This window comes from Plecotus auritus (genome assembly GCF_963455305.1).
Source record: "Plecotus auritus genome assembly, chromosome: 1".
NCBI classification, from domain to species: Eukaryota; Metazoa; Chordata; class Mammalia; order Chiroptera; family Vespertilionidae; genus Plecotus; species Plecotus auritus.
The window spans coordinates 72994887-73063861 of NC_137770.1; the positions used below are offsets into that span (position 1 = coordinate 72994887).

Here is a 68975-nt window from a genome sequence, read left to right on the forward strand (position 1 = left end):
GAGGCCCGGTGCATGAAATTTGAGCACAGGGGTCCCCTCAGCCCAGCCTGCACCCTCTCCAATCCGAGACCCCTCGGGGGATGTCCAACTGCCGGTTTAGGCCCGATCCCCTGGATTGGGCCTAAACCAGCGGTCGGACATCCCTCTCACAATCCTGGACTGCTGGCTCCTAACCGCTCACCTGCCTGCCAGCCTGGTTGCCCCTAACCACCTCTGCCTGCCAGCCTGATCGCCCCTAACTCCGCCCCCCGCCGGCCAGGTTGCTCCTCACTGTCCCCCCTTCTGGCTTGATAGCCCCTCACTGCCTCTGTGTGCCAGCCTGATTGCCCCTAACTTCCCCCCCTTGCCTGCCTGGTCACTCCTTACTGCCCCCCGTGCCGGCCTGGTTGCCCCCAACTGCCCCCCCGCTGGCCTAGTCACCCCTCACTGGCCCCCCTGCCAGCTTAATCACCCCCTATTGCCCCCTCTGCCAGCCTGGTCACCCCAACTGCACCCCCCTCACTGGCCTGATTGCCCCTAACTGCCCCCCCAACCAGCCTGGTCGCCTCTTACTACCCCCCCTGCTGGTCTGGTTGCCCCCAATTATCCACCCCCCGTCGCCCTGGTTGCCCTGAACTGCCCCCCCTGCTGGCCTGATCGCCCCATGCAGCCTGCTTGTTCAGTTGTTTGGTTGTCCCTCACTAAACCCCCCGCTGGCCTGGTTGTAGGCAGCCATCTTGTGAGGGTGTGAGGGTTAATTTGCATATTACCTCTTTATTATATAGGATTATTGACTATATTTCCTATACAATCAACATTTTTAAAATCTGTATGCATATGGCCCAAATCTCCTAACTCTGTGGTCAGCAAACTGTGGCTCATGAGCCACATGCAGCTCTTTGGCCCCTGGAGTGTGGCTCTTCCACAAAATACCACGGCCTGGGCGAGTCTATTTTGAAGAAGTGGCATTAGAAGAAGTTTAAGTTTAAAAAATTTGGCTCTCAAAAGAAATTTCAATTGTTGTACTGTTGATACTTGGCTCTGTTGACTAATGAGTTTGCCGATCACTGTCCTAACTCTATTTCTGACGCCCAAAAGCCTCATTTTAGAGTTGTGTACCCCTCCTTCTATTTTATCCTTTTTACCTTGAAAGAAGAGAACCCCAAAAAGCTGAAATACATATCAGGAGAATAGAGAATGTTTGAAATTTCAAACTGGTGTTTGTATCTCCTTGGCACAATCATATTGACAGCAGGTACTCTACACCAAGCATGTCAAACTCACAGCCCGCAGGCTGCATGCCCGTTTATTTGGCATGTGCTAGCCTTTGAGTTTGACATGCTTGCTTTACACCAAGAGCGCTGCTACTTACTTAGAAATGGCTTTGGGCACAATTTACCCATATTTATTCATAGACCTTGCAAATATTACAGGAAGGGTTTTCGGAGATAGTTATTTGACAGTGACAGTTATATATGTTCAGACATCTGGTGCTTTTTTTTTCCCTAGTGCCTGAGTTCCTTGTTGGGTTTAAGAAAAACTCCAGAACTGCCAAAATATCTCCTTTTTGCTACAATTCACTTTAATAAATATTGATGTTTCCATGTCTTGGAGGAGGAGAATGAGGTGGGTGGGTGGAGGCAGGATGCTAAGTGGACTGGTCAGAGGAAGCCAGGGTCTCGTGTTGGAGCCACTCATAAGCTGGAGGAAGAAGGCAAACGTCCTGCCTGGGGTGAATTTCCAATGGAAAGGACCCTCTGGGAGAAGGGTGGGAATGGTGACAAATTACAATCACACAAAAATTCTTGCACGTCTGGAATCACAGTAGAGATAAAGTGTAAATGCTTATGACCCTGCAGAAGGTAACTCAGAGATTTAAATTCACCCTCAAGTGTAAATGCTGCTTCCAGAAAAACTGGTTGGGCCTGAAGGACAGTGGGAGCAAGATCCATGCAGGAGCTGCAAGGTAGGGTCTAGGCAAGGCAGAATTCACATGTTGGCTTTAGCTCAGCACTGGGTCTGACAGGAAGGGAGGGGAAAGAGAAAGTGTGAGATAGGAGTGGGTTCCTCCTATTCTTGGGAGCCTAAGCAGAATAGTGGGCATGTCAAAAAGACGCCACACTTTGGCTGCTCTCTGCGAGCCTCAGGCACTTGCTTTCACAAGGCTGCCTCCAACATCTTTTCATCAGTTTTGACAACTACCTTGTTGCAAGACACCTTTTTTGGAACATATGCTCAGAAGAATCAATCCTATCCACCACCTTCATTTTCTCAGACAATCAAGGTGATAGTTGTTGGGGACCAAATCAGATTTAGGGGGAGGACCCCACTGAACTCTTCTACCCCTATTTAAAATTAAAGTTTTAGCATTTGCATGTATCTTCTTAAATAACATTTAGAATCTTAAGAGTTTGTACGTGTCTGTGTACACATGGACTTGCCATTATTATCTTATACTGAGGCCCGGTGCATGAAATTCGTGCACGGGGGCGGGGTGTGTTCCTCAGCCCAGCCTGCACCCTCTCCAATCTGGGACCCCTCAAGGGATGTCCGACTGCCCATTTAGGCCCAATCCAGGTTGGATCAGGCCTAAACGGGCAGTCGGACATCCCTCTCACAATCCAGGACTATTGGCTCCCAACTGCTCGCCTGCCTGCCTTCCTGATTTCCCCTAACCACTTCTGCCTGCCAGCCTGATCACCCCCTAACCACTCCCCTGCCAGCCTGATTGGTGCCTAACTGCTGCCCTGCCAGCCTGATTGCCCCTAACTGCCCTCCCCTGCAGGCCTGGTCCCCCCAACTGCTCTCCCCTGCAGGCCTGGGTCCCCCCACCAACTGCCCTTCCCTGCAGGCCCGGTCGCCCCCAACTTCCCTCCTCTGCTGGCCTAGTCCCTCCCAACTGCCCTCCCCTGCTGGCCTGATCACCCACAACTGCCCTCCTTTGCAGGCCTGGTCCCTCCCAACTGCCCTCCCCTGCTTGCCATCCTTTGGTGGCCATTTGTGTCCATATGGGTGCAGTCATCTTTGACCACATGGGGGCAGCCATCTTATGTTGGAGTGATGGTCAATTTGCATATTATTCTTTGATTAGATAGGATTAGATAGGATAGAGGCCTGGTGCACGGGTGGGGGCCAGCTGGTTTGCACTGAAGAGTGTCCTGGATCAGGGTGGGGGTTTCCTTGGGGCATGGGGTGGCCTGGGCGAGGGGCCTGTGGTGGTTTGCAAGCTGGCCACGCCCCCCGGCGACCCAAGTGGAGGCCCTGGTATCTGGGATTTATTTATCTTCTATAATTGAAACTTTGTAGCCTTGAGTGGAGGCCTGGGCCTGCCAGGGTGTGTGGAAAGCTTGGCTTCCTCCATTGCCAGGGAAACCCAAGCCTCCTGCTCGCTCCGTGACTGCAGCCATCTTGGTTGGGTTAATTTGCATACTTGCTCCTGATTGGCTGGTGGGCATGGCTTTGTGGGTATAGCGGAGTGATGGTTAATTTGCATATTACTCTTTTATTAGAACAACTGGTAGAATGTCCAGTCGCTATGACATGCACTGACCACCAGGGGGCAGGTGCTCAATGCAGGAGCTGCTCCCAGCCCACAGGCCAGCCAAGGTGGGTGCCAAGGGGGGGCCCCCCCGATCTCCCTGCCGGTCTCCCCACAGGTTGGCCCTGATCGCCAGCCAGGCCTAGGGACCCTGTCCATGAATTTCATACACTGGGCCTCTAGTTATCTTATAATTATAAAAAAAATATTTTTATTGATTTTGGAGAGGAAGGGAGAAGGGTAGAAAGATAGAAACATCAATGATGAGAGAGAATCGTTGATCGCTGCCTCCTGCATGCCCCCTACTGGGGATCGAGCCTACAACTTGGGCATGTACCCTGACCAGGAATGGAACCGTGGCCTCCTGGTTCATAGGTCGATGCTCAATCACTGAGCCACACCAGCAGGGCTGCAGATGAAAATAATAGTATGAAATCACAAATTTGAATGCAGCCAATGGTCTCAATCAGTTACAATTATTATCCATTTGAAGCTAAAATTGTCTTATTTTTGTCTGGTGGGAGCCTTTTAAAGTTGGATGCTGAGTCTTTTGACATGATCACAGTAGTCTTTGATCACTTCCTTGCTATCCAGTAAAACAAGATGTTCAGGCTGATCTTGTTTATTTCCTACCCCAGACCTAGAATCAACCATTTCTCCAAGAAGCTCTAGTTTCTTTTAGTAGAAAATGATATTTCAAGACTACAATCTGAATAGCATAGGTACTCATTGCTACTGGGTTGGTTATTGTTTCTAGGCCTCTTCCGATGATATAGCTAGGATAGAGAGATTGATGGATAGATTGATAGATCAGTCAATAAATAAAAATATAATATCTCATGAGTTCCTACAGACACTTTCAATTCAAAATCAGGACTAAGGTTTTTGTTTTTGTTTAGAAATCTTAGGGTATTTTATTAGTCATGTATACTGTAGTAAGAATTAGCTAGACCTTTTCCAAATTGACAGGTGAAAACAAATTCCCAGGAAAGCTTAAGCAGAAAAGGGAAGCTTAGTATAAGAACACACAGAGCCCTTGCTCTGGTGGGTATGGCTCAGTGGTTAGATTGTTGGCCCCTGCACCAAAAGATCATGGATTGATTGCCAGTCAAGGGCATGTCCTTGGGTTGCAGGTTTGATTTCCCGCCTGGTGGGGCATGTGCAGGAGGCAACCAATTGATGTGTCTCTCTCACATCGATGTTTTTTTCTCTCTCCCCACCTCCCTTCCACTCTCTCTAAAAATCAATGGCAAAAATATCCTTGGGTGAGAATGAACAAAAACAAAACAAAAGCTCACACAGAGCCCAAGAGCAGAAATGCAGCCGGGCCCCAGGAAGGGAGTGGAACCTGGGATAAGAAAGTTGTCAGGGATCAAAACAGCCCTTCTCTATGGGGCAGCTTCTTGTTTTTCTTTCTCCAGATCTACTTCCTCCACTTCATCATGCACGTGGTTAGTAAAAGGTGTTTAAACACTCCAGCTGGCAGGCCTTTTCATGTGTTATAGGCATGACATTGGGAGTGGAGACTGGGGAGGCAAATGGAGGGGCAATTCTCAGGCAAGAGGGAATCTCAATAAGCTGAAGTCGTGTCATGCTGGGTGCGAGAACACAAAGGACGTGGGCACAGGGAAGGCACCCCTGGCTTATGCTAAGAATGCAGGATTACAGGGTTTTCACCTAACCGTCTGTGCATTATATCAGTGTATCTTTTCTTCTATCCAAGACGCCTACTTCCCAAGAACACAGGGCAGGATAAAGTTAGAATATCACATTATAATAATCTATTTTATTCCACATCACATACACAATAGTCTCAGAATAACATGAATACTACTACCACCATTGCTAAAATTACTGAGAACAGTTAAAACTGCTTTTATGAATATGCTCTCCCCATTCCTCCCCCCCCAACTTTTTTGTTGTCCAATAGCTACATTATATGAAAATACATTATATTTTTTCAATTTTAACCCTCACTCCATCTTAGTCCTATGAATAACTGTATATTTCATGCTCATACCAGTCCTTAGGTTGGTTTTCTAGTCATTTTGACTATCTTAATTGTAACTTAAAAATATCTATCTGCCCTAGCCGGTGTGGCTCAGTGGATAGAGCATCGGCCTGCGGACTGAAGGGTCCCAGGTTCAATTCCGGTCAAGGGCATGTACCTTGGTTGCGGGCACATCCCCCCAGTAGGAGGTGTGCAGGAGGCAGCCGATCGATGTTTCTCTCTCATTGACGTTTCTAACTCTCTCTCCCTCTCCCTTCCTCTCTGTAAAAAATCAATAAAAAAAAAATATATCTATCAAAAGTTGTTGTGGGTTCCTCAGAGAAACGGAATCAACAGGGTGTGTGTGTGTGCGCGCGTGTGCGCGCATCTACCTAATAAAAGAGTAACATGCTAATTGACCGTACCTTCATGACACCCACCAGCCAATCAGGAGTGAGTATGCAAATTAACCCAACAAAGATGGAAGGTTAATTTGCATACACAGGCACCAAGCGGCCAGGGGCAGGGCGGGATGGCAGAAAGGCAGCTCCAGCCAGAGCAAAGGCGGTGCCGGCAGCCAGGGAAAGGAAGGCCCATTCTTGCACAAATCTTCATGCATCAGGCTTCTAGTTTATTATAAGGAATTAGCTTAGACCATTATGGATGCTGAGAAGCTCCAAGATCTGCAGCTGGCAAGCTGGAGACACAGGAGAGTTGATTTTGTAGTTCTAGTTCAAATCTAGCAGGCTCAAGACTCAAGAAGAAGAGCAGATGTTTCATTTTGAGTTTGAAGGCAGGAAAAGCCCAGTGTCCCAGCTCGGGTAGCCAGGCAGGAGGAGTTCCCCTATTCTCAGGAGTGAGGGTGTCAGCCTTTCTTTTCTATTCAGCCCTTCAACTAGTTGGATGAGGCCCTCCCACATTAGGAAGAACAGTCTGCTTTACTCAGTCTATTGATTCAACAGTTAATTTCATTTTTAAAGACCCAGAATAATGTTTGGCCAAATATCTGGGTGCCCTGTGGCTCAGGCAAGTTGACACATAAAATTAACTGTCAAAAAGTAGAGGGTGGCAGCTAGTGTGGCTCTGTGGTTGAGCATCAACCCAGGAACCAAGAGGTCACGGGTTAGATTCCCAGTCAGGGCACATGCCCGGGTTGCAGGCTTGATCACAGTAGGGGTCGTGTGGGAGGCAGCCGGTCGGTGATTCTCTCTCATTGATGTTTCTATCTCTCTATCCCTCTTCCTTCTTCTTTCTCTAAAATCAATAAAAACATATTTAAAAAATTTTAAGTAGAGGGTGGGAAGACTTTTTGCTGCCCAGGAAATCAGCATTCATTCATTCTGCCTGCTAGTTCACAAGGCCAGACTCAGCAATGGTGTTGGTAGTACTTTATATGATTGACTATAGTTTATAGAGCATTGCATGTGTTATCCCATCTAAACCTTCAAACAAACTCTGTTCTACAGATCCAGAAACTGAAGCTTTGAGAGGTGAAAGAATTTACCCAGGATTATACAGGTAAGAAATGAAGCGGGGATTTGAATACAGATCTTGATTTCCAACTGTGAGCTCCTAACCACTATTCTAGATATCCTGGAAAGAACACGAGCTTACAAAGATACAAGGTGAAGTTTTCTACTCTGTGGCACACAGTTCCAATGAGTGATATTTACATGATTCCAAGACTTATAATCTCTCTATATATACTTTGAAAAAAATAGATCTAAAATAGTACATAAGTTTAAAAAAAAAAACACCTGTTCTGAACAACTTCTAGTCTTGCTTATTATTAATTAATTAATCTTTTTTAAAAAAATAATCACCCAAGGACATGCTTAGAGAGAAGAAAGGAGAAAGAGAGAGAGAAACATCAATCTGTATGTGCCCCAATCGGGGATTGAACCTGCAACCCAGGCCTGCGCCCTGACCGGGGATTGAACCAGCAACCTCTTGGTGCACAGATGACATTCAACCAACTGAGCCATTCCAGCTGGCGCTTATTACTATTTAAAACTTCAGGAAGCTCATTTCTCCATTTCTAGAGTCAACAAATAATGGTATGTGAATTATAAGAGCTCTGATAGTTAGAATTAGAGCAAGAGAAAAATAATTTTTGACAAAATGTACATACAAAGGAGTACACATAAAATATATGTACAGCTCAAAGAGTAATAAAATAAACACTCATATACCCACCACCCATCTTTGTACCTGAATCATACCTATTAATTTGTACTTCTTTTAGAAATTAGAAGTGGATGGAAACATTTATTACATGTATTTATTTATAGGAGAGACTCAAAACTGCAAAGCTGATATAGGAGCTGGTTTGTGCCTCCTTGATACTAGTGGATTTAGAGGAAACTCAGATCTGTGAAAAAAGGAATTATGTAGTCAAATAAGTTTGGAAGAACAATATAGGTTCTATTATCTCCACCTTCCACTCAGGTCTACAAGACATAGTAACATTTCAGGGAAAAAAAAAGTGATCTTTTAAAATTCTGTGTAATTCTGGATTCCCCCAACACATCTGACCATCAAACTTTTCATGAGGCCTGTTACCTCCTGAATGCAACTTGTGTTCCCCCGGGGAAATGCCAGTGTGGGCCTGGCCTGAGGTAAGTTCCCTCTAAAGACTGCAGCCCAGTTGGATGCTCTCCTGACCAGTGATGCTAGTGACAGCACAGTCTGAATAGTAAAATACCTCTCGACTCTTGAGTAAAGTAGAGGTTCAAGAGGGAGGGGGAAAGAAGGTCAAAGTTACAGCCACTCTCATCAAAGAGAGAGGAAGGGAGGGAGCCAACACAAATGGGCAAATTTGTTTTGCTGGTCCAAGGAAACATTGCCTTCAAATTTGCAATTCAGGTGGCGGTTTCCAGGAGTAAAAGGCTCCTTGAATTATGAAAAGTAAAGTGTAAGATCCTATTAATTTTAATCAGGAAGAGTCTCTTAGTCAGTTCAAGCCGCCATCACAGAAAACCATAGACTGGCAGCTTAAACAACACTCTCATTTCTCACAGTTCTGGAGGCTGGGAAGTCCAAGATCAAGGTGCTGGTAGATTCAGTGTCTGCTAAGAGCCCTTTTCCTGGGTTTCAGACAGCAGCCTTCACTGTGTGCTCCCATGGTGGAGAGGAAGAGCTCTGGTCTCCTCCTCTTCTTATAAAGACACTAATCCGCCCTAGTTGGTTTGGCTCAGTGGATAGATTGTCGGCCTTTGGACTGAAGAGTTCTGGGTTTGATTCTGGTCAAGGGCACATGCACGGGTTGCGGCCCAATCCCCAGTGGGGGACGTGCAGGAGGCAGCCAATCAATGATTCTCTCTCATCATTGATGTTTCTATCTCTCTCTCCTCCCTTCTTCTCTGAAATCATTATATATATATATACACACACACATACACACACACTAATCCCATCACAGGGTCTCCACCTTCATGACCTCATCTAAACTTAATTGATTCCCAAAGGCCCACTTCCTAATACTATTACATTGGGGATTAGGGCTTCAACATTTGAATTTTGAGGGGACACATTCAGTCCATAGAGGTCTCTAACAATGATTGCATTAACAATTATTATAAAAGATTTTTGTTCCATTGTGCTTAAGAGTACATGCTGCCCTGGCCGGGTTTCTCAGTGGTTAGAGCCATGGATGAAGGGTCTTGGGTTTGATTCAAAGGTTTGATACCCAGCCGTGGTTGGGGGGCGTGCAAGAGGCAACCAATCAATGTGTCTCTCACATCAATGTTTCTCTCTCTCTCTCTCCTTCTTCCCCTTCTTCCTCCCCTCTACTCTCTCTAAAAAAATCATTGGAAAAAAATATCCTCGAGTGAGGATTAAAAAAAAGAAAAAAAAGAATGCAAGCTGCTGAACAGAATGTGTCAACACATGTAAAGCTGTCCCCCAATCTGCTTAGACACCACCAGGGAACATGCACAGTAACAGCTTCATCACCAAACTCCCACAAGAAATGAATAATTAAAAATAACACTGGTCCTGTCCCTGTGGGGCTTACAGTCTGAGATGATAGACCACCAGAGACCCAAACTGAAAAGAAAGAGAGGTTTTGAGAAAAACAGGTATCTATTTTAGGACAAAACACACTAAAGTGATAATCATTTGATGGAATATTGCTTTCTAATTAATAAAGCCTGCAAGGGTACATATTAAGACAGCAATATTTCCCCCAAAGTGTCAATAGTGGTAACTGAAAAAATCCAACAGCAACAATACTAATTAATAATCAGGCTACATTTGTATTCCATGCTCTCCTTTGGATTTGATGCCTATGTGTGACTTCCCCTGTGTCATGACAAATCCATTGCCCATGGCCATCATTTTGACCTTTGTGGAATGTGTGATCAGGAACCCAATCTGCAGGCTCCTGGGAACCCTCAGATGTCTGAGCAGAGACCAAGTAAAAATGATTGGAGGCAGACACACAAAATTCTAGGGGACTCTCAGCACCCCAAATGCCCTAGAGATTCTGAGACCACTGGTCTACGAGTGACATCATTTTTTGCAGAAATAGAAATAAACTATACTAAAATTCATATGGAATCACAAAGGATCCTGAGTAGCCACAATAATCTTGAGAAATAAGAAGAAAAGCTGGAGGCCTCATACTTCCTGATTTTAAAACTTACAAAGTTATAATAATCAAAACAGTATGGTACAGGCATAAAGACAGCTATAGAGATCAATGCAACAGAATAGAAAGCCCAAAAATAAGCCCTTATGCCAGCTACAAAGATTAACTAAAAAATGGATTAAAGATATAAAGCTAAGACTTGAAACTATTAGAAGAAAAACTAAGGGGAAAGCTCCCTAATATTGGAATAGACAATGATTTCTTAGATACAACACCAAATAAAACATAAAGCAAAAAATAAAAATAAAACAGACAAATGGGACCACATCAAACTTAAAAACTTCTGTGCAACTACAGAAACAACCAAAATAGTAGAAAGGCAACATACGAAATGGGAGAAAATATTTACAAAGCACATATCTGATAAGCTGTTAATAGCCAGCATATATAAAGACCTTGTACAATTCAGCAAAAAAAATTTTTTTAATGGGCAAAGGACTTGAATAGACATTTTTCCAAAGAAGACATACAAATGGACAGCAATCACATGAAAAGATGCTCAACATCACTAACCACCAGAGAAATGCAAATCAAAATCACAATGAGATATACCCATTAGGATGACCACTATCAAAAAAGAAAAGAAGTGTTGGTGAGGATGTGGAGATATTGGAAGCCTTATACACTGTTGATGGGATTGTAAAATGGCGTAGCTGCAATAGGAAACAGTGTGAAGTTTCCTCAAAAAGGAAAATAGAACTACCATATGATTCAGTAACCTCACTTATAGTTATACATCAAAAGAAGTTAGCCCTGGCTGGTGTGGCTCAGTTGATTGTGCATCGTCCAGCGCACTGAAAGGTTGCTGATTTGATTCCTGGTGGGTGCGGGAAGCGACTGATAGATGTTTCTCACATCATGTTTCTCTCTCTCTCTCCCTCTCTCTTTAAAAATCAATAAAAGCATATTTTAAAAAAAGAATTTAAAACAGGCTCTTGAAGAGATATTTGTACCCCCATGTCTATTGAAGCATTAGTCACAAGAGCCAAAATGTGGAAACAACCTACATGTCCATTAACAGGTGAATGGATAAACACAACGTGGTATATACATGCAATGGAATATTATTTAGCCTTACTACAGGAATTTTGTCACACGCTACAACATGGATGAACCTTGAGGACATTATGCTAAGTAGATAATCCAGCCACAAAAAGACAAGTACTACATGATTGCACTTATATGACGTATCTATTTAAAGAAGTTCAACTCGTGGAGTCAGAGAGTAGAACAGTGGTTGCCAGGCACTGGGGGGAAGGGAAGTAGGAGTTGTTTAGTGGGTATAGTTTCAGTCATGAAAGATGAAAAAGTTCTGGAGATTTACTGTACAACGATGTGCATATACTTAACAATACTGTACTGTGATCTTTAAACTTGTCAAGAGGGTAAACTTATGGGTTTTATTTGTTTTGTTTTGTTTTTTACCACACACATACACAAAAGTACTCCTTGTCCAGGGGCCTCACCTGATGTGCTCTGAGTGATATTCTCCAAGCAGAGTCCTCCAGCCACGTCCAGGGAGACTTACTTTCCAAGTTCCTTCTAGAAAAGGAAATTAAAACGGAGCTTTCTGGGCACTTCAAGAGCCAGACCCATCGACAAGAAACCATCCCGACTCAGAGTCAGACATGGCGTCGGGGAGCTGAACTAAGTAAGGACATGACAGCACAGAGTACACACCAGTTGGGTGGGGAGAAGGCAGTGCCAAGAGAAGCTGCCTGAGGAAGGACACACACTGCCCACGGCCGGCCATCACGCCTGGAAACACAGAGTGAGGTCACCAGGACAACTGGAAAGGCCCCGCGGCAGGGGCGGGGCAATGTGAGCAGCTGGGACTCTCCCAGAGGAAGCCGGAGTTCTGAGAGTGACATTGCCGTACTGAATGCGGCTCAAAGTCCAACAAGCGCTACACACCCACAGTTTGACTAACACGGGGGGTCTCCCTGGAGCACTCCCACGCCTTTCTTCCCTTGCAGGGGTGCATCTTTATTTTTCTCGCCTGAACTCCCAGGGTCCCCACAAGACTTGCAGCCAGGGGAGAAATGGGCAGCGGCAGCTATGCTGGGTTCACCCCCTGAACCTGTCTCCAAGGCCCCCTTTTCTCTGACTTTTCAGTGAGCTGACAGCAGCCCCATCTTGGCTCCCTTCCTTCTTCTAATGTGTCTGGAGAGCCAAAGCAGAGCACCTCGTGGGCTCTTTTTTGTTGCTTTTCCTTCCCTAAGCCCTTCCTTTGTTGCACTGTGCCCAGCTTTAGTAAACGCACTCTTGCCCTCGCCACATGGCTCATTTGGTTGGAATGTCTTCCCGTGCACCAAGAGGCTGTGGGTTCAATTCCCCGTCAGGGCACATACCTAGGCTGGGAATTGATCCCTGGTTGGGGATGTAGGAGAGGCAACCGATCGATGTTTCTCTCTCACATGGATGTTTCTTTTTCTTTTTTTTTTTTTAAATATATTTTATTGATATTTTACAGAGAGGAAGGGAGAGGGATAGAGAGCTAGAAACATCGATCAGCTGCCTCCTGCACACCTCCCACAGCACATGCCCCTGACCGGAATCGAACCCGGGACCCTTCAGTCCACAGGCCGACGCTCTATCCACTGAGCCAAACCGGTTTCGGCGACATGGATGTTTCTTTATCTCTCTCTCTTCCTTCCTCTCTCTCTCTAAAATCAATAAAAACATATTTAAATATTTAAAAAAATAATAACTTAAAAAAATAAAACACTAACATTGGTAAACTGCTTGTTATTTGATCCTTAAGAGGGTAAATGTGAATCAAAGTTGAACCCTCTGACACTGTAGGTTTTCCATTTCAGGCCTTGCTACAAAAAAGAAAAAACACACATATACCACATATACAGCAAATATATAACAAATGATAGAACTCTAGAAAATGTGATTTAAATGCTTTCTAGAGTAGAGTAGGAAAAAAGGAAAATTTCATATACACTGTATGTTCAGCGTGGCCTGTCAGATGCTCCCCCAACCTCATTATTGGTGCTTACATCACAGGGAAGCCATGTCTTGAGAAAGTTAAGCCGTGTCGAAAGCTCACTGGCATAAAAACACCCTTATTTCAGTCCTCACGATGTGAGAGTGACTGGACAAATCAAGCAATCATACACTTCACATCTCCGGAGATTACTAAGTAATTTGCTATTTAATCGTGTATCTGGGAAACCTTTGAAATCAAGCCACTCTAAAGCTTGAGGCCTTAGCTCAGTCATTCTTCAGTGGAAAAGGGGTAAGCTAGAGAAGGAAACACGAAGAGCGTCAGTACGTCCCTGAGTCCAGCATTTCTCACCTTGGAGCAACACACCCCCTTTAAAGGAAAAGAAAACGTACTCAGTAGACTTGTTATCCAAGCAAGTACAAAAAATGAAGCTAAATATGGTTATGCTAATAGTTATCATACTACTGTGGAAACCAAAACAAAATTACTACGAAAAACAATCCATGTTAAAATAATTAATTTTATGTGATAAATGATACTGTGTTGCCGCAACTGAATTCTGCTAACCTGACAGTGGTGAGGCACTAGACTGCAGGTTCTTTGAGTTCAATACACTTCCTCCAGCTGACTTCCTCACCATTGTTGTTGTTTTTTGTACCATCATCGTTTACATATCTAATCTGTCTCTTTTCTAATCAGAATGGAACAATGCAGGTGAAGCTGCTTGGCACCACCTCTGTTGTAAATGTAAACCCGGAAGCTGAAACAGCAGGGCAGTACTGGATTGTAAGGTAGTCGCTCAAACCATCAGGAAGCCCAGCCAGTGTGGCTCAACGGTTGAGTGTCGACCTATGCACCAGAGGGTCACCATTTGGATTCCCTGTCAGGGCACATGCTAGGGTTGCCAGCTCAATCCCCAGTGGGGGACGTGCAGGAGGCAGCAGATCAATGTTGATGTTTCTCTCTCATCGATGTTTCTATTTCTCTCTCCCTCTCTCTCTCAAATTAATGAAAACATATGTTTAAAAAACCCCACATCAGCCCTGGCCCGTTTTCTCAGCGGTTAGAGCTTCAGCCTATACACAGAAAGGTTGCGAGTTCGATTTCCATTCAAGGGTATGCGCCTCAGTTGCAGCTCAATCCCCAGCACAGTAGGGGTGCATGTGGGAGGCAACCAATCGATGTGTCTCTCTCACATCAATGTTTCTCTCTCTCTCTCTCCCCCTCCCTTCCACTCTATCCAAAAGCAATGGGGAAAAAATAAACACAGTGTACTTGTGCTAACTTCATCTCAAAGGACCAGAGAAGTTCAGGAAGCAATTGTGCAGGTCTGAGAATTGTGCTTGAGGTGTAATAAAATGAATAAATCCACAGAATGTATGATAAAAATATAAAATAAAAGTAATGAGAAATATGCTCGGTGAGGATAAAAAATATCAAGAAGTTTATATAGTGATTTGTTTAGGTTAGCATCAACACTGAACATTCAAATTAGAAGACTCCCCCAAATATGTACTTTGAGTCTTAGTTTAACAAAAACTTCCATAGTCTAACCCTGAGCCTCTTAACCTTTTTTTGTACCACAGCTCCCTTTGGCAGCTTGGTGAAGCCTCAGAATAATTTTTTGCATTAAAAAATGCATAGGACTGCAAAGGAAACCGATTACATTATAATTTAGTTACCAAAATATTAAAAAGCAAAAATGTGATATTGACATGTGCTTCTTTATGAACACATTAAGGATCTAGTGGCAGGTCTAATAATTGTCATAATTTCTAAAGAGCTATTGGCATAATCAATAGTTTGTGATATCTTCAACCACTGTAAAATGATATAAAAGTATTTCTAAAGATGACAAAGTCACCAATTTTACTGTTTCATGAAACTATGAACTTACAACATTTCACACATTTCAGAAGAGGTTTGTGAAAATAAAGAGTAACTTTCCCCCAACTTTACCAACCCCCTGAATTCTGTCCACGGACCCCCCCAAGGGGTCCTGAGGATCCATACAAGGACCGTTGGCCTAAATCTTACCCAAATAAAGTGGTTAAACTTATACATACACATTCAACTTTAACGGCATGTTTGGATAATTCAGGATCTGCCCGTGCATGGACCATCCACCAGCTCTCTCCTTTCACAGGGAGCATGGCTGGCCCCACACCCACCCTCTTGGCCAGCAGGTCTCTGAACCCCTGTGGCACCACACCACAGCCAGCGAGGCTGTCCTGGCACAACGAGGCTCGCATCCAGCATCTCCTTTCCCCGTTTCTCTTCAACGATGCGCTGCCAGCTGAGGGGCACGTCCTCCCTTTAGTAGTCAGGCACCCCTCCCTGGGAGGAGCCCTGCATTCTATGGTTCCTTTGTGTGGAGGAAAGACCCTAAGAGGCTCTGCTCATTCCCCATGAGGAGGACGGTAACTCCCCAGAGCACCTGGCTGTTAGGCAACTGGTCATGAGAAAGCAGGCCAGCAGACTCCACAGCAAGAGACCCCCAGCCAGTCCCGCAGTTGCCCTCTGGCTGGGAAGGGCAGAAATACCCTGGGGTTGCTAGGCAACGGGACAGAATTCACCTATGATGGTAGCCAGAAAATTGTTATATCCTAGCAGTGTGTGTGTGTGTGTGTGTGTGATGTGACGAATCACTTCCCCTGGAAGTCTAGAAAGGGGTGGAAAAAGTCAAATTTCTAAAACAGCCTAAAGGAGTATTTGGGGTTCCAGCCGGGTTGACTATGGAGACTGGGCTCACTGCAGAGTATGTTGGGGTTGCCCCTCTCCTGAGATATCACTCTTCTTCCCATGCCAGGTCCTGTCAAAATCTGCTCTCCATTCACGGTCAAGGTTCTGGAAGGGGCCGATAAACAAATCCATCCTATAACCCACTGGTAAGACCTCACAGCTGCTCCAGGCAGTGTGGAGCATGAGCAGGCCGAGGACCAGGCTCTGCATCCACTCTCCGGGCAGCCCCTCAGTGGCTGTGAGACAGTCCTTTCTGAGCCTCGGCCTCCATTTCTGCAGAATGAAGTAGTAAAATCCATCAGAAAGTCACAAGGAGAATCAAACATGCAAGTCAACTTGAATCTAAGCATGAGGAAACCACCAGAAAATCCAAATTGAGGGACATTTTGCAAATAACTAATTTGAATTTCAGCTTCAAAACATTAATGAGCCTTGCTGGTTTTGCTCAGTGGATAGAGCATCAGCCTGTGGACTGAAGGGTCCCGGGATCGATTCCAGTCAAGGGTACATGCCTCAATTGCAGGCTCAATCCCTGGTCCTGGTCAGGGCACATGCAGGCGGCAACCAATTGATATATCTCTCTCACATCGATGTTTCTCTCTCTCTGTCTCTTTCCCTCCCTTCCACTCTCTCTAAAAATCAATGGAAAAAAATATCCTCAGGTAAGGATTAACAACCATAAAAACCCCACGTTAGCCCTAACCGGTTTGGTTCAGTGGATAAAGCGTCGGCCTGCGGACTGAAGGGTCCCAGGTTTGATTCCAGTCAAAGGCATGTACCTTGGTTGCGGGCACATCCCCAGTAAGGGTGTGCAGGAGGCAGCTGATTAATGTTTCTAACTCTCTATCTCTCTCCCTTCCTCTCTGTAAAAAAATCAATAAAATATATATATATATATTTTAAAAAACCCACATTAATGGCATGAAAGACCAAAGTCAGGGGTGGGAGACTGTTTTAGATAAAAGAAGACTAAGAAGTCATGAAAACTAAATAAGCATGATCTTTTATTGGATTTTAAAATAAAAAGTTAAAAAAACATTATCTAGACAATTGGGAAAATTTAGAAGTGAATTTACGTAATACTGTTACGTTACTGTAAAATGTCTAGGTTTGATTATAGTATTGGGTTACACAGCAGAATGTTTTTTCCTTAGGAGATATATGCTGAAATATTTTGGGGGTGAAGCATGACAAAGTCTGCAGTCTATTTTAAAATGGTTTAGAAAATACATATACAGAGAGATCAAACAAATGTGGCAAAATGTGAGCTGGTGAATCTAGGTCTACGGGTGTTCGCTGTACTATTTTTACAGCTTTTATGTAGGTTTGAACATTCTCAAAATAAAAAATAGGAGGAAAGGTGTACAGACATCTCCGATAAAGGGGCAGTTAATAAATGTCAGCTTCTTACTATGATTGTCTGACTTTTGCATCTATGTGGAATGATTTCTTAAACCAAAAGAATGACTGTGGAACACTGGAATGACTGCCATGGGTGGTGGCAAGACTCAGGCTGCTGGAGCCTTGCTGGGGCCTCCCCACTCTGCCTGGCCCCTTAAGGGGTGGTGACCGTGTTCCCTGACACTGAGAGGGAGCTCCTCTCACACTCAGGGAGGAGGATGTCTGGACCTACCCAGCCCAGGTTATGGGCCATGTTCAGAGCCTGGTCTTCAGACTTCTCCACTGTGGAAGGTAAGAGATTAGAGCTGGAAATGACACTTTTTAAAAACTTGTTGACTCTTTTAAACATAGATTCTATATAATAAAGAGGTAATATACAAATTGACGCTCACACCCTCACAAGATGGCTGCCTATGACCAGGCTGGCAGGGGGGTTAGTGAGGGATGACCAAATGACTGGACAAGCAGGCTGCATGGGGCGACCAGGCCAGCAGCGGGGGGGTGCAGTTGGGGGTGACCAGGCCGGCAGGGGGGGGCAGTTGGGGGCGATTAGGCTGGCTGGGGCGGGCAGTTAGGAGCGACCAGGTCGGCAGGGAGGGGGCAGTTGGGGGCAACCTGGCTGACAGCGGGGGGCATTTAGGGGCAACCAGGCCAGCAGCGGGAGCAGTAAGGGGTGACCAGGCAGGCAGGCAGGTGAGCGATTAGGAGCCAGTGGTCCAGAATTGTGAGAGGGGAATCGGGCCTAAACCAGCAGTCGGACATCCCCAAAGGGGTCCTGGATTGGAGAGGGTGCAGGCTGGGCTGAGGGGACCCCTCCTGCCCCCGTGCACACTGGGCCTCTAGTATGTATATATATTTTATTTCAGAGAGGAAGGGAGAGGGAGAGAGAGATAAAAACATCAATGATGACAGAGAATCATTATCAAGTCCACAACCTGGGCATGTGCCCTGACTGGGAATCAAATCGTGACCTCCTAGTTCATAGGTCAACAGTCGACCACTGAGCCCCACTGGCCAGACAAGGAAATGACACTTTTAATCCCAGGCATGGTGGCGGCAGTCCCCACTCCTCTGGGAGACCCAGCCTGTGTCCAGGCACCTGCTGCCAATCGCACACAGCAGCCCTGATGAATCCCTTCTACGTAATATTAACTTCCATTTATTGAGTGCCAGGCATATTTTGTGAGTCATTTTGAAACCTCACAATAACTCTTCAAGATGCTATTTTGCTCATTTCACTTGTGGGGAAACGGGCTCAGAAAGGCTTAGAGGCCCAGCTAGTGAGTGTCTGAGCAGGACAGCACGTATCTGAATCCAGAACTTCTGACTCCTAAACACTCAGCCAATGCCGCTTTCTAGACTCCTTCTTCTTGTTCAGTTTTATGCCGTATAAAGTGCTTTCCTCGTGTGGCCTGCAAGTCCCCTTAACCTTAAAGGTAGTAAAAGTGAGGAAACTGAAACTTAGAGAAGAGAATTGCTCAAGATCATCAGAGGCTAGTGGTGGCAGAGTCTGAACTGGAATGCAGGAATCAGGTCACTCTGTGTCCTTAATACCCCAAGGAGCTCCCTTCCTAATAACCATTGGTGACTGAGACCCACCCTGTAGGAAGCCTGGTGCATTAGGAACAAATGAATTTGGCCCCCCTTTACCTCTGCTTTAGTTAGGGAAGCCATTCGATTGCTGGAAGTTCTCCCTTTTCGTAATTCCCATGGTCACTCCTCAACTCCCACTTTTCATGACCTCTGCCTCTCACCCAGCTACAGTCCCCATTCAAATCCCTCCCTCCTGGATCTCAGCAAGCCCAGGACCCCACCTGCCAAACCTCTGCTATTGCCTCCTGAGTGGAACGTCTCCGTTCCTTCCAATCTCCTCCTTTAAAAAGCAAGATGCTAACGACCAGATGTCCCCTGTGATTCCTGATTTCTCTTCCTGCAGAAGTTCCTCCTCCTTCAGTCCCCTTGCTGCCATTTACTCATCCATCCACCCATGTACTCCCTCTTCCACCCATCCACAGCCCCATCATCCAGTCATCAGACCTTCCACTTACTCAACCTTTATTGAGCAGCATCTATGTACCAACAGTAAAGATAAACAAGGCCTGGCTCTTGCCTTTGGGAAACTCCCAGCCTACAGGCAGGGGCAGGAAAGGAACCCTCTGGGTTAAGCTCTCCTAGCAGTGTGCAGCGCTAGGACCATGGGGCTCCGAAGGAGGAGAGGCTAACTGGTCGGCAGCTGGGAAAAGCCTCAGGAGGGCCAGGCACCTGAGCTGCAACTGAGGCCCCTTTCTTTTTTTAAAATCATAACCTGAGGATATTTATTTTTTATTGATTTTTGAGAGAGAGAGAGAGAGAGAGAGAGAGAGAGAGAGAGACAGAGAGACAGAGAGAGATGAGAGAGAAACATCAATCAATTGCCTCCTATATGCACCCCACTGGGGATGGGACCTTTTGGTGTGTGGGACAACAGTCCAACCAACTGAGTCCCCTTTCTTGTTCTATTCCTCCTTTGTGCCCATTGCTCCCCCAGTCCTCTGTCTATTTGTGTTGTTATATGTGGGTGCTTGGGCTTAAGGTAGTGTCAGTGAACAAAAATGAAAGAGTCCTCCCCAAAAGTTGTTGGCTTTTTCCTCCCGGGTTTCCTGCTTTAGTTAAACCAGCTCTCTCTTCTATCAGAACAGCTCTCTTTATTACTAGACACTTGCACCCAGACAACAGGAGACCCCTCCTACCAGGGGACTGGCCTGCCATTGTATCCGACAGCTTCTGCGGAAGAGCTTCTCATTGGGGGGTGTCGGGTTGTCAGTTGTCAGCTAACCCCCAATATGTTTAGCTTCTCAACCAGAAATCTTGGCCCATTTCCCCTCCCCCTCCCAGTCAGTTCCACTGTTCTTGTGCCTGCCTCCAGGCCTTCCTCCAGACAGCCTGTGGCCCTTCCCTCAGGGCCAGCCTGATGTCCAGTTGCCAAGAATTCCTCTGCTCTGATGGCCTCTCTGGATACAGTGCTCAGACTCTTGGGACTCTGCTGCCCTGGGGCACTGGCAGGGCAGAGGACAGAGAACTGATCCAGTGGATACCCGCTGGGCTGCTGTGAGGCAGAATGTTTGGTTCCGTCCAGCTGCACACAAGTGGACACTCAGCAGGTCTGGGGAAGATACTGAGCCAGTGGCAGCAGTGATACGACAGGCTTCTCCTTCCCAAGCTCTTGAAGGCCCTCAGTCTTTCTGTCCCCCAAGCACCACCTCAAGGCTGAGGCTGGCACAGCTTTCCAACCTGGGTCCTGTGTCCCCTCACAATGGTGCAATCAGGATTGATGCTGTGATTCTCTTTGTCTCTTTGGGACTCCTCTGCCGACTGGTCCAGAACCGGGATGTAATAAGCTCAAAAGCTCACCATGAGGCCCGGCTGACATGGCTCAGTGGTTGAGGGTCAACCTATGAACCAGGAAGTCACAGGTTCTATTACGGTTGCTGCTTCATCTCCAGTGGGGGGCATGCAGGAGGCAGCCAATCAACTATTCTGTCTCATCATTGATGTTTCTCTTTCTCTCCCTTCTTCTCTGAAAATCAATAAATATATATAAATATATTATATATATGTGTGTATATGTATATATTTTTAAAATATATTTCTTTATTGATTTCCAAGAGGAAGGGAGAGGGAGAGAGATAGAAACATCAATGATAAGAGAGAATCATCGATTGACTGGGGATTGAGCCCACAACCCAGGCATGTGCCCCTGGCCAGAATTGAACCCAGGACCGCTCAGTCTGCAGGCCAATGCTCTATCCACTGAGCCAAACCATCCAGGGCTTTTTTTTTTTTTTTTTTAAAGCTCAGTAGAGGGATGCTACAGAAGACCTGGTGCTGTGGGCATGTGGATCCTTGGAAGCTCCCTTTAGGGAGACTTTGCTTCCCTCTCAGGCTGCCCTGGAGTTTATGTAAATGATCAGATTGGGAGGAAGCCTAGACTATATCCCTTGGGAGGTCTGGGGTTCCAGCACCCAGACTCAACCTCTGGGTGAGTCTGCTGAGCCTATGAAAGATGGAAGCTAGGCAAAGGTGATCATCAATATCTACCTAATTAATGACAAAGGCACAAACCAAGGATAATCAAAACCTGCAGAGAGTTGGGTAACTGCAGAGGAAATACCCTGAAAATGACAGTATGGGCCTTTGGGCATGGTGATGGCACATGTCCTCCAATGCCCAAGGCAGGGCCAGTAGTCCCACTATAAAACCAAGGAATGGCTATGGGAAGAGTTAAGTTCAGGCTCCCCCAGACATCTTAGAGGTTCTTACTAGGGCAACATTTGTTTTCTGGTTGTTGACCAGGACATATGTCAACAGAACTTTGGGGAACAAATGCCCGTAAGTCAGAGTAACCAAGTTGGGCCTGTATAGTGGCCATGGAGGTGCTGAGTTCACATCTTCCTTCAAGAAAACCTGCTGTGAGAAGTGTAATTGGCTGACAGCCCCCGGCTGCTGCTATAACTCTCTATCTCTCTTTGATCTGCCTCCTATTTGTGTCCCCCTTACCATTTCTGCTCGAGGGAGGATTCCTCCAATAGGTGCCCTTTGCCTGGGATTCCCCATTGGTCTTGCAGACACTTTCTTAGAGCTACACTGTAATCTGAGACCCTTCCTACACAATTTTTCCTTCCATCTCTCCTTTCACAGGTATCAGGCTCTTCCAGCCTAATGCTCCCTTCCCCTTTATCCTTGACAGCTGTTTCTCCTATAAATCTCTTGCACGTCTAATTCTGCCTTAGTATCTGCCTCTCAGAGGACCTGAACTGAAAGTCTAGCACAGTGGTCGGCAAACTCATCAGTCAACAGAGCCAAATATCAACAGTACAACGATTGAAATTTCTTTTGAGAGCCAAATTTTTTAAACTTAAACTTCTTCTAACGCCACTTCTTCAGAATAGACTCGCCCAGGCCGTGGTATTTTGTGGAAGAGCCACACTCAAGGGGCCAACGAGCCTCATGTGGCTCGTGAGCCGCAGTTTGCCGACCATGGGTCTAACATATTCAGGACCTGGGCCCAGCACTACTCAGGGTGGGCAAATCTAGAGAATTTTATAATAACTGGAGAGTTCTGTGGACAGAATCGCTTGTGGAGCATTGAAAAGAAGGGCTGGGAATGGGTGCAGAAATCAGAGAAAATGAACACAATGCTTGTCAGCAAATGCAATGAGCTGGATAATTTATGATGCATTTACAAAGGAGCAAGCATTAGATGGAGCTGGGTTTTAATCCCAACCCCTTCATGTCTTTGGGCAAGTCACTTAGGCTTAATTTCCTCATCTATAAAGTGGAAATAATTTTGCTTACCTTGCTGGGTTGTTAGAATGAAGAGGATACATGTAAAGTACTTATCAGCATGCCTGACACAGGTGCTCTGATTTCAGAGTAGCTATTGTTAAATATTAGTATTTAACTTCAGGCAGAAAAAGAATGTTTTTCCTCTTCCTTGAAGCCAGGCAGGGGCTGGTTCAATATTAAAAGCACTGGATCTGCCCTAGCTGGTTTGGCTCAGTGGATAGAGCGTCGGCTTGCGGACTGAAGGGTCCCAGGTTCGATTCTGGTCAAGGGCACATGACCGGGTTGTGGGCTCGATCCCCACTGGGGGGCAGGTAGGAGGCAGCCAATCAATGATTCTTTCTCATCATTGATGTTTCTATCTCCCTCTCCTTTCCTCTCCGAAATCAATAAAAATACATATGAAAAAAAAGCATTGGATCCATCCTGGGAGAAGGCCAGGAGGCTTGGCCCCCTCTGGTGATGAGCCCCTGGAAAAGGTGAGGGTTCTGTGTCCACCCAGGGGGAGGGTCAGCTGCTCCACTCAGATCTTGCGTCCTGTACAGCAAGCATGTCAAACTCAAAGGCTAACACGTCCAAATAACACGCTTGCTGTACAGGGTGTATGTGGTGGGAACCTCCTGGAGGGAGGGAACAGAGGTATGAGAAGAAAAGGGAGAGGAAGCCATCTCAGAATTTAAGGTGAGATGGTTTCTGGGCAGTAGTAACATCCAGGATGGAAAATGAACCAGAATTGGAGCCTGAAAGTGGAGTCAGGGCCCAGACCTGGAAGGCCAGGCCCCTTCCAGCCCCTCCCTTTTCCTTTGTTCACCTCCCTCAACCGGTGAAAGAAGTTAAATAATTGCCAGTCCCCCTGTGTCCAGAGAACTGGGTGGTTGGGAATGGAGTAAGTTATGAAGGGGACCCTTGTTTTCATAGTCAGTGGTGGAGAGCTTGACTCCTTGTGGGGATGAGAGTTGACTCAATGCAAAGGGAAAATCCCAAGAAGACACAGTCCAGGTGTCCAGTCCTGAGAATGCCCCTGCCCCACCCCTGGCAACCCAGAGCTTGCCAGCCCTCATGCCCTCAGCTCTGGCCTAGGTGCCAATATAAAGCAGGCTGCACTCGGGCCAGCTGGATCCCACAACTCTCTGCCAGCTCCTTAGTATTTTCCTAAAAGGAGAGGTAGATGACAAATTGATTTCCTCAGGGGCTGACTCTAGAGGGAAAAATGACAATAGGTGGCCATTTGTCTCAGCAGTCCCCCTCATCTTCTTACCTCAATCCCTCCTCCCACACCACAGGTGTCCAATACTGGCTGTCAGGATGCTCTGCAGCCGGCCACCCTTTAGTGCCTGAGAAGAGTATTCAATAAGCTAACCACGTCAAGGACTTCATTTGTCTCCTACTCCTTCAGGGAGGGGACTGGTAAATGTCAGTTGGGCTAAACTGGATTCTTTGCAAATGAAGGAATGAAAGAACTGAGGGAGAATGTGTGCACATGCCCATAAATATGACCTCCCTAGCTGCCTTTCATCTTCTTTTTTTTTTTTTTAAATATATTTTATTGATTTTTTACAGAGGAAGGGAGAGGGATAGAGAGTTAGAAACATCGATGAGAGAGAAACATCGATCAGCTGCCTCCTGCACACCCCCTACTGGGGATGTGCCCGCAACCAAGGTACATGCCCTTGACCGGAATCGAACCTGGGACCCTTCAGTCCGCAGGCCGACGCTCTATCCACTGAGCCAAACCGGTTAGGGCTGCCTTTCATCTTCTTAACCTCTGTATTCATTCCTTCAACCCCCACTTTTCACAATCTCCATCTCTCTCTCTCTTCTGGCTCCCAATTTGGGAGCACACAGACCTGGGTTGGACTTTGGGCAGGATACTTACCCTCTCTGTGCCAGGTTCCATGTCTCCAAAGCACTGGGCTGTTGTGAAGATTGAGATGAAGTAAACACAGCAGCTTGGCCCAGCATCCTCTGGGTTCTGAGTGGCTGCTATAGGTCTGAAGCGGCAGTTCCCAGCCAAAGAGGAAGAAGCTGGGGCAGAATGTGGGTGGGGCCCATGAGGGGCAGAAAGCTCAGAGGACTGACTGGTTAGCACAGGAAGTGAATCCATAGGTCAAAGGGGCTCTACCCAGAGGCAGCTCTGATCTCCAGTGCTGGATGGACACAGTGTCCTGGCTTCTCCCCTATCCCCACAGGCCACAAAGGGATCCGATATTCAACTAGCATCTCAAAGAGCAATCACTGAACCATGTGCTCGGATGGGCCCTTTTACTCATTTTGTTTTCATTAATCCTCACAGCAATTGACATAACATAGGTGTTATTATTCCCACGAGACAGTGGAGTATGTGGAGGCTCAGAGAGGTGATTAGGCAGCTGGTGAGCAGAGATGGGACTTGATCGGTCTGGGTGACTCCAAGTGCAGTGCTCTCTGTCCTGTAGCAAGATACACACCGTGGTTCTGCTGAGCCATATACGTGCGTATTGTAGGCCAGTCCCTTGGCCAGGTTCTGGGAACGAGACAGACATGGTCTCAACTTTACACAATTCAGTCTCAGTGGGGAGACTGACAAGTAACTGGGCCATTACAACAGAGCATGGTAAGTGCTATCTGAGGTGAAGTCCCCTGAGTCAAGGGGGCCCTGAAGAGCAGCACCTGACCAGACAAGAGATCAGATAAGGCAGGTAAGGCCTCCTGCTGAGTCATAGCAGAGAACCATGAGTGTCCATAGAAGCCCCCTTCCCCAACTTCTCCTCCAAAGCCAGGCCAAGAGCAAGGCTAGCTATACAACCTCCCACATCGCCCACCACTTCCTCTGGACCTAAGTCAGCAAGAGCCTGCTCCTCACTCAACCTCCTTGCCTTCCTTGTAATTCTCAAGGCCAGGAATACAGTAACCTCCCCTTGCTCACAAAACGATCCCCCTTTTCATCTGGGGGCATCCTTAGTCAAGAACTATTCCTGCCTAAGAGGAAGAGGAGCCAGTGTCTCACACCCACCTCCTTCTTCAGGGAATAAACCATGGGGGTGTGTCATTCCTAATGGGGTTTGCCCAGCGGTGGCATCCCAGAAGCTGAGTCTGTGATCAGGTATGGCCCATGGGGAGCTCCCAAATTCTCCATGGTATGGCAGTGGCCCACTAGTCTGTCCCAAACAAGTTACATTTTGTCTTCCTTTCTGTACCTGCAAGCTCCCTCTCCTGACCTGGGGAGATGGACATTTGGGAGATTTGCTCGATGCACAGGAACTCAGAAGGAGAATCAGAGATACTGACTTTGTGTACAAAACATCTTTAATAAAAATGCAGCTATTAGAAAAACAAAGCCTTCACAAGGCTTCTATCAAAAAGTACAAATTTTAAATAAATGTGTCAGAAAAGTGGCAGCCAGATACACCAGCCACAGTCATAGACTTGGGGGAAGAGAGGAGGTGCCCAGAGCCCCAAGAAGAGGCTGGGCACAGAGTTCTTTGGATGCCTGCAGGGCCAGGTCCTGGAGCTACCAGGCAAGAGCCCTAACTCAGTGTTACTTTCCTTGGAAAAAACAGAAAGATCACGGCAGGTGTAGGAAACTGAGTCTGAAGCAGAAAGGCACAAAAGTTATTTGTAAGGCATGACTGCTAACTCGTGGATGAATGGGTGACCGGAGCCACAGGGCCCCTGGCTCTGGTTGTGCTCCTAATGGGTGCCACCTCTGGGTTTGGCCACAGGTTAAGGTGGGCCAAGTGCCCAATCCGTGCAGTCTACAGAACAGATGTGTTACTTCACTGGCAAACTGGTATGTGGCTCTGCCAGGACAAGAAAGATCATACTGGCCCCAAGAAATCTTCCCAATGGGAGAGCACCAGGCCTCCTGTCCAACCCTGTCTTCTGAGCCACGTTGGGCACCCACCCTGGACAAAAAACTTCCAAGGGCAGTCCCTGTCATCCAGCTATCTGGAGAAGCTCCAGGCTCAGAGCCAGGATTTCTCTGAGTGGCAGGCACAAGAAGCTGGCATTGTCAAAACCAGTCTCCAACAGCTGCTGGCCCTCACCCATGGTCACTGGTGACAGGCCTCCCAAGTGACATTGGGAAGTGGGTAGTCAAAGAGGGAGAAGTCCAGGATATACTTAGGCAGCAAATCCTGCAGCAGGGACCGTGGGGCACTGCACAGGTGGTAGTGCAGGCTTTCGCGGCTGGCAGGCCGGTACCAGGCCTGGCGAGCTGGGAATCGGACATGGGGTGGTGCCCGCACCCACTCCAGCACCTGGTTGGCATCAGCCTCCAGCCTCTCATAGGAGCCTACAAAGTCATAGCGTACAGCACAAGGCTGGCATAGGTGGTACACAGGCATCCAATGCTCATTCATGCGCTCAGGGTCCTCGTCTACTAGGTACCTCAGGAATTCAGGGAAGGTGACATCATCCCCTGCAGGGCTGGGCCCAGCTCCTGCCCTGTACCTTCTCACGATCTCAGCCCCATAGCGCTGCTGGTACTCTCGGATCTCGCCAAACTTATTGCGGTAAGCAGACAGAAGGCGTTCCAAGGGGTCCCGCACAAACAGGAACTTGAAGTAGTGCTGCAGGCGGTAGCGGATCTCCTCAGGCCGCAGGTCAGCCAGGAACACCAGGTCATTGCGGTGGTCCATCTTGAGGCGGACGTCCACGCTGTCCAGAACGCCCGCCAGCACCTTCAGCACCCGCTTCCAGTTAGAGCAGGCCACTTTGGGGACGTAGCAGTAGAGGAAGTGGTAGCGGTCACTCACGAGGATGTGGCGCAACAGGGTGCGCCGCTGTCCCACCGGCAAGTCCCAAGGGTCCCGGGGCATGCCTGGCTGTCCGCACACTGCCCGCAAGGTCCGATTTCGGATGTCCTGCCTCACCTGCAAGCCCGAGTCCCCGGCATCCAGGGTCAGCCCCCCAGGCCGGCGGACCGCCCCGCGCCAGGCTGCGCCCTCGCGGTTGGGAGGGTGCAGGGGAAGGGGCTTCATCTCGGCCAGGATACCCCGCTCGATCATGAGCAGCAGCCCGCTGGAGGCCACAATCACTGCGAACATCAGCATGGACGGCAGCAGCAGGGGCGGCGCCCCCAGCCCGGCCCGGGCCCGGCCCAAGGGGGCCCGCCTCAGCGTCCGGCCCAGGGGCTCGGCGCCATTTGGGGCCGCCAGCGGGGTCAGCGGGCGGGGGAACATGGTGCTCCGGTGCTGGGGGCCTGCGCGGGCCGGCCGATCCCGGGCTGCCTGTCTGGGAAACGGGCGCCGATGGTTTAGGGCCGCAACGCGGGCTGGGGTCAGGGAGGGGAGCGCTGACCCGAGACCAAGGCGCGCGTGGAGGCGGCCGGCTCCCTGGTGGAGGCGCCGAAGCGGGGCGGCGGGCGGCGGGCGGGCGGGCGCAGGGAGAGAACGGGCCGGATGTCCCGCCCGACAGCTCTCCGCCCCCAGCCCCGCGGTGACACAGGCGCGGGGGCGGGCCCAGCCGGAGGCGGAGAGAGGGGCGGACACCCCTGCTGGGAGCGGACTGGGAGTGCGGGAGAGGACCCCTACCCAAGAGAGGGCGCCTAATGCAGGGCCACCCTGGTCCTCCAGGTTTCGGGGACAAAAACTGACGAGGTCCCGAAGGCAAAAAAGATCCAGGCCCTGGCGAGTGCCTTCAGGGAGCTGGACGGAGAGGACCTGCACTCTACACCCTGCCACACACTCTGGCCTGGCTGAGTCCTTCCCTTCTAACAGCTGGAGGAGCCCCCACCCCCAACCCCACCCCCCTGCCAGCACTGAGTCCAAACTTTTGAGAGGCCCGTTTCTAGCTTGAAGCAGAGACCCCAGTATTCTCCCCCTGTCCTGGCCACTCCACTGACCAGGGGCTCCTCTCCAATGGTGACCCTTAAATTTACCTGGCCCATTACAGTGTTTATCCACTGTAATGCTGAATATCCCTCCCCCAGGCATAAAGAGGTGGGATAACTAGTGAGGAGCCAATGACAAGTTGGTGCCTCCTGACCAATGATGTGGCCAGCACACACTGGGAAGGGTTAGCAGCTGCGGAAACAGAGCTTCCGTGCCTGGAGCCAAACACATGCTCAAAGGCACCAGGTTGGCCACCTGGGCTAGAGGCAGATATGGGGATGCCTTGGATGTCAGTGGCCAGCCTTTGCCCACCTGAACTGGATTCTACTAAGTACCCAAACTTCAACCTGTCATGTGTGGAGAGCCAGGGAGGCTCTGAAGCACAGTAGTACTGATGAGAGTCCACACTTTCTGAGGCAGGTGCCTGTTCAGTGCTTTCTATTCTCTCCATTTGTCAGTCACCCTGGGAGTGAGATGCCATGGGCATTTCCCACTGTACAGCTGAAGAAACACAGGCTCCTGGAAGCTGAGACTCTATGGGTCGGCCTGATTCTAAAACCTGAATTCCATCCTTCAGAGATGGAGTACAAAAGTAGAATGGTTGGGAAGGAGGAAGTAGCTGACCCAGGACACACTGTACTGAGGGGGTAGGTGATGGAACAGTAGAGGCTAGAGGCTTTGAGTTTAGTGGGAGAATGGCACTACCATTGATCAGATGAATTCAGAAGGATGAGGGATTGAGGGATGAAATGAAGCTAGAAAAGCTCCTGGATGCCCCCCAATCCTAACAACATGAGCACATAGGATGAGCCATCATTCCCTCAGCAGAGTGCCAGTACCTAGATATTGGGGTTCTAGGCCAATTCCTGCTGGCCAGCTTCCCAAGGGTATGGCCTAAGGTGATGAGGTGCTATCTTCACTGACCAGTTCCCAGGTCACCAGCCTGATGAGGGCTGGCAACCCAAAGATTTCAATCCAGGGAGGTGGCTCTGGCCACCACGGTGCTAAAAAGTCAACTCTCATCCCGTCTCCTCTCCTCCCCCTCCTTTCCCGTTCTCTGCTACTGGCTTTAGTAGGCCCCTGCACTGCAAGGGTTAAAAGGGACCCCCAAAATAATGAGCCCCCTGCACCCACACACAAAAAGATGACAGGACACATAGAAAACGATCCTTTTCTAAATCAATACAATTTCTCAAATTTATTTTTCTTAAAGAAGTACTTCTAATCTCTGTCAAAAGGAAGGTGAGGAAAGATCCTCCCTCCCTTGTAAACACTGAAATACAGATCTGAGAAACCAGGGTCGACACACACAAAAAGTGCATTTTACAAAATTATCAACTAAAATATATTTTACATGAATTATGCTCCATCGAAATTCTACCAGCTGCATTTTCAGGTTCGAAAAAATATTTCCACATCTAAGAGATTTCAAAAGCATTTAAGTTCTCGGTAGCAGACCCTGGGAGGAAGGGCCTTGATTTCTCCTGCTGGGTGGGGCTAGGCTCCTAGGTGGCAAGGGCCCAGCACCCTGGGAATCAGCAGGCTCCACGACTGGCTCCTCAGAGCCCCTACTCCGCCAACCTCTCCTACTGCACAGCCCTCCTGGATCAATGCCTTCCTCCGAACAGCTTATTCAAGGGAACCCAAGTCCCTTCTCTTCAGGCTTGGGATTGGACTTGCCCTGTGTAAATTCACCTCAGACATCCAGGTCTCCCCCACCTCAGGGACCAAGCAGGAGCAGCCCAGTTTTCTCAGGAAGAGCATTAGGGCCAGGGTTGCTGGGAGTGCCCTCAGGATTCACTTCCATCTCCTCCAAACCTGGCCTGACCTCACCCAGTGCTACCTCCTCAGCCTGCTGGGTCCGTGTCTGCCCCTGCGTGGGGGTAAAGGATCCAGTGCTGCCCTCCTTGGCTCCTGCCCCCATGGGATGTGCTCACAAGGAGGCTCCCAGCACCAGGCCCAAGCCACATAGGGCTCTTCTCCCTTTCCCCACATGCCCCTCTTTGGTACAAACGGAAAGAACCAGGCTGCTTCAGCCCTCCCACAGAGAACTTCACGGTAGGGCCTAGTTCTGGAAATGACAACAGGGGGCTGAGTCTCCTAATCTACTCTGGGGAGCAGCGTGAGAACAGGGCCCCTGGGCAACAAGAACAAAATGGGGTCTTTAGTTCCTAGAATGAGTGGCTGCAGCTCAGCAGGTCTGTGGACTGATTCAGTGTGGTTTTTTTCACTGGGATGTAAATTAGTGCAATCTACAAAAGACTAGGGTGAGGGGTGGCAGGGCAAGGGGAACATCAGTGTGGCCTCCCTTCCCTACATGGAGAGTATCTTTGAAGAAGTATTCAAAGTTCTGAAGTGCCCTCACCTGAGTGTGTGCAAGGCAGCCCATGAGGCTCTGGGTCAGTTCTGCTGTGCACTGCACAAGGCCTGTCAAAGCTGCCCCTTAGAACCCAACGCTGCTGCTCTGCAGGCCACCTTGGCCAAGGTGGTACTGTCCTACATGCAAGCAGTATATGGGGAGTGGGAGTGCCCAATGGTGACAGTGCTGATGGCCGTGATGGAGGCCCTGACGGTGCTGCGCAGCTGTGGGACCCTCACATTGCAGCCCCCTGGGCGCTTCAGTGAGCTCTGCAACATGGTCAAGGCCATGCTACAGAGGAAGACAGCCTGTCAGGGCACTGATGAGGAGGATGAGGACCAGGCTGAAACGACGCCATGTCGCTATAGAGGACGCTGGTGAGCCCATTCCTGCCCTGGCAGCTGCGGCTGGGGAAGACGCTTTTGCCCCCTTCTTTGCTGGGTCCTTGCCATTATTGCTCTGCAAGACGAAACGGGGCTGCACAGTGGCAGAGAAGTCCTTTGCAGTGGGGAGTCTATTCTGGGCCTGGGTGCTGCCTCAGACCAGTTTGTTTCCCGCCTGTTCCCCATCCTGCTAAGCGCTGCCTGGGAGGCAGACTCTGAAGTGTGGAGCAATGCCATCTTCGGGCTGGGTGTGCTGGCTGATCACAGGGGCTGCCCTGCCCAGGAATACTTTCCCAAGCTGGTGGGCCTCCTGTTGACCTTCCTGGCATGGGAGCATCATGATCGTGTCCATGGTATCTGTGGGGCACTCACCCACCTACTGATGGCCAGTCCCACAAGGAAGCCAGAGCCCCGGGTGCTGGCTGTCCTGCCGCACACCCTGCCACTGAAGGAGGACTTGGAGGAGTGGGTCACCATAGGGCACCGCTTCAGCTTCCTGTACAAAGCAGCCCTGACCAGTTTGTAGATGTGGCTGCTGGGCTCCTGCACATCTGTAGCCTCATTCAGGCTGATGACAAGATCCCACCAGACACCAAGTCCGCAATGCTGCTGCTCCTGACATTCTTGGCCAAACAGCACACTGACAGCTTCCATTCAGCAATGGGCTCACTGCCTGGTGATAAGGCTCAGGAGCTCCTGACCATCCTGAGCCTTCACCTAAACTGTGGACTGCAGCTGGGCCAGAGAGAACAGCCTTCCCCGGGCCCAAAACCACCTTTCAGCCCAGTTCTACCTCATGCCTTACCAGATTCTGGGGTCCCAGCCCAGCTTGCTGCCTTATGGGGCTGTCCCTGGGGCTGGATCTGCTATGCTGTGGGACAATACAAATGGACTCATGACAACATATTATAATAAAGGCAGGTTTGATTTCAGGTGGGTGTAGCTTGAAGAGTCATGTGTGAAGTTCTGCAAGAGGTTTCCTAGAACCTCCAAGTGTAAGGCAAGAGGAAAAGTCTTCAATAAATCAGGTAGCAATTTTCCTTGCCCCCTGTCCCCCACCCCCTCCTAGCTCCCTTTTGCCCTCCCCGACATGACAAACCCCATGTTCATCAGTTAACTTCAGGGAAGCCAGACCTGCTGGGTGGCGAACAGGAAGCTGACACCCATGACTCTGAGGGCCAGGTAACTTGTCCCAGCACCAGGGGCTACTGCAGGGGCAAAGGAGGAAAGCCAGGGAAAGGCCCTGAATCCAGAAAGAGGAAGTCAATGCTCTGGAAGCCAGACTCTGGCTCTTTATGCCTCAAAGGAATGAGCTGGGAGCAGTGCTAGAATCTGAAAGAGGCTGGTCCCAGGCTGATGGGGAAGCAGCAGGTCACAGTGGGTGAGGTAAAGCTGGCTCCCACTATCCCTTGAAGGGCCCAGAGGAGGATAAAGAATGGCCTGTTGGGCCTGGTTCCTGAAGGACCTCCTCCTCCCCCCAGCCTCAGGGAAGACTGCCTTCTTCAGGAGTCTCTGCCCAGGGACCACAGAGAGGTACCCTGGACCAAGCTGTGGGCTCTGATGCTTTTCTTATACCCCTTCCCTCCCATAAGACCCGGAACCCACAGGGGCCCTTGCCCTCCCCCCAAGAGAACCACAGGCTAGCAACCTCGGGTCCCTGTGGCCCCTTAACCAAGTGCTGTGCTTCAAGCAATGCCCCCTGCCCCGAGCCCCACTTGCCCGTGGGCAGGAGGAGGCTACTGGGGGTTTTTGAGGATGCGGCCATGGCGGAAGTCATAGACGTGGCGGCAAAGAAACACCAGCTCAGGGTCCGTGTCCTCGGGCACTGTGCGGTGTGGCGGAGTGGAGTAGTCTGCAGAGGGGGGCACCAGTGCTGTCTTTCGGCTGGGAAGGCCCTCGCCTCTGCGCTTGGCCATGGCACAGAATCTGCAGTGACATACCATTCACCTTTACAAAGCCACCTTTGCAGAAAGACCACCCCTTCCCTACCCTGCTCAGAGAGCTGGGAAGTAGCCTTCGACCCCCACTTGGCCTGGTGCTGCCTCCTCACCTGTCCTAGGGGCTATACCCTCTCTGCCAACTGCCAGTCTGTCACTGGGGAAACACACCTGCCAGGGCCTCCCTCATGACCACCTGCCAATTCTCCTTGGTGTTTTCTGAGAGCCATACTGTAACCACCCCCAATTCTGTCCAACCACTCTGCCTCAGACAAGCAACTATTTTTTTCTTCTAAAAATATTAGATGGCAGAAGCAGGCTGTAAGGAAGAACGTTCTGGGAGGTCAGGCCCAGTGAGATCTCCTTGGGGATCACAGGCAGCACCCAAATGGCCCTGAGGAGTCTGAGGGGAGAGGCTAGCCAGAGACACAGGGCACCACCCACCTGCAGTACTCTGCAAAGGTCAGCACATAGCACTTTTCCTCGATGCAGGCCACACTGTTCTGGTCCTGATGTCTCGATGCAAAGACTTCATTCTGCAAAGGCTCAAGGGGAGAGAGATCAGTTACCGGGGTTAGAAGCACCTAATTCCAGGGAAAAAGTGGACATTAACCCCAACCCCTTTGCTGAGACTCCTGACCTGAGATCATTCCAGCTAGTGCCCAGAAAGCTGGGGAGCTTCCCTGGAATGTGAGCCTAACTGCTCCTCACCTGGAACCCCAAGGCATTCCTCCCAGATTCTGAGGGAGGACCCGGAGAAGCCAGGTGCCCCTCCAGCCCGTCATTAAGCTTCCTAACGCCCAGCCAGGGGAGGTGGGGGAGTCAGTGTGCATCTTCCCAAAATGTCCCCAAGGGAAAGAGTAAAAGCAGGCTCAGATGGAGAGTGGGGGGCAGGAACCACACCCAGAGGGTATTACCACTTCTAGCACACCACTGGGTCTGGTGCTAAGGAATGTTAGGAAGTCTTTCTCCCCCTCCCTCTCATGCTGCAGACAGCATCAAAGGGGGCTGGGTATGCCGCTCCACTTCCCCTAACCCTCTGAAACATGAATTGGGGGAAAGAGGCTGAAACCCAGGCCCTTCCCCAAGTTCTCTGGTATCCAAGGTAACAAGTCTAGGGACTTGACTACCCACGGCTGTCTACCCCGTATCAACTCCTTATGCTACAACCTCTCCTTCTGCCAAACCCTGCCTTCCCCATTCCATTTGCCTGGTAACTCACCTCGTGCATGCTGGGACTGCGGCCTCCCTGTAAGTGCTCTGGTCTGTAATACCACAGAAGGCTCATCATCAGCTCTCCTGGGGGTACAAGAGAAGCAGTCATGGCTTGAGCTGGCAACCCCAGAGTTACTTCAGCAGGCAGGCTGGCCACTTGCCCTGGAGGCTCATCCAACTTCAGCGCTGGGCCAGTGCTGAGCCTCTGCCTCAAGCCAAGCCTGGCATTCAGAAGCCTGGAATGCCATTAGGTATGAAGGGGGGGGCGGGGGGAGGAAGCAATGACAGGTGAGGAAGGGGGAGAGGTGCCCAGGTTCTGGTGGCTGGAAAGGTTAATAAGCTGATCCAACCTAAGCGACAAGGCCATCTGTCTGTAGCCCTCGGTAGCAGACAGACCCTGGATGAGTGGAAGGCAGACTGTGCCAAAAACATGGAGAGACTAGTGGCAGGTCAAACTCCAGGTAGGGGGGTTACCTGATTCAGGGTTCTCCCAGAGGGCAGAGATCTTGGCCACATAAGGTGTAGACGTCTTTCGTGGACCTGACTTGAGGAGGACAGTGTCCCGGACTCGAATGGTCTCTCCATGTCGCTCCACCGCTTGGTAGCTCTTTCGAATGGCTGGTTCTGGTTCATCCTGTGCAATAAAGCAATGATATAAAAAGGCTTGTGGGGCTGCACCCTGACTACCATACCCCAATAACCAACTCTCTCACTCCAATCCCCAGCAGTGGGTAGGTACTCAAGCTTCCTAATGGGATAGTCCAGGTTTGGCCTTCAACCACCACTGTAGGTGGTATAGCCTTAGATAAATTACTTACTACTGCTAAGCCTCAGTTTCCTCATCTGTGAAATGAGGATAATTAAAGGAACATGGGTATGTACCTTATAGGGTAGTGGTAAGGATGAAAGTGGATAATGCATGTAATTAGCACAGTTCTGGCACCTCAGAAGTGCTTAATAAATTTTAGTCAACATCCTTTTCATCATCCCAGATGTTCTTATATCACCGATTTTCTCTGCCTATCCCAGTTTTCCATACACATACTTATCCAAAAAGGCTCTATGAAAATGTTTTGTTTTAAAAATATATATATTTTATTGATTTTTTACAGAAAGGAAGGGAGAGGGTGAGTTAGAAACATTGATGAAAGAGAAACATTAATCAGCTGCCTCCTGCACACCCCCTACTGGGGATGTGCCCACAACCAAGGTACATGCCCTTGACCGGAATCAAACCTGGGACCCTTGAGTCCACAGGCCGACGCTCTATCCACTGAGCCAAACCGGTTAGGGCTGAAAATGAAAATATGTTTCATTGATTTGAGAGAGAGAAAAACATTGATTGGTTGCCTCCCATACAGGGAATTGAACCCACAACCTAGGAATGTGCCCTGACTGGAAATCGAACCCGCAACTCTTGCGGTGTACAGGACAAGGCTCCAACCAACTGAGCCACCTGGACGAGTGAAAGTCCTCCATTTTAAAATCCAGAATAGAAGGGACAGCATGAGCAGGGATGAGGGATGAAAACACTTCAGGTAATTTCCCTGAGAGTCAGAGACAGAGATGGCAGCCACCAGCTGTGTCTGTGTGCATCCTCTGACCTCCCTGAGGTGCACAGTACAGGATCAGTACAGGACAGAGGAGCAGGCTGGGCCAACATGACTGGTTCCTGGAACACAAATGAGCTGGAGCCCCTTGTCACCTTTCAGAGTAGCTAGAGCCAGGATTCCTGAGACGCAACTTACTTCAAGTTCTATGTCCCCAATGTCACCCTCTCTTCCTCCATCAGCTAAGAGTTGGTACTCACCAAGACATAGACAGCCTTCTCACAGGCAGCCCCAACAGGTACCCAGCCATTAGTGCGGCGGCGGCGATGGCGGCGTGGGCGTGGGCGCTGGACACGTGGTTGCTTGGGATGGCTGGGCCTGCGGGCAGCCTTGCTCCTCACAGTGTGCCTACAGCTGGAGCCTGTGCGTAAACCTGACTTGGAGCCGCTAGGAGGCTTGGCGCTCTGAGGGCATGCACGGGCTACTGTTTGAGGCTCTGAGGTGGGGGTCTGAAGATGAGGGACGGGCTCTGCTGCAGGTGGCACGCTGGGCACAGGACATCCCAGGAGGGGGTGGGCAGGTGAGGCTGGGTGGCCAGCTTCTGGAAGAGGAAATTCCAGCTGGCCCAGGGACCTGCAGCCTTCTGGGAAAAGAAGAAAGAAGGTCAGGACAAGTAAGGACAAGCAGTAACCCCACCCTGGCCTCTCTGCTTTCAGAGCCTGCTTCTATTTTAATTCTAAGTGTGAACCCAAAGGCTACTGAGGTGACAAGTTGGGTCAGGGGCCTTTAAGGTGGATTGTCAAAGTGTCTAGCCAAGGGTTTTCTTGGCCTTGGAGACTGGGCCACAGACATCTCCATCTTCCCTTCTAACCTGAAAGAAGAAAGGCGGTGGATAATGGGAACAGCCTTTCTAGCTGTGACTTAATCTTCTCTAAGGCTTCCACCGTGCTTAGGAGCAGAGGAGCTAGAATCAGACAGCTCAGGATATGAATCCCAAACCTGCCACTTACTTGTGTGACCTCAAGCAAGTCACTTGACCTCTCAGTGCCTTGCAATAGTAGTTGCAAATATGTAGTCTGTTCTAGGTGTTTTTCTTATCAATGTATTAACTCACCTCATCCTTACAACAACCTTATGAGGCAGGTACCATTATTCCTATTTTACAATTAAGGAAACTGGGACATTGAATAGTTATTGGCTGGTCCCAGTCACGTGACTAAGGAGGTGGCAGAGAACATTTCACTCCAAGTCTGGCTCCACAGTCTATGCTCAATTACATGCCACGTGGCCTCCCATCTGTAAAGTGCTTTGGAACAGTGCCTGGCACATGGTGCTTACACACGGTCCCAGGACAAGAGGGTAAGGACCTTGGGTCCCACAGGTTAGGTGTCTAGACTTGGAAAGTGGTCCAAAAGAGAAGAAAAAGCCCAAGAAGAAGCCTGTTCTCATTTCTTAGAACTCCAACTCACACCGGAAGCTGAAACAACCAGTCTGGCCAGAGTCAACTGGTCTATAAAGTTGTTTTATAGACCCCCTACAAGAGGGGTATGGGGGAGGGGAAGCCTGGGAAGGCCTGGCCTCTCACTTCACCAGCAGCAGGGCCAACTTGCCAGGCAGGATGGCTCTGATCATTTGTTTCCACTCAGGAGCCAGGAAGGGAGCCTGGAGAGGTATGTGAGGACACTCCTGCCAATTTGGGGGGAGAGAGATCACTGTGGGGGTGTCTCATCAGCTGCATCACGAGCCTCTCAGGTGTCTGGGTCTTGCCAGGAAGGCAGACACCAAAGCCACAGGCCCTGAGAGCACCCTGTCAGTGCCAGGGAACTCTGTTCTTAGAGTGTGCCCACCCTATCCACCCCTAGCAAGGTGACGCTAAGTCTGGGCACTTCTTCTCTTTCAAAGCCTGTATAGCCAGGGTAAAGCTGTTCTACTGCAGCTGGCATCACCTACTGGACCTTGTAACCCCCACCCTTTCTATGAATGCTGTACTTGGCTGGCATGCAGATGGTCTGGGCTCCTGGAAAGTAAGGAATTCTAGCTTTCTTCAAGGAGGACAGAAGGGACATGGAAACAATTTGGCAAAAGCCCTAATTTTAATAACTTGCTACTCAGAGTCTAAGATTGGCAATCCCAATGGGGAGGGAAGAGGCCCCTCCTGTCCCCTCCACCATGACAATGCTACCTATGGCAGCCAATGCTGTCAGGCCAAGAAATCTCTCCATAGACAGTGGGGACAGAGCAGGGCTGCTAAAAGCTAAACACTGGCCCCTTTCCTGGAACTGCTCCTAGGCTTGGGGCACAAAACGAGGGAAGTCTTCCCCTTTCAAAGTCCCTGCCTCCCATGCAGTAATACCTCAAGGAGCCCACAACCCACGCTCCTGGGACACTGTGTCTCAGAGACTCTCTGGTACATCCCATCCTCAGGAAGGCTTACCTGCTGCAAAAGGCATTTTGTAGGAACAGCCGCCACAGGTAGTGCCAATGTGGGTAAGAGAAGGGGGCAACATTTCACAGATACTATAGCCATTCACTTCAGCATCCTCGCTGGAACAGTAGTGAGAGCCCCAGGGAGGGTGCAGGAAAGGGGTGCCCGCAGGCACTGAGCTCGGGGCTACAAGGGGCCCCTCGGTAGGTGCAGCCACTGGGGACAGCTTGCCCTCAGGAAGCATGGGGCATGGGGAGTAGCCCCCACACTGCAGCCCATCTTGGCTGCAATACAGGTAGAAGCTGCCTAGCGCAGTGAGCTCAGGCCGACCACACAGCCCACTGTAGTCGGCGGGGTTGCCAGGCATAGGCAGGAGGGACAGCTGGGGTGTAGGAAAAGAGGGCTGGTGCAGTTCTTGCTTGGGGGCAGGTGACTCCTCTCCTGGGCGCCCAGGCTCTGGTTTCAGGGCTGCCTGTCCACCCATCAGCAGGGGCAAGTGGGGGCGCAGCCCTAAGGGGCTCTCCAGAGCCTTGCTCAGGGGCTGGTAAGGTAGCTGACTGGATGGTCCATGAGGGGTTGCAGATAACCATGGCTCCTCAGGGCACCCTTGCCAGCTGGGTGGGCTTGCAGCCTCCCCAGAGCCAACCCCCTGCTGGGCCTTGGGATAGTTCTTGCCATTGACTTTGGCCCACTTTGGCCTCAGAGCCTTCAGTGCTGGTGGCTCAGTGGAGCGCCTGTCTGCTTCTGGGTGGGCACGAGGTGGCCGCAGGGGTAGCTCCCGTTCCTGGCTCAGCTTTAGGAAGGCAGCTGCATTCAGGCTGGCCAGTCTCTTGGGAGCTAGGTCACCATCTCGGCGGGCACCTTCATCCGGCGCTGGCTCTGGGGACAGATCCCGACTTTCTCCTCCGTGGTCCTCCAGTCGTGGCCGCTTCTTGGAAGACCAGCCTCCAGTGGCCCTGTCACGGTCCCGACTGTGGTGGTGGTCTCCCCCTCGACTGCGGCGGCTGCCCGCCAAGCTGCTGGTGTCCTCTCGCTCCAGCAGCAGGTTATTCAGGGCCTCGGCATTGAGGGAGGCCAGGCGCCGCTTGCGGGGCTGGGTGAGGCCAGTGTCCTCACTGGATGGATCTGGGCTGGGGGGCTTAGGAAGGTCAGGGGGCAGCTCATCAGCCTCATCTGCACTCCGTGGATCGGCCACATTTTCCAGGCGGGTCAGCAGCACTTTGCAGGCCTTGGGCTTCTCAGGAACCAAGGGACGCTTACGCAGTGGGTAGTTCTTGCGGCGCCCTGTGGGGTGCCCTGGGCTCTCAGGCATGCCTGGGTCCATACCCTCTGCCCCCTGCTCCATATTGCTGCCTTCCATTTGCAGGGGCTCCCGGCGGCCAATGGGGCCCGAACTCAGCATGGGAAGGGACTTCCTCCGAGTGTGTGTCATGAAGTACCTCCAATCTGCAGGACAGAAGGAAGGCAATGAGAAAAGCCTGCCCTGCCCTGCCCTGCTTTTTCCCCCATTGCAGCCTATCCAGCCCCACCTACAGTAACTCTGGCCTACCCTTACCCCATCTCCAGCCTGGATTTTCACTGGCTCCTTTTCCAGAGTACAAACGTTCAATGAGGTCAGGGTACCAGCAGCTGTGCCAGGAATGGCTGCCCCGTTCTTTTATTTATTTTTTTTAAAATATATTTTTATTGATTTCAGAGAGGAAGGAAGAGGAAGAGATAGAAACATCAATGATGACAGAATCATTGATTGGCGCCTCTTGCACGCCCCCTACTGGGGATTGAACCCACAACCTGGGCATGTGCCCTTGACCATAATCAAACCTGGGACCCTTCAGTCCACAGGCCGACGCTCTATCCACTGAGCCAAACCAGCTAGGGCTGCCCCATTCTTCTTTTAGCTTAGGGCAGTGGTCAGCAAACTCATTAGTCAACAGAGCTGCACACCACGGCTGCCGCAGTTTGCCGACCACTGGCCTAGGGCCCTTCTTTGAACTAAGGGCCTACAGAACAATGCAGGCCTCAGGGTCAGAAGACAGGAGCATGGAGGGGCAAAGCTCTTAATTCTCTCTGATTGTTTTTCTCCGGCTAGCTACTCTTCTCTAGCCAGGAAGAGGCTCTGAAGACACTGAGCCAGGATGGGGGCTTGGGTGGTGGGAGTCCATCTATTTCTTAAAAAATATTACCAACCCCCTCCCCCTTGATGGGGCTTTTAAGATTGGCCACAGGATGATAAGGAGATGGACCGTGAGGAGTTGAGATGAGGAAGCTGCCTGCTGGGCCATGGAGGAGGCAGAGTCCAGCTTGTGAGGACGCCCTGCTGAGCACGTAGGACTGACAGCTATAATCTGGTCTTGCTGGAAAAGTCAAGGAAGGGTGAAGGTCTGGCTTTGAGGAGTCGGTGGTCAGGGGAGGTCTCAGTCAGCCCTAGGAGCCAGACCCACCTTGATTCAGGGGATTGCAGTGAAGGGCAGCCTAAATAGTGCCAGTGCCTAGGGAAGGAATGTCAGTAAAGCTACGGCCAGCATTTTTTGGGGGAAAACACAGAGACCACACACTAGTGTGGTACATCTTTAAAGACTCCCCCAACAGCCACTAAGAGCTGGGAAAAGAAAGTATCATGGAGAAGAACTAACTCAGGAGGCTAATGGAAGCGTCTTGTTAATCCTGCCCTATCCTGCAGGTCTTCTACCTGATAGGCAAGACTCCAGGCAAGAGGCAGGATGGCCTGAGTACCAGGAAGCCCAGAGCCCCTGACAAAAAAATGCCCATGCCCAGGCACCGTCCCCTAACTTTGCTTGTCAAACACTTCCCCCCATCCCCAACATACCTGGGGCAGCCTGGACCCCATTCTGAATGAGGGAGGCCAGAGCTAGGTGTGCGCTAGAAGCTGTTATGGCCAAGGCAATAGAGTAGTGGGAAGGGGAGTTGTCGGTGGTCATAGACTACTGAGTGGCTTACTCCTCACCTACTCCCCAACCCAAAGCAAGGTGCTGCCAAGTAAGGTGCTAGATTAGGCTCTGCCCTCCCTGGCACCCTGCAACCCCCTCCCCATCCAGTAGACCTAGGCTTTCCATCTTTATTTTCCCACTGTAATTGTTGTTCACACTCACTCTAACTCAGGAGCTGGGAGAACTCCTGCTGGGCCAAGATTTAACCCTGAAAGTCCCAGGCCTGAGGGCTCCCAGGGATTCCAGAGCCCTTCCCAGCTAGCTCCAGTGTCCTTGGGTCAATGGCTGGGGTCATTGAGTACCTATTCTCCTGAGACATACTGCACTAGTTGAGACAGAATGCTCAGAAAACCAGGGCAGCATGGGTGCTCCTCACGCCTGAGAAAGAACGCGGAAAACTGGAAAAGAGAAGCAGGATGCCCAGGGTTGCTCTGGCCACAATGCGGGGAACCTGCCACTGCCCAGAGACCAGACCCCAGGCATGACTCAGAGTCACAGAAGGTAAATCCATTCATTCCTGAAGCACAGACAGGAGAGGTCCTAAAAAATCCCAGGCATCTGCTAGGCTCCTTTAGACTCCTGCTTCTGATCGTGGTGACCACTCATCCCTGTTTGCTCAGCATGCTGATTAGCAATGTATCCTTTCAAGCTTAAAAGCACCCCAGTTACTTATAACTCATGAGCTCTTTTCTCAAATGCAGGATACCCCTGTGCCAGAGGTGGAGGAGCAGCAACAAGGAGAAACACATCTGTATTTCCTAGGAAAGCTTAGACCCAGCCCTCTCCCACCCCCAGAGGGCCTGGAGATGGAGGACAGTGAACAGACCACACAGCGGAGCAAGGGCCAAAGCCCCTAAACAGGCCCCAAGTTACCAGAGGAGTCAGGCCTGACAATGGCAGGGAGCCAAGGCTTAGGTCACCTGGGCTCGTGGCCTTTAAGGACACGGACAAATAGAGAGCAAGGAGGGGGTGGATGGGAAGGAGAGGGAGCACAGGGAGGTGTTTTCAAGCCTGGAAAACGAAAGAGCAAAAGAGCTCTTAACTGAGGGTGATTGGTCTGTCCCTGCTTTTCCCCTGCCCTGTAGAGTATCCCTCTCTTTACCTCCAGTCCCTCCGGGACACCCCTTGTCCCCTTCCTGTCTCTAATCCCTCCATACTGATGCCCTGATTCTCTGGCTGACTATCCAGGGAAGCCTCTAAATCATAGAGGACGTGTCACATTTCCAAATCAAGCATAAGAGCCTCTTGCTAGCCTCCCTTGACTCTGCCAAATCCCCGTCATCCACTAAAAACACCCCAGGCCATCAAAGGCACATTGCAAAACTCTTAACTTTCATGTGGTGCCTAAGGCTGCAATGTCACTCATCACCCTGAGAAGAGGCTGGGGTCTCTGCTGCCTGCTTCATTGCACTCCAAACTGAGGAAAGCAAGTGTGAGTCATGCTTTGAAGCTGGGGCTACAGCTTCCCCCTTTCCCAGGTGGGACTGGGTGGAGCTCTTGGCCTGCAGGGGGTGACCCAACTCCTTGGAGAAAGACAACCCTGGAAAGCAGTAGGCTTGGTTCTCATTCCAGCTCTGCCAATCCTTCTGCTCTCCTGCCTCTCCCACTTATACACCAGCTCAATCAGGAACTTCGGTAACTGCAAGAGACAGGGTGCCTGGGTTCTCTCAGCATTACCCTCTTCCTCTCTGGGAAGCTCTGTCCTCCCAGGCACAGGCAGTCCAGGTCCCCTTGGGGGAAGGTTCCTAGGAGGGATTTCCAGAGCATATTACTACTCACTTAGATCATGTCAAGCAAGCTCTCACTGAAGAAAACCAGTCTGACTGTTCCCAGCTCTGAAGAGCAAATACTCAACTACCATGAAGGATAGCCAGCAAGCCACATATTCAGTCCAAAATCCCAAGTGTACTCTATTTTTCAAAAATATTTTCATTGATTTTTTAAAAATTATTCTTTATTGCTGAAAGTATTACATATGTTCCCCCTTTTCCCCCATCGAGCCTCTCCAGCCCCCCCCTGCCACCGTCCCCCCACCCAGGTCTCCAGCATCCTATTGTCTGTGTCCATGGGTTATACATATATGCATACAAGGTCTTTGGTTGATTTCTTCATTGATTTTTAGAGAGAGAGAAAGAGAAATATTGATGTGAGAGTGAAACATCAATCAGCTGGCTCTTGCATGACCCCTACTGGGGATGAAGCCCACAACCCAAGCATGTGCCCTGATCAAGAATCAACCAGCAACCTTTCAGTGCATGAGAAGATGCCCAACCAACTGAGCCACCCCAGCCAGGGGCAAAATCACAAGTGTACTCTAAAGACAGCCAAGGAGCCATCTCAGCCCCAGGCACTTCAGGTCTCAAAATCGAGGGGGAGATCAGGCCCAGCTGGAGTGTCAAAGAAGCGTCTGCCAGGGCAGTGGTCGGCAAACTCATTAGTCAACAGAGCCAAATATCAATAGTACAACAATTGAAATTTCTTTTGAGAGGCAAATTTTTTAAACTTAAACTTCTTCTAACGCCACTTCTTCAAAATAGACTTGCCCAGGCCGTGGTATTTTGTGGAAGAGCCACACTCAAGGGGCCAAAAAGCCGCATGTGGCTCGCGAGCCGCAGTTTGCCGACCACTGTGCTAGGGGAAGTCATTTCCACAGAAATAGAAAGGGGAGGAGGACTGGTCTTTTGCCCTCAAACCTCAGCAGCACTGTGCACCCACTCCTCACCAGCCAGGTGGAGCACATCCAAGGTGTGAGCAAAGGAGGGCCAGAGGCTTGGAGAAGTGTGGCCTGTAGGGCACGACTGAGGGGAAAACCTGAATAGGCAGGTCCAGAGAACAGAGGCTGGTCTATAGCAGGAAAAGGTCCTGAGCCTTGGCCAGGGTTCTCCCTTTACTTACCCAGCTCTAGGCCACACCCCCCACCCCCAGACTTGGGGCTCTGCCCTACTGCCCTTTCTGAAACCTTTCTTATCCACTGCATTTTACATTTTGCTTTTCAGGCCCAGGCCAAGTAGCTCAGTTGGTTAGAGGGTCATCCTGACATGCCAAGGTTGTGGGTTCAATCCCTGGTCAGGACACATACAAGAATCAACCAATGAATGCATAAGTGGAATAACAAATTGATGTGTCTTTCTCTCCTGTTTTCTCATTCAATTTTTAAAAATTTTGCCCTTCAGGCTTTTTTATTTATTTTTAATGGGAGGGGCGTATTCAAGAGGGTGTTAGATAAGGACCCACTTGGTCACCAGAGAAAGGTCCAAGAAGAGCCCTGACTCAAGCTACCTCCCAATTATACCTAAAGCCACAGAACTGGCACCGAGTTAAATATTGCCTTACTCTGCAATCTCTCTTGGAATCACCTCCCTCCCCTACTGAAGGAATAACACTTTCTCATGAGCACTGAGTTTCTTCAATCTTCTATCAGAGAAGAGCAAGAGCACAAAGGCAGGTTCCTGTTCATTTTAATTTAGTTGATGCTATTTCATGGAAAAAAACAGAGAGGTGAAGATGGCGGCATAGGTAAACACCTAAATTGCTGCCTCACACAACAATTCCAAAACTACAACTAAAAGACGGACATCACCAGAAGCACAGGAAGACTGGCTGAGTGGAAATTCTACAACTAGAGGAAAGAGAAAAGCACACTGAGACTCAGAGGAGCTGCAGGAGGCAGAGGTACGGAGGCGCGCGCGAGAAGAGGACTGGCAACTGAGCACGCGGCTGGCTTTCTCAAGCGGGAGGGAGACAAAAGCTCCCGACTGCGCTGAACTCCAGTTCCAGGCGAGACTCTGGGGACCCAGACTCATTCGGGGAGAAACTGGACTGTCTGGCAGTGGGCAGAACTTGAGGGCGGCTTTCTCTCAGAGGTGCTTGCAGAGATTACCACGGGAGACTGAGACACAGGGGCCTCATAGGGCAGGGCTGATGGGAAACCAGTGCTGTCTGCTCCGCCCTGAGACTCTGCCCCATCCAAGCTGAATACAGAGGCTTTTGCAAGTCTTGTCTCATAAGGCTGTCTCCAGCACAGAAGTTCTCCCAGCGTAGACACAGCTGATCCTCACAGCCAAATGGCCTGGAGGTCAATTCCTCCCAGTGATACCAACAACAATCAAGGCTTAACTACAACAAGGCTGTACACACAGTCCACAAAGGGGTGCACCAAGAGTGTCCACCTCAGGTTAACTGGGGAGGCCGACCCACTGGGCCATATAGAAAACCTAGCACACAAATTTACCCTACCAACTCAGGGAAACAGTGAAAATGCGGCATCAAAGAAACAGATCACAAACGAAAGAAATGGAGGAAAACAAACGACTGGATACAGAATTCAAAACCACGGTTATAAGGCTTTTCATGAATACCCTAGAAAAGGCCGATAAATATAACGAGACCCTCGAAGATATGAAAAAGGACCAACTAGAAATTAAACATACACTGACTGAAATAAAAAATATTATACAGAGACCCAAAAACAGACTAGAGGAACACAAAAATCAAGACAAAGAATTGAAATACAAAGAAGCAAAAAACACTCAACCGAAAAAGCAAAAAGCAAAAAAAAAAAAAAAAATCCAAAAAATTGAAGACAGTGTAAGAAGACTCTGGGACAACTTCAAGCGTACCAACATCAGAATTATGGGGGTGCCAGAAGAAGAGAGAGAGCAAGATACTGAAAACCTATTTGAAGAAATAATGACCGAAAACTCCCCCCGCCTGGTGAAAGAAATAGACTTACAAGTCCAGGAAGCGCACAGAACCCCAAACAAACGGAATCCAAAGAGGACCACACCAAGACACATCATAATTAAAATGCCAAGAGCAAAAGACAAAGAGAGAATATTAAAAGCAGCAAGAGAAAAACAGTTAGTTACCTACAAGGGAGCACCCATACGACTGTCAGCTGATTTCTCAACAGAAACTATTCAGGCCAGACGGGAGTGGCAAGAAATTTTCAATGTGATGAATAGCAAGAACCTACAACCAAGATTACTCTACCCAGCAAAGCTATCATTCAGAATTGAAGGGCAGATGAAGAGCTTCACAGATAAGAAAAAGCTAAAGGAGTTCATCACCACCAAACCAGTATTATATGAAACGCTGAAAGGTATTCTTAAAGAAGAGGAAGAAGAAGAAAAAGGTGAAGATAAAAATTATGAACAACAAATACATATCTATCAACAAGTGAACCTAAAAATCAAGTGAATTAAAAACCTGAGGAACAGAATAATCTGGTGAATATAATAGAATCAGGAGCATAGAAAGGGAGTGGACTGATAATTCTCAGGGGGGAAGGGGTATGGGGGGTTCATGAAGAGACTGGACAAAAATCATACACCTATGGATGAGGACAGTGGCGGGGAGGTAAGGGCAGAAGGTGGGGTGGGAACTGGGTGGAGGGGAGCTATGGGGGGAAAAAGGAGAAACAATTGTAATAATCTGAATAAAGATTTATTAAAATAAAAAAATAAAATAAAAATAAAATGCCAAGAGCAAAAGACAAAGAGAGAATATTAAAAGCAGCAAGAGAAAAACACTTAGTTACCTACAAGGGAGCACTCATACGACTGTCAGCTGATTTCTCAACAGAAACTATACAGGCCAGACGGGAGTGGCAAGAAATATTCAATGTGATGAATAGCAAGAACCTACAACCAAGATTACTCTACCCAGCAAAGCTATCGTTCAGAATTGAAGGGCAGATAAAGAGCTTCACAGATAAGAAAAAGCTAAAGGAGTTCATCGCCACCAAACCAGTATTATATGAAATGCTGAAAGGTATTCTTTAAGAAGAGGAAGAAGAAGAAAAAGGTAAAGATAAAAATTATGAACAACAAATACATGTCTATCAACAAGTGAATCTAAAAATCAAGTGAATAAAAAATCTGATGAACAGAATAAACTGGTGAATATAATAGAATCAGGGGCATAGAAAGGGAGTGGACTGACAATTCTCGGGTGAAAGGGGTGTGGGCGGTGCGGGAAGAGACTGGACAAAAATCATACACCTATGGATGAGGACAGTGGGGGAGGGAGGGTAAGGGCAGAGGGTGGGGTGGGAACCGGGTGGAGGGGAGCTATGGGGGAAAAAAGAGGAACAATTGTAATAATCTGAACAATAAACATTTATTAAATTTAAAAAAAACCAGAGAGGTGAAGCTGCTGTAATTCTTATGATCATGTGAGGTACAGAGATGTGGCTGGTATCCCCAAGAGCTGGTGGAGTAAAAGAACCAAACCTTTTAGTCAGGCAGACCTGGATTTAAAGGCCAGCTCTGGCCCTCAGTGCAACTTTCTTCTCTGAATTCCAGATTCCTCATCTAAAAAGGATACACCAAAATGAACCTTACTTACGAGTGATGGTAAGGATGATAGAGTCACTGTGCACAAACCTACAAGGGAGGAACCAACATCCTTCCCCGCTTCCAAACCCACAGACAGAGGTAGGCCTGCCCTGGGCCTCAATGGTTCCCCACAGTAGGAGTCAAGCTTCCTCTGTGGGAAATCTGAAAACCCAGGCTGCACCTCAACTCTGCTCTGCTACTAGTCCACTGAAAACACCAAAGTATCAACCTTAGAGATTGATGGAGACACTGCTTCTTTCCCATGCAGGATCCACTGTGGGATGAATTGTGGGGAGATTCAGTTTATAATACAGCAAGAGCACAGGGGCAAAAACTGCATCCCAAGAGACCCTGAACTACAGCTCCACACTGGGAAACAACTACAGTGAAAGAGGAGCTCCTCAGATGCTAAAGGCCCAGGAATGGGGTCAGAGGGCTTGCATCCTGCCTGTCCCCGCCATCTGACTGCCCCAGGGCTCCAGCTCCCTCGTGCCCATTCTGCCTTACTCACTACTTCAGGGTCTCAATTCACTATGAAATCAGATTAGGATCCTACAAACACCCGGGCAGGAAGCAAGGGGCTCCCAACCAAAGAGAACTGGCCTGAACCCCCTGGACTCAGCTTGTGTTATAGATGCCCTCAGGTCTGGCAGCCATTTGAAGAGCTGAGCCTGTCCCCCAGAGGCACCAAGCCTATCTACAGCCTGTCAGACCACCTGCTCCTCACCCTTCACACTGGGGGCTCCCTGGAGCCCAGTGACACAGGAGCAGCCCGGTTGGAAAGATCCATACCCACACCACGTGGGGCCTGGGGTGCAGCTGGCCCTGTCTTTGACTACTCCTGTCCACTCTGGCCATCCCAGTAGGACAGCCCAGACACACAAGCCCAGAACTGCACCCAAGTATTCAGAACCTCCACTAACTCTAGCTCCAAATGCAAAACCAGACATCCCATCTCTTGCAACTGGAAAGCAGGGGTGGGAAACCTTTTTTCTGCCAAGGGCCATTTGGATATTTATAACATCACCAGAGGCCCAGTGCACGAAATTCGTGCACGGGGGTGTGTGTCCCTCAGCCCAGCCTGCACCCTCTCCAATCTGGGACCCCTCAAGGGATCAGGCCTAAACGGGCAGTCGGACATCCCTCTCACAATCCAGGACTGCTGGCTCCCAACTGCTCGCCTGCCTGCCTTCCTGATTGCCCCTAACCGCTTCTGCCTGCCAGCCTGATCACCCCCTAACCAATCCCCTGCCAGCCTGATTGATGCCTAACTGCTCCACTGCCAGCCTGTTTTCCCCTAACTACCCTCCCCTGCAGGCCTGGTCACCCCTAACTGCCCTCCCCTGCAGGCCTTGTCACCCCTAACTGCCCTCCCTGCAGGCCTGGTCACCCCTAACTGCCCTCCCCTGCAGGCCTGGGTCCCTCCCAACTGCCTTTCCCTGCAGGCCTGGTTGCCCCCAACTTCCCTCCTCTGCTGGCTTGGTCACCCCTAACTGCCCTCCCCTGTAGACTTGATTGCCCCCAACTGCCCTCCCTTGCAGGCCTGGTCTCTCCCAACTGCCCTCCCCTGCTGGCCATCTTGTGGTGACCATCTTGTGTCCACATGGGGGCAGGATCTTTGACCACATGGGGGCAGCCATCTTGTGTGTTGGAGTGATGGTCAATCTGCATATTACTCTTTTATTAGATAGGATAGAGGCCTGGTGCACGGGTGGGGGCCAGCTGGTTTGCCCTGAAGGGTGTCCTGGATCACGGTGGGGGTTCCCTTGGGGCGTGGGGCGGCCTGGGCGAGGGGCCTGTGGTGGTTTGCAGGCCGGCCACGCCCCCTGGTGACCCAAGTGGAGGCCCTGGTATCTGGGGTTTATTTATCTTCTACAATTGAAACTTTGTAGCCTGGAGCAGAGCCAAGCCTTCTGCTTGCTCTGTGGCGGCAGCCATTTCTATTGGGATTTATGTATCTTCTATAATTGAAACTTTGTAGCCTTAAGTGGAGGCCAGGGCTGCAGAAGCTTGGCTTCCTCCATTGCCGCGGGCAACCCTAGCCTCCTGCTCTTTCCAGCTCTGTGGCTGCCGCCATTTCTGTTTGGGTTTATGTATCTTCTATCATTGAAACTTTGTAGCCTTGAGTGGAGGCCTAGGCCAGCAAGGGCAGGCGGAAAGCTTGGCTTCCTCCATTGCCGGGGAAACCCAAGCCTCCCTCCTTCTCTCTGTGCCTGTAGCCATCTTGGTTGGGTTTATTTGCATATTTGCTCCTGATTGGCTGGTGGGCGTGGCTTGTGGGTGTGGCAGAGTGATGGTTAATTTGCATATTGCTCTTTTATTAGATAGGATTTGCGGGCCATACAAATTATCAATTTTAAAAATTAGCCTGCTATATTTGGTCAAACATTTTTGTTTGTTTTGTTTTGTTTTGTTAATCCTCACTTGAGGATATTCTTCCATTGATTTTTAGGGATAGTGGAAGAGAAAGACAGAGAGAAACATTGATGTGAGAAAATACATCGATTGATTGCCTCCTGCATGAGCCCCAACCAGGGGCTGGGCCAGGGAGGAGCCAGCAACCAAGGTATGTGCCCTTGACTGGAATCGAACCCAGGACCCTTTGGTCCACAGGCCGATGTTCTATGGGCTGGTCAAACATTTAATTAACTCACCTCTAATGCCCTGGCAGGGGCAGACCAAATGATTTCTCGGGCCTTATACAGCCCACAGGGCAGATGTTCCCCACCCCTGCTGTAAAGGAACACAAATCTTAATGGGGAGGGAAGGGAGTTTTAACTCAGATTATAATAAAGTGGGACTCCCCCACTTTATGTTAGAATAGTAATTAAGCATAAACCTATAGGGAAGGGCAAAATTAGGTTTACAGTTTTGAGTATTCAAAACAGTTTAATCTTATTAATTTTTGTATTTTCCATATGAACAACTATAAACCTACTTTTGCCCACCCCTGTATATTAACAGTAGATTTGGTGGAATCTCCTCCTCACTGGAAACTGCCAGTGCCCTACTCATAGGGCAAGGTCCTTCCTACAGATAGTGGGCAGAGAGAGACAGTGTACCCTCAGATCTAGAAGTTGATGTATACACACAGACCCCTGAGCTAGGACAGTGGGCAGAGAGCATTGTATTTTAGTCATACAACAGTGCTCTGCTTTAGGAAACTCTAACCTGACAAATTAGAAAGTAATCAGGTACAGTACAAAGCTAGCCTTTATGGCTTTCTCTAAAGGCACATACCCCTACTTGAAGCAATCTGCCTTCCCCTAGCTTCTTCCCAGTGCACAGCTCCTATATGGCCGAGGTAGACCTATACCTGCAGGTGTGGGTCCAACTAAGCCAGAGCACTGCGGCTCATTCCCAGGCCCATGGCACCTCTGTGACCTTTGCTCAGTCAGCCAACATTCACTGACTACTTGCCATGGCTCAACACAGTGGAGGCAAAGCTCATATGTTGCTGGAATCCTCTTGGTGCTGCTGCTAATCCTAGTGGGCTTGGTCAATGAACTGAACTTCTCTGAGCCTTGGTTTCCTTGTCTACACAACGAGGTTGTTATGAGGATCAAGTTAAATAAGAATGTGTCAAGTGCCTAGCAGAGTGCCTGGTATACAAAAGGTGCTCAATACAAGCTCATTCTTTCCCCCTATATTTCAAGTATTAGGTTAAGTGCTGAAAGAAACATGCAAAAAAAAAAAAAAAGCCTAAGAAATTGGGAGCTTTGGGCTGGTAGGAAGACAGAGGGCAAGAAAGTGTGACAGGGACTGTGATGAAGTGCTTGGAACTCAGTGGAGAGAAGCTCTCATTCCACTGCAGCTTCACAGAGGGCACACTTGAGCTAGAACTTCATTCAGACATAGGGCCTCCTTCATGCCAGGTGTACTGGCGGAACAAAAGCCCAGTAGGGAGTGGGCAGCACTGAGAAATTGGCTTCACAAACATTTGGATGCAGGAAGGGGCAACAGACAAAAGCTGAAGTCTTTTTGAGGCAGGAGACAAATGCCCCTTTCCTCAGCTTCTGTCCTACTGGTTCCATGAGACATTTCAGGAGGGGGACACGGAGCCCAGGCTAAGCTTCCTCAGCCCCTCCCACCCAGACCCAGCAGTGCCCAGGCTAAGCCAGAAGCAAATCTCCTCCTGAAGCAAGACCCATTTGTTCTGGGCAGTTAACAATGTGGGATAAATAAAACAGAAATAGGGCTGGGTTCCCCAAAGCTCAGCAACAGCTCTCAGCAGAATCAGGTGGAAACCTCATGTTACTAATGCACCATTCTTCAAAAAACACAATAGCTCACCAGCCTGCTCCAGGCCCATACCCAGGAGTGGCAAAGGATATGTGTTGGTTTAACCACCAGGAGACTCCAAGAACTAACAATTTAGATTTCTAAGAAGGCTTGCCAAGACTGGAAGTGCTCTCTTGTCCTGGACAGAAGAAACTGTCCAGCCAAGCAGAGATGGGAGCTCTGCCCTCAGCATCTCCAGCAGGTGTGCTAACCTCCTGAATCAACCAGCCATGAGGAACAAGACACAAGACAGGCCTTCCCAATGCTCCACCAGCACCAGCAGAACCACAAAGCAGAGCCTACCAGAGTTATGGACACCCAACTGAGTATCTTACACCTAACTAATTAACTAAGTTATTAGTGCCACCACCATTAGGATGTAAGCTCTATGGGGACAGGTAGGCTCTGTTTTCCTTACCACTAAATTCCATCCACAGGACTTAGTAAGAACTTAAATGAAGATCTGGCTGCCCACGTGTCCCATTCCATATATTTCTACTCTAGACTAATGGCATCACTTGGAGCCCAGGACAAGAAACTCTGACCCTCAAACTTTCCCCCGTCCCCGGGAGCCTCTTCAGTGTAAGCCAATGTTCAATAGGACTACTTCAGGAAATCTCTTATATTTACACTGCACAACCCTCTTTCACTACCATCTTCTTTCTTCTCTCTCCCAACCTGCCCAGCTATCTTTTCAGGGTTAACAGGCACTTCTAGCCAAGAGCTGTCCCATGGAATCAAGGGCAGGGACTTCATTCACTTCTTATCCCAAACCATTAAAAGAGCAAGGTTGGTGCTAGAGAGGCACAATTCTATCAAGACAAAGAATGTCATGAATATTAAGGTGAACTCAGTAGCAAAGAACCAGAGTTAGCATTCTCAGACCCTGAATCCCCTAAGTGTGCAAGGTAGGGAATTCTTGATACACCAGAGGCTTCAGGTATAACAGGATGGCTCATGTTTGTCAAGCACTCACTATGCGCCTGCCACCAGCTAAACACATTACATTCAGTCTCATTTGTCCTCACAGGATAGTTATTACCCCATCTGAAAAAGGAGAAAACAGTGGTACAAAGAGGCAAATTCTTTTACCTTCTGTACACCACCCCTGCAACAGAGGACAGCTGCTGGGTCACAGACCAACATTCAAGTTCAACTTGAAAATTCAATTTTGTTCTTCTGTGCTGTTTTAATTATTAGCATCAACACATTAATAGTTTTTCCTAATTTTTCATCATAAAAGAATTGAAGGTGTATTCCAATTAAATTGCATCGCGGAGCTACAAACATAAACATAATTTTACAAACTTTCTACAGAAAAGTCTGCTCAAAGATCCCAATAAATTCTTACATGCCCCCCTTTTTTAACTATATATTTTTTATTGATTTCAGAGAGAAAGGGAAAGGGAGAGATAGAAACATCAATGAGGAGAGAGAATCATTGATCTCGGCTGCTTTCTGCACACACCACACTGGGGAATGAGCCCACAACCCAGGCATGTGCCCTTGACCGGACTCAAACCTGGGACCCTTCAGTCCGCAGACCGATGCTCTATCCACTGAGCCAAATTGGCGAGGGCTTACATGCACTTTTTGAAAACAAACCCATTTCATATCCTAGAAAGGGTTTTTGCAAAGGCTTCAAAAGCATCTTGTTTTGATTTTATGGTAAATCCAAAAAAATCTACAGGGTTCCCTCCCACATCTAACGATACCTCTTTAATCAGGTATAATATCCTTCCTCCAGTCTGAACTGCAATGAAGACTGACATTTGGTCATGCTCCAAACAGCCACCTTAATGTGAGATGACATAGTAACTGCCCCTTGGCCTCCTCCTCCCTTGGGACCGAATAAATCCAAGTCCTTTCAATTTTCTCTGAAGATCATGTCTTACAGTCATTTCATCAATTTTATAATTATTTTTTACATTATGTCCACACTGTGTGAACCCCTCCAGGCACACAACAGGACACCCATCACTTCTGAGGAGGATCTATAGTAGAAATATGAATCTTCCCTTCTGGCATACTTGTCAGGATATCCTGGCATCAAGCAGCACCCTAACACCTTTCCCATGATTTCTATAAAGGTCCTCTAAAAACAGGTAATTCACCTTTACACTACTTGTCCAAATAAGAATGTGATTAATAAATTGAAATTCCCCCAAACATTTCAGACGGGTAGCTGCAGTTGGAAAAGGACCTAAGTGTGGTCCACCCTTCTCCTCTGCAGGCAGGAAACTGAAAGCTGCATCAAGGGAGGGTGGAGAGCCCAAACAGGCAGTGGAGATGGATTGGAAGTAGGAGCAGTCAATACCACTCCAGGTCACAAAAAGCAGAAATGCAACAGGTCACTTTGCCTTAACTGAGGACAGGGAAGCACCTCCTCCCAAATCCCTTAGAAAAACTGATGTGAGAAAGAAGATGTAGAACCCAAGTTCCAGTCTGCATCCATCCTGTTAATTAAGAAAAGTCACTTGTCATTTTTTTCATTCAGATAACTTGGTCATGGTGCCGTGGAAAAAAGTTCCCATTTTACATCTCAGAGAGACTAAGAGACAAACCCATTCTTTTATTCCTGGTAGATCAGGCTTGCAGTGGACCTCAAGGACAGTTATTTTTTATCTTTTTGGGTGTATGTGGGGGGGACACTGAATCAGGTGAATAACCAACCACCCTTGCAAGTGTATCACACTGTGAAAGATGGAATCTGGATGAAAATCCTTCACAGGACACAAAACAAAGTCCTGGACAGGACTGCCCTGAGGCCTGCTCACCAAACCTACAGTTCTCCCATCCCCAATTTTCTAGACCAAGTTGCCTAAGGCAGGGTACCAATTCCCCTCAGTGAAACCCCAGGGCCCCGTTGGTGCTCAGCAGCTCTTCATCTGGTCCTGAGTAGGCCGGCTGCCACTACTCTTCCTCCCTGTTAGCCAGTTTACTGCTCATTAGTGGCTGTACCAGGAGGTGGGCAGGGGAAACATAAACTGAAATTCAAACCAGTCTATTTTACTCCAGTTAGGTGCCTCCCATAAAACCAGGCCAGATTTCATCATCCAGGTCCTCTCTGTCCCCTGTTCTGGGGAGATTGAAGCAGCACAAAGCGTCAGGAACTGCAGAATCTCAGGACCCCAGGTGTCAGAGCCAGTGCTTTCATTCATCATGAACTTCTGATTAAACTCTGTATTTCCCATCTTTTCAGAGTGAACAGGCACTTCTAGCCTTGAGCTGGCCCATCAAGTCAAGGCCAGGGACCTGCAGAGCAGGAGTGCTGGGTCCGCCCTGAGTATCAAAGCATACTCTCGTCCCTCCAAAGCACATCAGCAAGTTCACAAAGCAAGTGAGTCCTGCCAGATTGTGCTAGCAATGCCCATAAATACTTAGACTGGGGTAGTGCTGCTTATGTAAAATGCTTCCCCATTGAGAGATGCTGCTTTATTTACATTCTTCCCAACCCATTCATAAAAAGGAGGCCCTTTAATGTTGGGGCTGTCTGTATAATGCTCTATAAACCTGGCAGCTTCGGCTGGCAGTCTTAGTTCAACACAGGCTACTTCTCAATTCCAGAGACCTTTTTCCCTTAAGATTTTTTTCTCTTTAATGACTCACCTTGCAATAGGGCACTGAGGCCAGATGTTGCCCAAGCAAGGCCAAGAGGAATAAGAACAGATAAAATAAAAACACACAAGTCCTCCTGAATATTGGGACAGAGAGGTAGAGATGAATGAAAATACATAAACTGAAAAATCCCTATAGAACGCCAATGTAAAGTAAGTATATTGGGAAGCTGAATTCCTTTCAGGTTTACTGAAACTTCCTTTATGGATGTCAAAATGTTCCCCAACTTATACCCCTATATACCAGAGAAGGTGTGGAGGGTTGTTTTTTTAACCTAATAAAAAGCAGTCAACTGCATTTACTCATTCAAAGAAAAAGTTAGAGGAGGGCTATTTCTGGTTTTTTCATTTGCACGGCAGATGAATAAAAAAATATTAATTTTCTCTGCTTCTTTATAGAATTATTTCAGGGTTTGTTGGATCTAAGAGGGGCACAATTTGCTCAGGGTGAAGAAACTGGAAAACCCCAGAAAGAGAGGAAGGTCTATATTCTAGAACACACAGCAAAAACAGCCTGAGTAGCTGAGGAGAGAGCCCAGGAACTATATTCTGAGGTAGCTTGTCTCCTGCTACAGAAGCAAAGAGGAGAGAAGTAGGATTTTTTTTTTTTTTTAATTGACGGGGAGCGGTCTACATTGCCATGGCAACTGTGAGGGGTAGCCTTCCAGCTTGGAAGGGAAATGCTGGTCCATTAATCATCAAACTGGGGCACAAAAGGGAGGTTTTGGGGAAAGGGGATGGATGTAGAATTTATTTTTTCAATGTCTAGACTCAAACCAGTCACCAGTCCTCATTCCCATTTTCCCCATGGTCCAGGGTTGACGGTAAACAAAAACTGAAGTTCTGAGACAGCTGGGATCATAGCTCTCCTTTCTGAGGGGTCCAGTATGGGGCTAACCCTACCTCCCATGTCAGCAATGCCCCTATAAACACCTCTTCCAACACCAGTGCCCAAAGTCCCATCCATGGGTCAAACCCAGGAATCCTTTTCTTTTTTGTTGTCAGAACCCTGTTTTCTCCCTATTTACACCCAGGATTGAGAAGAGATAAAACATATGGATTCATTTAGCATGGACAACAGGAAGATTGCATAAGAGCAGCAAAGCTGGGTGAAGGGAATGGCCTGGTGAGGTAGGAGAAAAACAGGATTATAGTCTTTTTCTAATTCATATCTATATGGTGTCATGTGAGCAATCCATGACAGATTTTTCACCAGCCAGAATATCAGAAACAGCTAAACTTCACTTGTTCCCCATGCTGAAGATCCCAAAGATGCCCCACTATAACCCTTTCACAGAAAAGGTTGGAAGCCATACGAAGAGCTCCACACTGAGCATTGCTGGGAAAGCAGAAGGGAAGGCTTCCATCTGTTCCCACCCAACTAAGCAGTCAACTGCATTTACTCATTCAATAAAAGCAATAGCACTCCACCAGGGCACAACACACACACACACACACACACACACACACACACACGTTTAACACTCAAGATTGGCCTGGAGTGGTCTGAGTGACAGGGAGAGGATGGAGGTATAGGGTTTAGACTGGAGGAGAGGAAGGCAAAGGGCTCTTCACTGGGGACAACTATGGAAAGCAGCAGGAGCAAAGATGCAGGAAGATAAATGTGGATGACATGGCTAGAGGAGAGTCATAGGGGAACTGTCAAGGATCAGGCTGCAGGGAAATGGGAGCAGGGGGAAGAAGTGCGTTAGGAAGAATGACCTAGCAGCTGTGGAGAGACTGGGTCAGATGGACTAGAGGAAGCCAGAGGAAAAGGGAGGCCATGACAACACAGGTCTGACATGGGAACAGCAGGACAACAGAAAGGAAAAGGAGGAAGATATAAACGACAGAAACTCTTCACTGGCTAACCTCTCCAGAGTAAACCCTCCTAAACACTTGAGCTCACTGACATGAGACTCCTGTCAGGTAAGAGCCTGTCAAAGAGGAAAACCACTGTTGTGGCAATTAATTACCCTTTACATCCAGTGGCCAGACCAGGTTACCCTCTTCTTATTGCCACCAAAAGAAATCACATACTGTATAGCTCCAGACCAGGCACGAGGGCCTTCATCATTTTCTGAATCTTAGACATACAATTAAATTATCTCAGAACAAACTTTAATCTCTCACATGAGGTAACGCATCTCATCTCACAAGCCTCAACTTCACTCAGGCTGGGGTCTAGACCCTCCTGGGGAAGATGGAGAGTGGGCATAAATTAACTCCATGCCCATACTAAGCAAGGCTGACAGGCAGCTTTCCCAGAGTGAGATTACAGCCAACCACAACTGGGAGCAGCTCTTAACCAACACCTATCTGAGGTGGGACTCAAACCCAGATTCTCAGCAAAAGTCTGCATTCTGAACACCCTGAGTCTCTATCTTTGCGTCCCCAACTCTTCCATTTTGGGATCACGTGAGGGGAGCTCTGAGTGGGTTTTTACAAATGGGAAAACAGCATCTAGTTTAGAGATGGTCACTGGTGGGGTCAGAGGAACTCATAGCTTAAGCCACTAGTTCCAAAGTGTCCTCCAGCTGGCCAAGTACAAGGTTGTCCCTCCAGGACATGTTGTCCCTCCGGGGCCCTTTTGGGGAAGACATGGGATGGAGAAAAGTAGGAAGTAAAGTCCCTCAGGTGGCACAAAGAAAAGGGATTGGAAGCCTTTTTTAATCATTAAATTTCTGCCTCAGTGCTGAAAGCAGTTGTAGATAGATTGCTGGAGTACATCTGGAGGGTGTCTCCTAGTCCTCAATGCAACTGATGTCTGTCCTCTTAAAACTGTCGACAATGGGTGACTGGGAGATGTCCCAGGTGGGATTAAACCTCTGCCCATGGGCAGACTGCTTGCTGAAAGCCTCATTCTTGGCAGGCTGTAGTGGTTCACAGGACTGTTGCCTAGGTGAGTTCAGCAACCTCGTCATTACCTGCCAGGCCCACCGTATTCGCTCCCTCACCTCTGCTCCTATGCCCCTCCACCCTGACCGGGTCGACCCCCACTCTTTCTAGAACCTCCAGGCGATCCGCGGCTTGGGCGGTGAACCAGTGCCACAGCTCCTCCCGGCGGGCACCCCGGCCCCCCGCAGTCCTCGGGGCAGAGTACGGGCCTGTCGCCCGCCCCTCGGGGTGGGTCATTCGGACCCGCTCCCCTCCCCGACGCCACCACCTGCGCCCACTCCGGCGCCGCCTTTGTCCGGCGCTTCAACGCCGAGCGGGCCCCTTGGGCCCGACCTGACCCGGCCCCAGAGGAGCGGCGGCAAGGCGGGCAGGGCAGGACCAGGCCGGGCCGCGAGCACGGGGTCCTGCTGTCACTTAGAGGCGGTCTGACAACTTCGATCCCTCCGCCCCACCTCGGACTCGGCCGCCGCTCTGCACGGTCCCCGCCGGGCCTCCCGCGGCCCACACTCGCTTCTCGAACCGGTTCCCTTCCGTCTTCGGCGCCTCCCTTCCTCTCAGTCCGATCCGGTCGGGTCTACACTAACGCCCGCCCCGGCGCGGCCCCCATCCCCTGCCCCCCATCCAGCAATAACCGGTCAGCTCCCAGCGCGGGAGAGCGCCCCCCACCCAGAGCGGGCAATCCCGCGGCGCCGCCTCCGGCCTCGGCCCCTAGCCTCGGGGACCGCGATGGGGGAGGGGGTGCGGCGGGGGAAGGGGGTGCGGCGGGGGAAGGGGGCGCGGCGCGGGGGGGCCGGGGCCTCGCCGCCCGCGCACTCGGAGGCGAGCCGGCTACGCAGCGGCGAGGAAACAACCGGCGTCCTCCCGCCCTCCGCGGCCCGGGACGCCCGCGCCGCCGCCGCACGGCCGAGCTGCCACCCTGCGGCCGCCACCCACCCCGCCCCCGACCATCGAAGCGAGAGACCCCCGGGGCTGTCACCTCGAAGCGTGCCGCGCTCCCCGATGGCGGGACTGTGGCGCGGGACCCTGGGGAGGAGGCGGCGCGAGTGAGCGGGCGGCCGCACCTGCTTCGCGTCGTCCGTCCGTCCGTCCCTTCCCGGGCTGGCGGGGGCGGCGGCGCGGCGCTCTCGGTGGGGCGCGCTGACGGGCGGCCGGTCATCTCCCCTTCACTCGTCCGCCTCCCTTGCTCGTTCTCTCCTGCCCACTCGCCCCTTCCCCCCTACTCGACCCCAGCCCTTAGCTCACCGGGACGGTGGCGCGGACGGCGCGGCTCTGGGCGCCCGCAGGCCCCAGCCGGGCTGGAATCCGGCGGCTGGAACCCCCCGGGGGCGCTCAATTCCCGGGCTCCACGCTGCTGCGTCAGCGCCTCCTCCTGGGGGCCGCGGCCGGGCGGGCGGAGCGGGGGCCGAGGCCGGGCGGGGCCGTCGGGGGGGCGGGCGCGCCGAGGCGGGCGGACGGCGAGGGCCGGACGGGCGGGGCAGGCAGCCGGACGGGCGGGCGGCGGGGGCCGGGCTCCGGGATCCGTTACGCCGCTCGCGGCTCCTCCACAAACTCCCCAAGAGCGGAGCCTCCGCCACCCTCCTTCCTGCTTCCTCGTCCCCAGCCAATCAGCGGAGCGCCCCTCGGCCAGCTCCGCCAATCAGCCGCCCCGCCCTGCGCTGGCCCCGCCAGCCAATCCGGCCCTCGGCTCCCCCTCCCAGTCTCCGGCCAATCAGAACCGTGGGTCGGTCGTCCCAACGCAGGGGGCAGCACGAGGCGGCTGGGGGAGGCGGTGCGGGGAGTGGTGGGGCCTGGGGGGAGGGGTACGGTGCCAAGGGTGGTGGCGGGTGGTGGTTTTCTTTCCGGGCTTCTTGTATTTTTTTCTTCGTCTGCATAGCCTGAGCCCGCATCCCATGGTGACCCGACCCTGAAGTCCCAATCCCCCAGCTGCTACCCCCACCAGAGAAATCTTGTCCCCGCCCTGGCCGTAACCCCTCTGCATCCCTCTTCCCCCTTCTCCTCCCTAGCACCCACTGGAGAAAACTGTGGGCCAAGGAACACCCCCACCCTCGCCAGCGGCTGCTGCCCCCTGGGCAAAGCTTCGGGAAGACCAGACAAAAATCAATCGAGGACAACCCCCCCTTTCCTGCAGAAAGGGCCCCAGACTCCAGCGAAAGGGCCCCGACCGCTGAGAAGCCCCTCCCGCCCTTGCCTCATCTTTCCGACTTCCCTGCCTGCCACGTCTCCTTTCCTTTCAAGCAAGGTCGGTCCTGGCTCCGTAACCCCTCACCCGCATCTCTTTTTCCTCTTTTCTCCCTTTTACCTACCGCCCCCCACTCCAGCTCCTAATTCACCTTTCTCAGAAGCAGAGTGTGGAACCCTCATCCATTTCCAGCCGACAGCAGAGTCTGGTCTGTGAGTCCTTGACACCCACATACCCTCTCCCACCATCGCAGGGAACATCAGAGCTTTCCGCGGGAGCTGGTCGGTGGAGGGCTGAGGGGGTGGGGGGTGGGGCGGGGAGCGGCAGCCTGACAGCCCACACTGCACTCCCTCCCTTTGGTCCCCAAGCCAGGATGGGACCCAGCATGGACACTTACCTGGCTTCCCCCTACTCACCGAATGCTGTGGCTCCGTCTCACACCCACAGACGTGCCTTTCCAAGCCCGAGCATGCTCGCGGGGTCAGCGGGGTGGGTGGGCACAGAAGGCTGAGGTCACATGGAGGTGTGGGAGGTCCCTTTGAGGTGCGGGAAGGGCTGTCTTGGGCACCTAGTATCGCCAAAGCCGGCATAGGGCTTCACTTCAACCAGGATTGAATGTGCACATAGTAGGTTCTTGAGACATACTGAGTCCACCCCAGAACAAAGCCTCATTCCCCATTCAGGAGGGGGAGGGGAGCTTTGGGAGTTAAAAGGAGCAGCAACAAAAAGGGTAATGTCAAGTCATCAGAGGGCTGGGAACAGCCCAGGAGGTACCTCCTCCAGCTGAGAGAAGCACCCGCAAATGCTGGGGCTGCCTAGGCTGGAGGAGAAACCCAGCCTTGGAGTGTGACTGGGGGGCTCTTCCTGTGCCTCACACATTCTCTAGCCTTTCCTAGACCTTGAAACTTAAGCACTCACCGGCAGGCAGCCTTGAAGACAATCAGGGCTATTTGCCTCCATGGCTGGAAAATAGAACCCTAAAGGATGGTTCCCCATCTACCTCTAGAGCTGTCAGTGAGGCCCAGACAGTTTTGGGTATGTTGGGGGAGATGTTTAAAGGAGGGGGCCACCCAGCAAGAGAAGTGTGTGGATGGAAGCTAAAACTGCATCAGAGAAACTCAATCAAGTTTTCCTAGGATAACTGCCTCTACTTCTCCCACCTCCCACCCTTTGGGAAAGCTAAATCATCCAAACTATAAAAGTAGGACGCTAAAGATTCTCCCCTCCCTGAGCTTCCCAGGACAAAGATTCCTACCAGTACCCCCACCATCACCAGGCCAGCTCTATCCCCACCTCAGAAAATGCACCCTCTCCCTGCCCCAGTCTCCCATGGGCTGATGCCCCCATTGGCAGCCTGGAGCCAAGACAAAAGAGGAGACAGGACTCCTGTCAGCAGCTCAACCTGGGCTGACCTTGGCTTCATGTCCACAAATGGGTAGAGAGGGATTGAGGCTAAAAGGGTCAGGAGAGAAATGTACTTGTCTCAGGGTAGGAGACCCAAGTAGCAGAAAGCCCCTGCTAGGAAGTGGTTGTAGGATAAGGTTGGAGGTCTGGGCTTTTCCTCAGCATCCAGGAGTGAAGATCCAGTGGCCCTGGGTTAAGGCGTAGGGGAGCGAGTTGTCTTTATATGGGTCCCTCTTGGGTGGGAAAAAAGGGATCACTGACTGGAAAGGAGGCAGAGTGGTTGTGAGAACCCATTCAAGTCTGCCCAGCTTGTCCTGCCTGGCAGCTGGAGGAATTCTACCTTCAGAGCCTCCCCCATGTGGCTCCATACCCCAGGAAGCTCTGTGTCCTTTACCCCAGGAGGCTCTGACTGAGTAGGCTAGGTTCAGAGACAGGCTGGCTTAAAAGCATTTGTTGTTCCTTCTGTGCCAGTGCACTGATTTACCCCTAGTCTCTCCCACTTTGTTAAAACTGGTCAACAAGCCAGGGAAGAAGAGGCCCTGGGCTGCACACCCTGCCTATCTCCCAAGGGACTCTTCGGCCAGTACTCCTTCCCCTCACTTCCAGGGACCTCTGTGCCTGGGCCTCCTTCCTTCCCAAGCCAGAGCCTTTCTACACCTGGAAAGGACTCCACCGCTTCCTCCTCCCTTCATCTCCCCTAACCTTTCCTGAATGAGTGCTGCCCCCACCCCATTCCAAGGCACCGTGGCACACCTAGCAGCCCAGAGGTTCCCCACGGAAAAGGGTTTGTGGCTGGGTCTGGAGAGAGGAATAGATCCATCAGGTCTCCAGGGCCACCCGCTCCCTGCCTCCAGACAGGGACTCTCTCTACCCAGGTGCTTCCAGACCCATCAGGAAGGATTAACTACCTCAGAGCAGGAGAGCAGAGCCAGAGAGAGGGAGATGCAGAGAGGAAAAAAACAGGGCTTCGAGAAAACACAACACACCCCTCCCCCACCACCTAGGACCAGACTGACAGCCAGGACAGACTGGCTGCTCTGTCATCTCCAGTCCAGCCGCCAAGCACCTCCCCACTGCCCGCACAGTCCCTGCAGACCGCCTGCCCTCGGTTCTAGCCACCTGGCACCAGGCAGGATACCCCAGCGGGGCAACACAGTCCTTACAGTGGTGGCAAGTAACCACCCTCCCCTTTCTCCATTCCATGTACTGGTCCCAACTTTCCAGGGTGTGGGGCAGCTGAACTCTAGGTCCCAGGAATACTTACTGAACCACTTGGTCTCAGTCCCACTGGACAAACTGAAGGGCATAGCTCCTTGAGAGAAAGATACCAGGGCACCAGTTAAATTCGTCTGCATGCTTGTCCCCTCCATCATAGGAACCCTCCCTCTCTCCCCAATAATGAAAGGTGGGTTTTTATTGTCCTTTTATCTGACCCAATCCCTCTTAAAGGGAGATGGGGAACCTTCTCCTTAAAGGATTTCCAGAAATTATTTGCCCCTAAGCAAAAGCTAGTGTCTTTACCTGCTGGGGCCCCTTCCCTAGGGATGGGGAGACAGAAGTATTCTTTCTGTGACTCTGAACTGGAGGGGCAAGGCCCTGCCAAGGAACCAGCTGTTAAATCTCAGCAAAGAACAGGACCTCTTCCTCCTCTAATGGCACCCACTGCCAAAGCCCTTGGAGGTGGGCAGGTGTCAAAGTGAAGCCGGGGCCTGTGGGGGCCCAGGATCTTCAACTTCATAAGAAGGAACAAGGGAGGGGAGTGTTACATGCACTCAGACTTTGGGGAATACATGTCCAGTGCGCTGTGTCCAAAACCCCCATGTGTCCATTGCTAGCCTCCAGAATGCTGGCCAGGGAAATTTTGCAGGCTGCTGCTCCCCAAGAAGCTATTTCTGCATTCTCTTTCTCTCCCAACTCCTGACTTTTACCCTCTTTGGGACCCTAGGGGTGCCCTCTCCCCCCTTATCCAAGTTGCCTCCACCACAGCCCTAACAACTACAGACTACACCCCATTTCGCGCCCTTTTAGGCCTCAGTGGGCCGTGTCCCTGAGGTCTGTCTCACCACCCTGTGCCCTACCCCCTCCCAGCCAAGGGGGTGGGGGATGGGCACACCCTGGCTCCCCGTTGCCCCACTGAGCTGCATCCTCTCCCTCCGGTTTACTGGGCTCCTAGTCTCACCCTGCCCGTGAGGCTGCAGGGTTCGAGGAAGGGTGGGTGTGAATGGGGTGGAGGGGGTCCGAGGGCACTCCAGATCTAGAGAGTGGCAGAGTCGGAAGCAGGCACTCACTGAAGCCACCCCTTCTGCCCCTCCTCCTTTCGCCCGAGGAGGGTCGGGGCTGCCGAGGGAGGGCTTCCCGGGCGCCTGGGAACTCGCCAAGGCCCCCACCCCAGCCACTCCCTGGAGGACAGGCACCCCTAAGGACTGGAGCTCCGAGCTCTACCCCACCCCCCTCGGCAGCTGCAGCAGCCTCCGGCGGAGGTCAGGCTCCACCTCCTTTCTCTGGAGGGAGAGAGCGAGGGTTGTTTGTTGTTGGGGTGTGAGAGGGAGAAGGTTCGAGATCACCTGGCCCGGTGGGCACGGGCTCCCGGAGCGGGAGGGAGCTGGGCCGGCTGGGCTGGGGTCGGTGGGAGCCTACTGCAGAGGCCGAAGAGCTGACCTCGCCCCCACCCCCGCTGTTTCCAGAGAGGCACCCCCATCCACTGCTTTAGTTCTTCCATCCAGCCGCCCACTCGCCGGCGCCCCCGCCCATTGTCCGCCCCGTGTGGAGTGGCCAGAATGCCCCAGGCGAAAGGGTTAGCTAGCCCTGGGGTTAACACGAGGAACTAGACTTTTCCTGCTCTCAGGAAGCTTCCAGTCGGGGCAGGGGGACAAGTATACAGAAAACAGTATACTGAACCTAACTTCTCGACAGCAACCCGTAATGGCTGCCGAGGAAGCAAGGGCAGAGTGCCAGGTCCTCCCTGTGTGGGGCTGGAGTGAGGTGCGAGCACGTTCCGAGAAGGAGCTAAGCCAAGAGCAGAACCTTTATGAAGGCGCAGGCATTCTTCCCGCAGATCTGCCATCAGTCGAACGAAAGCTGAGGACATCCACTCAGGGGTACGGGCTTTAGCCATGGTGTCGAGCTGTGAAATAGGGGGTGAGGTGGGGCCGCCTAGGCTTTGTAAGTCCTGCCCAGGATCTTCACCCCAAAGGCACTGGGGGCACTGGAGGTTTTTAAGGGAAGCAAGGTCCTGGTCGGACCTGTATCTGACAGAGATCTGGGAAGGCAAATGGGGGATCAGCCTGGGGTGGCTCAGGCTGGAGGGACGTTGCACTTTGCTTTTCATCAAAGCTGTCTTCCCCGAGGGATATTTAACCTTGAGTCTCTGCCCCCGTCCTAGGTGGGGGTTAGGCAGGAAGGGTCCAACCCTGGGGAAGAGCCGTGCCTCAGCGCTGCTCCCAAGCGCTGCTCCCACCGCTAAGCAGGGGCTCTACCTAGCTTCTCCCCACCTCCTCCTTCACCCCCTCCTGCCCTCCCAGAATCAATGCCATTTCCTGTAACGACGACAATAAAAAAGACAAAAACATGGAGACCACCTTTACCCTCCCGGGGCTCTTTCCTCACCCGACTTGGGACTAGAACTCTCAGGCAGTGGACATTGCTGATAAAAACCATATAAAGACGCTGGCAAATATCCCTCACTGGGGCTGGCATCAGACTGAGAACCTTACTTTGGGAGCTGGTTTCGTCCTCACCCCCTCATTGCCAGGCGATAGATAGGCTCACTGTTGCCATTTCACAGATTAGGCAACCGAGGCTTAAAGCCATTAATGCCTGTCTTGAGGATTACAGTCTGCTCTGCCTGACCCTCACGTCAGGGTTGGACTTCCTCTAGCCCCAGCCCACAGCGCTGCCTTCTACAAGCCCAGAGAGCCTTGCCCCACTAGCCTGCCGTTGGGACCACTGTCACAGGCAGGGATTGCCAGGTCCAGTAGGACAGGGTGTTGGTATCATCGAAGCCTCAGACTACAGAGCCCTGCCTTTTCCAGCAAGCCTTTTCCCTTCAGGGCTTTTCTTCGGGATCCCCAGAATAGGTCGCTCCCTGAACTCTGTCTCCGAAATCCTCATCCTCATCTTCAGAGTCTTAAGCCTGATTTCCTGGAAAGGTCTCTCAAAGCTCAGTGAAGGTCTCGGGAAGTGAGACCTTGCTCCCCGATGCCCTGAATTCCTCGGGCCCCACACAGTCTCCTGCTATGCCTTCCTGACCATCTGCTGCTTTGCTTGGTCTGTGATGAGACTACTAACCTCTGGAGGGCAGGACTATGGCTTCAACTTCCCCTTTATGGCTGCCTGTGTGTCTGGCATTTCCATGCACCCAAAGAAAGATGGCATTCTAGGTCTCTCAGAACCCGGCCCCAGGACACAAAGCCCTCTAACTCTCCCCTACCACAGATCCACTCAGGGGTCCCAAATGGCAACTTTTAAGCAGAATTCAGCAGGCAGACAAGCTCTGTTTTGACAAGTGTTTATTTCACAGGACTTTAAAAAAGATTTAAATTAGGAGCCAATGCTGATATTTTTGGAGGTTTAAAATAAAAATCCAAATTTCCAATTTCTCTTGAAAACTTAGATCTGACTATCTTTGGCCCACATTTCCACTTGCAATAATAGACTAGTGCCAAGTAGCAAATGCCATCTTTATGGGGCTGGCCTGCTCTAGTTTGCCATGGTCCCACCTTGCCCTCTTTGGGCACTTATGAGACCTGCCTGACTCTTAAAGTTTTCAGGTTTGTGATCCTTGCATTATGGCCACAGACAAGGATGGTCTAAGCTTTTGGAGTGTCCACCTCCATTGGACCTACTTGGCAAGCCTTGTTACATTCTGCGCATCCCTAATCACATCTAACAGAGCCTTCATTATTGCCTCAGGTACAGATGTTTAGTGAGTACTCTCCAAGATCCATGGGACTAGGCTGGAGATGGAAAGGGAAATTAAGCACAAGACAACTGCGGCACCCACCAAACAGCTGGGAACCCCAGAACACCAGTCCCCAATTGGTGCAAACACACGGATTCAGAGGAGCTCTACACTCCACCACGGAAAGGAGAGAGAGAACTACATAACCAGACACCTGGAGAAGAGAGACCATGGGGAGACAAAGAAACAGCCCACATATGAAATTAAGCACGAGCCAGCATCTGTGGGCTTCTACTCCTAAGAACATGACATAATGCCTGGAAGATAGTTGGTGCCTAATATTTGATGAATTGAATAGTAAATGATTGGTAAGTAGCAACTGAATAAATTAATGGTGAAGGGAGAATGGTTCTGAGAAGCATGAAATGCCTATTATGATCTGGATGTGGTCGCTTGGGACCTCAGCTTGCTCAGGACCACTGCTATTAGGACACTTTGCTCAAATGGGAGTATGTTAAAGGGGACCCCTCCCTGAGGAACCCCAGAGGCTGTGCACTGGAAGTCCAGGAGTACACCCACTATGGTTCCTTGAACCCAGACCTGCAGACTCCTGGGATGGTGAAGACACCAGATCTGGATTAGGCAGTGTCTTCCAAAACCTGGGGTCTTACAGAAGGCATGGGCACACAAACACATTTCTTCATTTAATCCTCCACAACCCTTTTAGGTAAATGTTCTCAAATTTACAAACAAATAAGAGACCTGGCATATCTAAGTAACTGCTCAAGATCACACAGGCTTGGAGTGGCTCCAGACCTTTGCTTTTTACAATATAGCAGTTAGCATGAAGGTTAAACAGAGGTCTAACCCTCCGTAGGTCTGAAACTCTTACTCTTTCTACATTTCATATAATGTAGTGGCTATAGAATACAAACTCTGCAGCTAGACTTCCTGAGTTGGAGTTCTGGCTCTGCAGTATCTTAAAACATGCAAAGTACTTGGAAGAGTGCTCGACTCTGAGCAAATGCCCCCCATCTATGATAGGTAACATTCCTACTTCATGATACCCCCATCCGGCCATGTCTATAGACTGCCCTGTTTCTGGAAGCCAGTCCTACAACCCCTGTTTGCACCTCTGTCTCCCATATGGAGTCCCTACTATGTGGTATCCATGGCTGTATTCGGGCCATCCAGCTGCAGTGTGTCCCACTCTGGCCTTAGTCAGGCTGTTCCTCCCTTTGGTGGGTCTGGAGGAGGCCAGCTTCCCTCCCCATAGCTTTCCCACTCCACCCTCCCAACACCAGGGCTGTCTCTGTGACCTTAGCCATCTTCCTCTACATTTGGAACGATTTTCTGTGGCATCCCTAATCACATTCCCCAAGATGAGGTGGCTCCATCTTCTACATGCTTTCAGCCACAGCCACCAGCCTCTCGAGTTTTTCTAAACCAACAGCAAATGGCTCTTTTGCCATTTTCCCTTAACCACAATGTACCCACGAGAGCCAGGACCAGCCTCTCCCAGCACAAACCACCCTGGAGTGGTCTCCAAACTCTGCTAACCAACCACAGCATCACTCACACTCAGCACTGTTCAGGTACCAACGGGACCTGGAAGATGATGCAGATAACATTGCGTCTGACCTTGGAAAGCTTCCATTCCACCTTGCTGAGATTCTGAAACTAAAGATCCCAGCGAAGCATATATAACCCAAGAATGACTGGGCCAGGCAAAAAACAGCTGGGTAGGTGACATCTAGACTCAGGCACCAGGTCTAACAATCTTTCCCCTCCGATTTGTGAATAATTCTATTTTTAAAAAATATTTTAAGGGAATTTGTAAAAATCGTGTTAGTTATATGGGCAAGTCTTCTTTATTATTGAAAAGCATATGTATAAGCCAGCAATTTCCTTTTTCATTTGTTTCTCTCTGTTGGAGTATAGTTTGTAGTGATAGGTAATATCCCTAGAGAGATTCCATGAGCTAGGTATTGTGTTAAATTCTTTTTCTCTTTCTCTCTCTCTGTCTTTAGAACAAACACCTTTAATAATGAGCTAAGAGAGGAGGGAAGAAGGTTTATTTGCCTTTCCAGGCCTTGATTTTCCTCAGAACTGCAGCTCCTTGCCCTCCAGCACAAAGCCACCTGCTGAG

The 68975-nt window shown here is 50.2% G+C and overlaps 2 protein-coding genes across 5 annotated transcripts; both read right to left on the reverse strand.

Annotated features, from left to right (window-relative positions):
• Positions 1–25854: 25854 nt before the first annotated feature.
• Positions 25855–27839, reverse strand: CHST14 (carbohydrate sulfotransferase 14). Its single transcript, XM_080659467.1, has one exon. The coding sequence runs from the start codon at positions 27739–27741 to the stop codon at positions 26611–26613; it is 1131 nt and encodes a 376-aa protein (XP_080515593.1). The 5' UTR covers positions 27742–27839; the 3' UTR covers positions 25855–26610.
• Positions 27840–29575: 1736 nt separating this feature from the next.
• On the reverse strand, positions 29576–59708 carry BAHD1 (bromo adjacent homology domain containing 1). Of its 4 annotated transcripts, none has more exons than XM_080651334.1 (7): positions 59586–59708; positions 38271–39707; positions 36097–36476; positions 34761–34920; positions 34294–34370; positions 33516–33616; positions 29576–33060 (listed from the first exon to the last, which is right to left on the reverse strand). In XM_080651334.1, exons 2-7 carry the CDS (start codon positions 39691–39693, stop codon positions 32871–32873), a joined length of 2331 nt encoding a protein of 776 aa, XP_080507460.1. In that variant the 5' UTR covers positions 39694–39707; positions 59586–59708; the 3' UTR covers positions 29576–32870. The 4 variants fall into 4 exon arrangements, with proteins under 4 accessions (XP_080507460.1, XP_080507461.1, XP_080507458.1 ...); XM_080651335.1 differs by having other exon boundaries at positions 33516–33607; positions 36097–36479; XM_080651332.1 differs by having other exon boundaries at positions 36097–36479.
• Between the last annotated feature and the right edge of the window lie 9267 nt (positions 59709–68975).

Excerpts from the sequence above, each read along its gene's own strand:
- CHST14 (XM_080659467.1), bottom strand. The coding sequence starts at position 27,741 with ATGTTCCCCCGCCCGCTGACCCCGCTGGCGGCCCCAAATGGCGCCGAG.
- BAHD1 (XM_080651332.1), bottom strand. The coding sequence starts at position 39,693 with ATGACACACACTCGGAGGAAGTCCCTTCCCATGCTGAGTTCGGGCCCC. Across the intron at positions 36,480-38,270 it reads CAAAATGCCTTTTGCAGCAG|AAGGCTGCAGGTCCCTGGGC; the intron begins GTAAGCCTTCCT and ends TTCTTTTCCCAG. Across the intron at positions 33,061-33,515 it reads ACCTTTGCAGAGTACTGCAG|ATTCTGTGCCATGGCCAAGC; the intron begins GTGGGTGGTGCC and ends ATGTCACTGCAG.